General features: G+C 46.9%; 6 protein-coding genes; 4 read left to right on the top strand and 2 right to left on the bottom strand.

The window, feature by feature from the left end:
* The first annotated feature begins 5,450 nt into the window (after window positions 1-5,450).
* Window positions 5,451-7,794, top strand: GSTUM_00011239001 (uncharacterized protein). XM_002841794.2 has 2 exons: window positions 5,451-6,020; window positions 6,088-7,794. The coding sequence occupies exons 1-2, from the start codon at window positions 5,655-5,657 to the stop codon at window positions 7,546-7,548; spliced, it is 1,827 nt and encodes a 608-aa protein (XP_002841840.1). The 5' UTR covers window positions 5,451-5,654; the 3' UTR covers window positions 7,549-7,794.
* A 35,129-nt stretch (window positions 7,795-42,923) lies between these two features.
* On the top strand, window positions 42,924-44,738 carry GSTUM_00011237001 (uncharacterized protein). XM_002841793.2 has 4 exons: window positions 42,924-43,080; window positions 43,144-43,269; window positions 43,319-43,703; window positions 43,756-44,738. The coding sequence occupies exons 3-4, from the start codon at window positions 43,418-43,420 to the stop codon at window positions 44,577-44,579; spliced, it is 1,110 nt and encodes a 369-aa protein (XP_002841839.1). The 5' UTR covers window positions 42,924-43,080; window positions 43,144-43,269; window positions 43,319-43,417; the 3' UTR covers window positions 44,580-44,738.
* Window positions 44,739-45,918: 1,180 nt separating this feature from the next.
* Window positions 45,919-48,251, bottom strand: GSTUM_00011236001 (uncharacterized protein). XM_002841792.2 has 6 exons: window positions 47,956-48,251; window positions 47,678-47,902; window positions 47,434-47,606; window positions 47,235-47,384; window positions 46,536-47,168; window positions 45,919-46,484 (listed from the first exon to the last, which is right to left on the bottom strand). The coding sequence occupies exons 1-6, from the start codon at window positions 48,139-48,141 to the stop codon at window positions 46,145-46,147; spliced, it is 1,707 nt and encodes a 568-aa protein (XP_002841838.1). The 5' UTR covers window positions 48,142-48,251; the 3' UTR covers window positions 45,919-46,144.
* A 337-nt stretch (window positions 48,252-48,588) lies between these two features.
* Window positions 48,589-52,383, bottom strand: GSTUM_00011235001 (uncharacterized protein; the record flags this gene model as incomplete). The annotated part of the gene is made up of 3 exons (XM_002841791.1): window positions 48,589-48,929; window positions 48,986-50,458; window positions 50,514-52,383. 3 exons carry the CDS (start codon window positions 52,381-52,383, stop codon window positions 48,589-48,591), a joined length of 3,684 nt encoding a protein of 1,227 aa, XP_002841837.1.
* A 521-nt stretch (window positions 52,384-52,904) lies between these two features.
* GSTUM_00011234001 (uncharacterized protein) lies at window positions 52,905-56,034 on the top strand. XM_002841790.2 has 7 exons: window positions 52,905-53,418; window positions 53,521-53,633; window positions 53,750-53,890; window positions 53,975-54,258; window positions 54,322-54,550; window positions 54,635-54,977; window positions 55,038-56,034. The coding sequence occupies exons 1-7, from the start codon at window positions 53,211-53,213 to the stop codon at window positions 55,697-55,699; spliced, it is 1,980 nt and encodes a 659-aa protein (XP_002841836.1). The 5' UTR covers window positions 52,905-53,210; the 3' UTR covers window positions 55,700-56,034.
* A 2,235-nt stretch (window positions 56,035-58,269) lies between these two features.
* GSTUM_00011233001 (uncharacterized protein) lies at window positions 58,270-60,139 on the top strand. XM_002841789.2 has 4 exons: window positions 58,270-58,817; window positions 58,878-58,961; window positions 59,038-59,420; window positions 59,477-60,139. The coding sequence occupies exons 1-4, from the start codon at window positions 58,310-58,312 to the stop codon at window positions 59,927-59,929; spliced, it is 1,428 nt and encodes a 475-aa protein (XP_002841835.1). The 5' UTR covers window positions 58,270-58,309; the 3' UTR covers window positions 59,930-60,139.
* Window positions 60,140-70,245: the final 10,106 nt, after the last annotated feature.

Below are 70,245 nucleotides of genomic sequence, written 5' to 3'. Positions count from 1 at the left end.
ACCGTATACGTCGCCGCCATCCGTCTGACCGGATCCTGTTCGCAGGATATATAAGAGGGGACCTTCAGCTAGGTCTGGGAAGTATAACGGAGTGAATCCGTCAACTACCCAGAAAGTTACTAGGCTTCAAGGACGAGATATCTTTGGCATAGGCCGTAAGTAATGGGACATTTTCGCGCAAAGAGATGATGATGAATAGTAAAGGATCTTAATGAAAGACCAATACATTCACATCTACCCTACGATAACCAGAAGAGTCTGGAACTCCTGAAAATACTACCATCGAACCCAATGAAGTTCGAGGAGTGTTACAACTAGGTTCCGGTACATACTGCAACCGAAGGGGTGACTCCCAAACCGGTAACAGTAACCAGAATCCTATTACCCACGGCAACCAAGGGTTACCGACCGAGGGATTATCTACCAATCCTATGGAAAGGCTTCCTGGAGGCAAGTAGGAAGTCCTCCGGAAAAGACCTATCGGTTGGGTATGGAGTTATGAAGAGTTGAAGTTAGATGACCTAGAAAGTCGGTAATAACAACTATCTTCGCAGATGCAACCCACAGACGAAACTGATCATTTCGTCGACAAGGGAGACGATTGGAGCCAACACAGTTCGACTTGAGAATTGGGCCATTTGTCTAAAAAGACTCTCACCATCAGATAATTACTATTGGAAACAGCATGACTTCCAAATAGTCATACTATAATTATCAAAGAGGGTGTGATGATTTTCAGGGTCTCCAGGTGTTCGCACCTTGGAAGAAAACCCGACGTTGCGAGTTATATTGGAAAAAGGTACATGGTTGTATGTTAGTTAGATGTAGTCCGCGAACACTCAGACGCGGAATATAAATATCGAAGTGCCTCCCAAGCTTTAGACATCATCAAGCAACGGAGAAGAGACCTTAACAATATAATATTGTTCTTACGATTTTACTTTACTTTACTTTACTTCGCTCTTAGTAGTCATATACGAAACGAGTGAAGTCTGAGCCTTCCTAGACAATCTCTGTCTATAAAAACGAATCTCGATCGGCCTAGACAACACTGAAATCTATCAGGTTGTCTCCGCCTAACAGGAGAAGAGCATTGTCTGTGATTCAAAGGGTCAAGCCATTCGGAGCAAATAAGTGGGAGCAGGTATCAACTCAGTATAATATGATATCTCAAAGTGAGAAGCATAATGAAAGAGATGCTGACTTCTTGTAAAAAATATTATAAATATAAGATTAGAGAAGGACTTTCAAGGCCACAGGAGACCCTAATTTGAGTTGGAAACTTCATGAGGTTAAACTTATAAGACAGGAAATTGATGGCTTGCTTCAAATGGGTAGTATTGAAGATAATTATGATGATGGTAAGAATGAGGACGATGAGATTGACATACTTAGTATTAGAGAGTCTGATCATGATAATACCAGTATACATAAATATTTAATTTGTATACTAATATATGAGAAAAAAACTAACTGGAAATTAGGAGACAATGATGAGAGTTTGGACAGTAGAGTAGGTAGAGATGAATATTCTCTAGAGATTTAGAGTTAATAGGAAAAATCGGTATATAGTAGGAATAAGGCACCTGAAAGTTTACATTGTCTAATTCAATTTTACAAGTAAGTGAAGCTAAATATTCCCATGAATAGCACCAGGAGGAGAAATAAAAAAGGCCATCAAAGTCTCCACCGTTACCTACAGTAGAGAAAAAGTCTCCAAAAGTCACAATGTCAATTGAACGCAATAATTGCCAGCAACTAACAACCACTTCAAATGCAAACCAGTTGCTTTCCCAAATAATATCTGCAATTGAAAAAGATTCTGAAAAAAGAGAGAGTGATTGCGAAGCTATTCAGGTGGTACAAATAGCATTGGAAAAATGTGAGGAAAGGTATGACAGGTTGGAATCTTAGTATGATCTGTTGAAGGAAAGATGTTACCAATCAGAGGATGAAAACAAGTAGTTGTATGAAGAAATCATGTGGATTCATGGCTAAATCATATATGATGCTTAGTTATTTTCACTTACTTCTACTCTCTACTCACAAGCTCTATATGTAACATACCTCCTCTCAATGCCTAAATATTAAGCTAATTGCAGCTGACCTTATTTCTCTTGTCATGAGCACCCTACTAGAACATGGCTTACTAAGCAAATATCTATACTGGTTAGTCCAGCAAGTGAGCCTTTGCTCCCAAATATTTATATACTCTTCAACCAATACCATGTTTTTCATTTCCTACAACATACTCTGGTGTTGAGCGAAATGTAAATTCTGGGCACTTTCATACTTCTCTTTTTCCAAAGGGTACTGGATTTCTATGGGCTCGAAAGCTTCATTTCGCCTCTCAGTAGAGTCTTTACATAATTCTCTCCAGACGGAATTGGTAATGATAAATAGATCCTTGACTTCCAGGTCACCGATACAGATCGCCCAATAGAACTTGCCTTCTGTGATTCCTAGTATATCGATGTCACACTTGATCTAGTCCTCAAGGGCTTGTGTGATAGAGTTGAGATGTTCTGGGAAGAGTGTGTAGTGAATATGTTCTAGAGTTTTGATAACTGTATTCACGTGTTCTTGCCAGAAGTAATATACTATCAGGAAACAGAAAGTATTGAAGAAAAAGAAAACACATACTTGATATATATAGTGACCACGATGAAGATAGATTACTTTATAGCAGCTCAGGATTGGTATTTGAGCTTGGTGATGTGGTGGTCTACTTGTAATTCGTCAATCATGAATTTTCCAGTTTGATGGAACTTAAGGAAGTCTCAGACCAACTGGTATTTTAGGTAGTCATTGCTCCAACTGCTTCGTAGATTTTAGACTTCATCGGTAGGGTTTTTATAGTGGATATAATTACAACCACTTTCATCTTTCTAATTTAACACTTCTCTGTGACACCCTCCCCATCTACTACCACAATCATTTTATCCAGAATACCCATTCAGAATTATGTTATTTTCCTTGTTTTCTCTCTTCCAAATATTGCAGCTAGTTTTAGAAATAATTCCTAAGGGATAGATTTAATATAACCCCATTGCAACCAGTTGTACCAGAGCAAGCTTTATGGGTATCTAGCATAGCTACCTGTAGGTCCAGTGAGTTAGACAGCAATGTTCTTGTAGCAATGGTATCTGTTATCCCACTATCAATAATTACTACATCAATGAGAGTTGGAAAGGTAAGAGGTTATTGTGTGAATACTGGTAGGTGGCCAGATAACCAGAAATATGATATGAGATTAGAAACTGGCTGTCTGGGGGAGGTTGAAAGTATGTCTGTAAGAGATTCCAGGTAGGAATTGAAGTTTAGTAAGACTAGCTTAGTTAGTGGAGAAATGGTAGAGCTCATTGTATAGTATTATAATGATTTTACAGTTAAGAATGGCTTTGGTGATGGATTGTGTTAGGTTGGGGGAGAAGGAGAGAGGTAGTTCAGCGGGTGACAGTTGCACGATGGTAGGAGAAGTTGAAGTCTGATACTACTGTATGGCCTTTTTGTAATAGGTTAGTTGATTTAAAAGAAGCAATAGAGGAAGTTAGAAGGAGAGAGACTGGCTGGTAGTACTACCACATAAGTTGTCGAAATAGATCTGCCAATTGGATCAGTAGCAAATAGCTTTTAGAAAGTAGTTTCCTATTTCTCTATTGGCAAGTATATATGAGTCATATAGTTTTAGGACTTACCTCTGATAAGAGTTAGTTGTAGTTTCTGCATAGTGCTTAGTGTCAAGAATGTTAAGATATAAATATATAGTAATAACAAATCCAGTCATTTTTCATAATATCAGAAAACAATAATTCTTTAAACGCAGTATATATTCCACTACCCTGCCAGATTTCCTCATAAACTATGTGTATTTGATTTATCCCTTCAATGCATATGTAAATTCTGTAGCTGTGTACATACTTCCAGTAGCCGATAGTGGTATTCTGTATCCTAAGCCAGTATTGGTAACTTTAATATTCCAATAGAGCCTTGTAAGCATCGCATTCCCCACTCTGCTACCTGTCGTACCGAGACCAGTTGCTCATTAAACTTAATAAACTGATAGCAAGAAGCAGTATTACTAGGATAGCTGTTAGAATTCGATTTTAGAGGGGTGATTATTTGACCAACTAGGTCCTTAGAGGTAGGAAAGGTAGTATCTCCAATTACCCAATAACTTTCTGGCACGTGATGTAGTAGCCTAGCAAATAGGTCGGGAGATACTGCTGCATTATGCCAACTACCTGGAGCATTCATAGTAGTATGAATAATTGTACTATCAAGTGCAAATACAAATATATTAGAGGTAAAGTGTGCTAAACACCAGCTATTGTAATAGGCATTTTGCAAGTCATTATTTGCTACAGTTGCAATTAGAAGATGACAGCTATCAATAAAACAAATAACATGTTGTAAGAGAGGATGTCAGTGCTGGATAAGGGAGGAATACTGATCACATTACTGTTTTGTTGGCCAGGTAACTCGTGCCTCATAGAAGGTCCACAATACTGCTTGTAAAATTAATAAAGCCCAATTTCGATACCTTAAACACACTGTAGGAGTTATGCCAAAATCATTTAAAGACTATAATCGACCATTGTTAAGTTAAGGTGATGTAAGATAAGGCCTAAAGTACCAGTGGAAGTCAAGGATCAATGATGCATCCAGGCTTTTGCACTCGACACAACATTATCTTGTAGGATAGGTATAGTATTCCAAGCAGTCTCAAAGCCTGAGTCTAGTAATTGCTGAAAAACAGAAACTCCAATTCCCATTATCCAAATAAATGCACTATTATCCTTTGACACATAGATGTACTCCCATGCAGTTGCTGACCAGGAAAATGGACTGAGGTTACTCCGTGTTAGATAGAAGCGATTTTGTCACTTTTGTCATTGAGCATGGCTTCGATGGATAATAATGAATAGAGGAGAATTCTCTTCTGAAGAAACTGCTTTATCAGGACTGATAGACGGTAGAAAAAAAGTTTGGTTTCTTTCTTCCTATAGTCAACAACTCAGTTATCTATATGCCAAGTTATTTATTTATACCGGAGACTGATATCATTTTCATCAGATTCAGCATAATCTGGAGGATTCCTTATCCAATCACCTCTTCATTTCCAAACTTTTTAAAGTCCTAAATCTGAACCACCCCTCCCCCCCCTAGTTCAGACTTTTGTCAGATTAAGAATCTAAGAAGAGCGTTTTCAGATTTTAGCGCAAAATTTTGACAAGACCCTTTCCAGATTCCTACGGGAAGACCTCCACTGGGCGGTATTACAGATATTTCATACTCGCCACACCTCTCACAAGTGCCTGCCAAAATTATGACATTCCTTGGCGCTCTTGCTTAGTAATAACAAACTGCGATCTACCCAATGATAAGTTACCGGTACCGTGCTGTCTTCAAGTACGGTACCGGTATTCCTCTTCCTCCCACCGGTACTCGTAGTCTATTGGTTTCGCATAAGGTAACCCTCTTACCCCCTCTGTTGCGCCAAGCCCGGCCGAACCTGTGGTATCATACCATCTTCCCTGAGGTAACTTAACCATACCTTTACAACTTCTTTCCTCAACCCACATTCGCCCTTCTACCTTTTCTTCTAAAATAATAATAATTGAAATCGCAAGGGTATTCAGAGGGCCACCAATATGGCTGAATCATCACTTGCTGCTGACCTGCTAGCCGACTTTAACGATGATTCTGACAATGACGAGGATTTGGACTTAGAGAATGCGGATCTAAACGTTCCAGAGACCGGTATTCGTTCCAAATCCCGTGACCTTGGATTGGATGGTGATGAGGAGGATGATGAGGACGAAGAGATGGGGGGAATAGAAGGTGCTGAGGGGAGTGTGGGAAATGGTGCTAGATTACGGAGACGTTCGGAGTCCGAGCTCGCAGATGACGATGATGAAGAGGCGAGGAAGGCAAAAGTAGAAAAGATGCACCTTGGTGGGGTTGATGATGTTCGCAGTGTGGCAGGTTTGATGAAGGTTCTTGAGCCTGTCCTGGAGGTACGCGATCATCCTACTTATTCTCCATGCTCCATTGAGCTACGCGCTGACTCTTAATGGAAATAAGAAAATTCAATACTACAAAAACCTCCCACCGGCCAAGGGACCCCAAGGAAATGTCGAGGATAACCCCGAGTACAAGCTGCTTGTCCAATCTAATGCGCACGCCGTATCCATTGATAATGAGATCATTCTCGTTCACAAATTTATTCGCGACCACTACGCCGTGAGATTTCCTGAACTGGAAAACTTAGTTACCAATCCTTTGGACTATGCTAAGACAGTTTCTATAATCGGTAACGAGTTGGACATCAAAAACCTTGAGGCCCGTAACGGGAATCGGCTACGACAGGTCTTGGATGGGCCGACGTTGATGGTGGTGACAGTTGAAGCTACGACCACCTCCGGTCGCGACTTGACGGAGAAGGAGTTGACGGTCACAGTGAGAGCCTGTGAAATGACACAAGCCCTTGACTCAGCCAAACGAACCATCACGGCTTACGTCGAATCTCGAATGTCCATGTTCGCCCCTAATACCTCTGCTATTGTTGGCTCTCAAACTGCAGCTCAGCTCATCAACTTTGCCGGTGGGCTGCGCGGTCTTGCTGCTACACCAGCTTGCAACATTGCTGCTCTAGGGTCTAGACGCCAGACTCAAACGGGGCTAGCAACAAACATTGGCATTCGACAACAGGGCTATATATTCCACTCACCTATAATTCGGGAAATACCTACGGACCTAAAGGTTCAAGCCATGCGAATAGTATCCGCGAAACTTATCCTCGCGGCTCGAGTTGACTTCTCGCACTCATCTCCTGATGGATCCCAAGGCGAGGACCTCAAAGAACAGGTCTTGGAAAAGCTCGAGAAACTCACTATTCCCCCACCTAACAAAGGACCCAAGGCTCTACCAGCGCCTGACGATAAACCGGCACGTAAGCGTGGAGGTCGTAGGGCACGAAAGGCAAAGGAAGCAACTGCCATGACTGATCTCCGCAAGGCTCAGAATCGTATGGCATTTGGCAAACAAGAGGAAGAGACAGGCTATGGTGTCGGTGATTCCACCAAGGGCCTTGGCATGATTGGCCAGGAACAGAATGGTCGCATTAGGGCTCTGCAGGTCGACCAGCGAACCCGTGCAAAGATGGGCAAATACAACCCTGGATGGGCTGGCGCGGCGCCAGTCGGAGGTACGCAGTCTATACTAGGCACACGATCCAGCAATGGGCCAGGCCTTGCGGCGTTGGGTGGTGGTGGAAGGAGTTCTTTTGGCGCCCCAATGGGCTTGGGAAGTGGTACAGCTAGTAGTCTTGCATTTACCCCTGTGCAGGGCATCGAGTTGATTGATCCCAAAGTCGCTGCTGAGAGAAAACGGAAAGCCGCGGCCGAAGACGACAGGTACTTTGCTGGGGGCACTTTCAGCATGGTGGGTAGTGGCGGGTCGAGCGTCATGCCCCACAAGGAACAGGGAATTGGCAGAGGAAAGAATTCCGGGATGATGCTACCACCACCATTGCCCAAGAAGTGATTCGGTAGAGGATTCGGTGCCAAAAGCATGAGTTTTTGGTTTGTGTCCTCTAGGGAAGTCAGAGGTCTTTGGACGGCGTTCTTGTTGTTTAATGATGGTACCCCTTTTCCCATTGCTTTCCCTTCCTTTTTTTTTTTTTATTTCCTTCCTTTTTTTCCCTTTCTTCTCTGTGCTTGTGACGATTGTATGTTTACACGGCAGTAGTATTTTTAGTTCAGATTAGAGGGGGTTCAATATTTCAATTGCACTTTGAGGGAGGGACCCGAGAGGTAAAATATCATCGCACCCACACCAGCACAGCACCCATACCAGTACCGGTATTATGAACTAAGTTACCGCACAATCATACTCGAGTACACGTAGAGTGCCGTATAGTACCTCACGGTATGGTATAGGTACTTGTACGAGTCCTCTCACCTAAGACTTTTGCCCGTACTTTCGTTCTCGTATTCTAAGCGCGACATCTTCTCGCATATTTACTATGAGGGATTTCAATATGCTCTAGAGCATGATTTGTGACTAAATTTTCTCGCGTGAAGGGCTTACGCGTCCAAAGCTCGATATGAGAATGGTGAAGTTGTCTGTAACTCGCATTATTCTCTCCCCGTTGCCAAGACGGTAGAAGTATTGTTCTAGGATAATTATATTCCTGTGTCGGTATTGGATTAAGCTAAGTTTGCAGTTATCATACTGTAGCTATTTCGGCTGATGAAATTCGAGTTTTCAAGGATTAATAGCCGGTTCCCCTCCTATTTTGCTGTCGCTCATAGTCGGTAAAAGCAAGTGTGACGGAAAAGCAAGTGTGATGTGTCACTTTTTTTTAACAATAGTTGTGAACCACAACTTTAATTAAATGCTACAAAGTTAGCATTTCTAGTAATCAAGTCATTTGATGTACATGAAGAACCAGAATCTGATTCACTGCCAACATCTTGAGAATTATCTTCAGGGTGACTAGCGTCTGTTTCCACTTATTCTTTATATGAATTTCCTATTTCACCACTAAGAGCAAGCAATTGAAAACCAATAGCATTAGATGAACAAACAGATATAAGTTCTTGTAGCAATAGATCTTGTAAGAGATTAGGAGGTAGTTCCAGTAACTCAAGATTCTGAGCACTGGAATTCTTCTCTGGATCAGGAATTGGTATTTGCAGCTCAGTAGGAACAATCCCTCTCTGAGTCAGAATATTCCAAATCTTCTGCTTTCTTTTCCCCTGGGCAGATAGCAACAGGCAGTAGAAGAGTCCTTCCATTAGTATTGATTCTCTCTATAATAGTAAGAGACTAGTGATTTTTTAAGACTAGCAGTATATAGTTCCTTCACTTCTATAAGAATAATTACTATCTTACTGTAACGAGACTCCACAGAGTACTATTATAGTTAGCCAAACCTATGCCCATACCAGTGTCAAGAGACTACCGCAGTAGGAATGGTGGTAGACCAGAGTCTACGGAGCAGAGGTACTGTTGATTAGGTACTGTTGGTTAGGTATCTCAGTTGGACATGCTATATTATACAAAGAAGTACATAAGTACTAGTAAGGAGCAGTAGTTACCGTACTGAGTAGAGTAACTGTCACGAATATGGCTTGGCGAGGAAAAGGCTTTTACGTGATACATGGCTATGAGTCACAGGTATGTTATTGTTTCACACATATGACTCATTCAAGTCATATGATTTGTTATGTGTGGGATTTGTAATGCTTTCGCACATGGCTCAAATATGAGTCATGGGACATATGACTGACGAGTATGCCTTGCAAGTGGGCCTTGTGGGTATGCCTTGTGCATATGATTTATGTTTCGCACATGACCTCATTATGAGGTCATGGGTTTCACACATATGACTTAGTCGAGTCATATGACTTGTTTATTGTATTATAATTGGTTTATGAGTTTTTGCACATGACCTCGCGATGAGGTCATGGGTTTTGAGCATGTGACCACTTTGGTCATATGATTAGTTTGTTATGATTTGGTTTCGCACATGTGACCACTTTGGGTCACATGACTATGGGTGGGAAGAACATTATATAAGGAGGCCGATACGGCCAAGGAAGATAGATTCTTCATACTTTATTCTAAGTACTTTTCCTACTTATTACTTTAATGAATATCAAATACTTTTACGATCTTTATCTTTATTGCAACATTATCGTTACACCAAAGAAAGCTCTTCACAAGGAGGAGTTAGAGAAAGCTTACGATAGGCGTTCCCGATAGAAGACAAAGGTCTTTTACTATTGATAACGTAGGCAGAGGCCTAGTGCTATCGTAAGATTAAGGAAAGAAACAGAAGAAGAGAAGTATCGTTCCCCGTCGCCAAGAACTAATTATCCAAGGTGGGATCATTACAGTAACCCAAGTAGTCAACCTGGGAGCTATTATCACAAACCAGATTGTGACAACGCAGATTAAAGAGATAGAACAAAGATTTTCACATGACTCGTACTTGCGAGTTATAGGAGTTTATTGTTATGCAATGACTCACAGTTGTAAGTCATATAATGTTATGATTTTCATATATGACTCATACTTATGAGTTATGAAGTCTCACGCATATAATGCATTTAGCACACATGATTTGTTATAAGAATTATGATTGATTTAGGGATGTTATGCAGTTGACTCATAATGAGTCAACTAAGAATTTCACATGACTCACAATTATGAGTTATAGGAAATGGTGATGTGAAGATATGAGTCATACAGGGTTAGGGTTGAGTAAGGTGTTTGCATAAATAGCGAGGTCAAGGGACCTCCAGTAACACACGCTCCGTCGCTCCTATTTTCCTTCCACATAGTTTGGCAACACCACGTCAACTATTGTGGGCCCTCCCACTCCCCTCTGCCCCCTCAATGGTTCCTGCCTAGGGGCACGGTTAACTCTACCATCCTCTCCCGCTTTGGCCTTGCTTGTCTCTTGTCTGCTTGATGGGGGAGTTATCTGGGCTCGCCCAGTAGTCCTGTCTTGCTAATAGGGACTCGCTTAGCTTTGGCACGGTCGGCTTCCTCTCTTCGCTTCCGGACAGTACTGGCAGTGGTGGACGTCCTTCTCCCCACTTGCACGATCCCTGTTGGGGAACGCCTCAACTAGTAACTTCGGGGTCTGTCTCGCGGTGAGATTTGACCATACCTTCCTAGTCACTTGGTTCAAGTTTGGTTGCCTTCCTCACCTCGCCCTTCCATCTCCCTGCCGCCGGTGGGATCCCTTCCACTAAGTGACATTATCTCTCGAAGAACAAGGGACTACATGAGAGACGCGGTAATAAGTCGGTTCGGTCTACGGTCGGATTTGCACTGGGGCCTTTGGTCCTCCCTCCACTTTCCACTTTGGTCGCGTCGGCTCGCACCCTACTGCCTTCCCTCCTTGGCTGGTACCCTACTACCTCCTCCCTTTGACTGGCATCCTACTGCTGGGCGGCATCCCCTCTGCCAAACATCCATTCCTTGGGCCTGGCACCATGGCCTCTGTTCTCGATTGGCGGGTCATGGTATTGCACTACTTCTGTGGCTTAGCTAGTTGGGGGCGCTTGGCCTTAGGGCTCGTCGCCGGCCGCCCACTTCAGGGGCAGTTCTTTAAATAACGGCAAATCTGGTGGTACGGTGGGCAGTGGTTGCTTTCTTTTGTGGCCCTATGGGTCTTATAGTTTACGGGATAGAGTTTTTCCTTCTGCTTTCCTGCCTAGCTTGTTTGGTTTCCTTCCTGTTGGCTACGTGTAGTTAGTGGGTAGGGTTTTCTTTTGGGCGAGGAATCTTCTTGGGCTTTTGGTTAGCTTCTAGGCGAGACCCTTTCGCGTTCAAGTCATGAGGCCTGTGGGCTGGGCACCTGAGTTGATCGCCCTTGGAGTGTGTGCGGTTGGGTCCATGCCAGAGGGTCTTGGGGGTACGGGTTTTCTCTTGGTCCGGGGTGGAGGGGTTTTCTTAACGCCATAGCTAGCACTGCATGCGATGTTCTTGTACCTTAAACAAGTAACTAAATGATTATAAAAAAAAAAAGACCTCCAGTAACACATGCTCTGCGCCCTCTTCTTTCCCCCCCCCTACGTTCTACTCCTACTCTCAACACCATCTGCATCTGGTGAACAAACTCCTATCGCTTCACGATCCTCCTAGCCTACGCCTAGGGACTATCTCTCCTTGCTAGGCCATGGACCCCTCCGCCCACTCACGTTCCGGCATGCCTGTGTCTAACCAGGGCGTTGCCTCCCACCCTCCCTCACGACCGTCTTCGGCTGCCCCGATTCTCCCTATTCATGAAAACCTAGCCAGGCTAATCCCCTCTGCGAGAGCCCTGCTAGATTGGCACCCTGAAAGTCTGCCCCCCATCTCCCGTCAGGAGGTGCTAGAACTCTCCACTAGAGAATGCTACCTGCTTCCCCTCGTCTCCTCACTTGTATATGGCATGTCCGCCCTCTCCCGCACAGTTGATCAGCTCAATACAAGAATTCACGACCTCTCATCACAGATTTCGAACACTCTCCCCATCCAGGATGCCCTGGTCAATGCCACCAACATTTTGGCGGGCTCCGTGGCCTCTCTCCAAGCATCCATCAGGGATCTGTCCACTAGGTTGGTGGCAAATCCCGCGCCCCCACTCCAACCACCTGTGTTGGCCCCCACTGCCCTACTCCCTCAACCTTCCTGAAAGGGTAAGGAGCCAGCCACCAACACTGCTGCCCCTACTCTTCCTGAGTTGTTACCTTTGGGCTACCCAGCGTTTTATGACCCGGACCTCCGCAGTTACGACACGGCAATAGGCAAGTACAGGGGCAACCCTGCTGCCTATATGGCCAAATATCCCAGAACATGGAAAGCACAGCAATGGAGGGACGGCAAGTACCCCGACCCGGCTGAATTCCTCTCCTGCATCCCCAACCCAGATGACCCCCTTCCTGGTAAAACCAGAACATCATAGTCTGAGGCCACATCCTCAGGGCCCTCAAGGGCCAGAAAGAAACAAAGTGGCTCCACCCCCTCAGTAGCGCAAGTCGCGAAAACAGTACCCAGGCTGGCTAGTCCTCCCGTGCCTAGGCCACTGCCCGCTGTAGAGAGAAGATATTTTGCCCCTCGGTCTCTTGCTGCTCCCCACACCCTGAGCAGAGAAATAGCGGCTTCCTTCCCTGACACCGCGGCAACGGTTCTTAAAGAGGCCAACTGCCCCCTCCCTAAAGCCTTCACAGTCAAAGTCAATGGTCGTGGAACAGTGACCCTCTTCACCCTTGACCCTCACATGCCGGCCACCTCGTATGCCCCCTACTACGAAGCCCTCTCCTTCCGTCTTAACAAAGCCTACCCTGTGGGTGAAAACCCCTATTTCTGTTTCCGCCCTGCGCCAAACGAGGTGCAGCTTGCGGTGCACTACCTCCCTGTCTCCTTTCTCCCTGACGATCAGGAGTCCCTGTTGATCACCCTAAGGGAAACCATTCTAAATGTCAAAGAAGTAGTGATCCTCTCAGCATGGTTCCTCGTTCAGGATGAGGAGATCCGCCTTTCTAAAGCAAACACCTCATGTCTCGTCATGGTCGCACCCACGGATGTGGACAAGATGGTGGGCTGGACCGTCCTCTACGCTTCCCGTTGCAGGATTGAACGGGACTTCTCCACGAACAAATTCACTCAATGCAAGAACTGCTGGGGGTACGGCCACCAAGCACCTGGATGCAAGATTGACCACCCTGTCTGCCTGATATGCACCCTCAGCCACACGAAAGCGACGCACCACTGCCAAAATCCAACATGCCCCAAAGGTGGCAACCTCAAGCCAGTGGCGTACTGCTGCCCCACCTCCGTTCCTTCCTGTACCAACTACTCCTCCTCCCACCCCGCCTTCAATCAGTCTTGCACTCAACGCCCAAAGCCTCCTCCCCAACCCCCCTCCGAGTCCCCTCCCTCTGGGGAAGAAGAAATGGACACGCAGGACGACAGAGGAGAGGGTCCTTCCTCTAGCCCTCTTTGGCCCCAGGGCCTTGCTCCTTCCGTGGACTTGGGAGATGGTCTCACCACCAGAGCCCCCCCCAGCCTCCCTTTCTCGACCCCCTTCAGAAGACCTGGAAGTGTCTTCCCCGTCCCCAGCACTCCATCGTGCACCCAAGGAACTGACCCCTCCCGTACCCAGGAGGACGTCACTCCCACTCCAGTCTCCAAACCACCAGTAGGTTTGTCCCATTAATGTGCGACGCCCACTCTACTTCCCCTCCTTCCCAGGTTTCTACTACTCCTCCACGGAGCATTAGCTCTTTCTCCCTCGTTCAACACAACTGCATGGGTAGCTGGAATGTGTTTCTTTCTCTCTTTAATGCCTTGGTTGCTTTGCCCTCCTCCCCAGTGCTTGTTGCCCTTCAAGATCCTCCTTTCTTTCACGGAAAGCTACCACAGTTCGCTGGCTTTAAGTCCTTTTCCCCCCCGCTGGCGTTCGGGGAGAAGCCAAAGGTGGCAGTTTTTGCGCTACACTCCTTCCTTGATGTTGTTTCTTTTGTTCCCGTATTTTTTGGCAACACTGCCCTGATGGCAGTGGATGTCTACACCCCGTTCGGTTTGTTTGACACCTCCCACGAGAGGTTTCGCCTAGTCAACCTTTATTCCCTTTGGACGACATCGTCGCTCTACCGTTCTGTTTCCCCAGAGGAAGCTTTCCCTGCTCTCGGCTTTCCCACCCTCATGGTGGGTAACTTCAACATCCACCATCCCCAGTGGGATCCCAACCGTCCCTTAAGGAAAGGGGAAATCTGCACCTCCACTCCCAACGTGGAACTGTCCCAGGAACACTTCTTCTCCCTCCTGAATACGCCCGGAGTGTTTACCCGATTACCGCTGGGCCAAGACCATGCACCCTCTGTGATCGACTTAGCCTTTGCCAACTAACACCTCGCATCCTATGTGGAAACATGGGATGCCTCTCTCCAGTCCACCGGGTCAGATCATGTCCCAATAGCAATAACCTTGAAGTCTCCACTTCTCTCCCCCCCCCAACTTATGCCACACTGGAAAGCTACAGACTGGACCAAGGTTCTGGAGGACCTCGGCTCCCTCACAATTCCGCCACCACCGCCCCTCCCAATGCAGCAAGTACTTAACACATGGCTTGATATCAACCTTGGCAGGATACATCTAATCGTGGCCAAACACACCCCTATGAAAAGACCCTCTACAAGATCAAAACCTTAGTGGTCCGACACCTTGTCTGACTTAAGGAAAGTTCACCATTCTTGTACCTGCGTGGCCCGTATATCCCCATTGAATGACACCCGAGTGTCTGCTCGCTTGGCCAAGAATGCCTATTTCAAGGCTATCAAGAAGGCTAAGAAGGAACACTGGTCACGTTTCCTTGAGAGTGCCACCCCTCAAAATGTGTGGACTGCCAAGCGGTTCACCTTCGGAAAATCTCCGGAGCGCTTCCCGTCCCTCCCACAGGCAACCTCATCCATGGAGCTGAACGAAGCACTGCTCTTCCACTTCTTCCCTCCCAAGCCACCCGCTTTCTGCCCACCTATTCTAAGGGCTTTCAAAGACGCGCCCCCCCTGATGAAGGAAGAAATTGCCGTGGCGCTCTACAAGTTCTCGTCCTCCTCGGCACCTGGTCCCGACCTTTTCCCGTACTCTGTTTGGAAGAAGATTAATATATCCCGTTCCTCTCAGTTGGTTGAGCTTCTCTCTCCACTGGTCTTATTTGGTTTCCACCCGGCGTTACTCAAGATGGCGAATGGCGTGGTCCTAGACAAGCCTGACAAACCCTCCTATGACACACCTGCCTCCTTCTGGATTATCATCCTCCCGGAAACAGTCTCCAAAATCCTGGAAAGGGTAATAGCAAACTGCCTTTCACCTCTGGCTAGATCGCTTGGCCTACTCCACCCCCATCAGTGCGGCTGCCTTACAGGACTCAGCACCTTCGATGCCTGTACGTCTCTGGCACACGAAGTCCAGACACTGCAACGTCCCCAGTTAGTCGTGTCCACCCTGTTCCTTGATATCAAGGAGGGTTTTGATAATATCTCCCCTAATGACCTCTTCCATATACTATGCTCAAAAGGCGTACCACCATACCTATGCTCTTGGGTTAGGTCCTTCTTGACAGACAGGCAATGCCGTCTTGTCTTCCAGGGTTTGCCCAGAATTTTCAAATCAGTTCAGGTGGGCACCCTGCAGGGCTCACCAATCTCTCCTCTCTTATTTATCATCTACGTCTCATCCCTCTACTTTCCGGTACCACGTGGTCTGATCTTGTCATATGTGGACGATTTCGCGGTCACTGTTGCCTCCAACTCCTACAGGAGGAATGTCCAACGCCTCCAGCATCTAGTTAAGATGCTGACTCAAAGGGGCAGGTGGCTTGGGGTCTCCTTCTCTGTACCCAAAACTGAACTCATGTACTGGAGGACGCCTAGACAAAGGGACCTCACGTCCACTCTCCCTATTGTCATCGATGGACTCCATTTTCGCCCCTCTGGGGTGGTCAGATGGCTAGGCCACTGGTTCGTACCGGCCTCTTGCTCTCTCAGGTGGGCTACTAACACTCATTTTTCAAAGCGCCTCGCACTTGCCCAAGGTGCTTTCTCCATGCTTAAAAGGCTCTCGGGTCCTGGTAAGGGACTCGCCCCCTTCCTCTGCCACAGGCTAGCGTCCTCCCTCATCGCGCCCATACTGCTCTTCAGTACGGACCTTTTCTCACCCTCAACAACCATGATCGATCGCCTTTCTGTCTTCTGGAGACAAGTATAAAGGTGGGTTACCAACTCTTTCTCCGCGACCCCCACAGGGATCCTCCCATGCGAATTGGCTCTTCCGCTGGTCCAATGCCTCATCGAATACCGCCAATGCAAGGCGGCGCTGAGGATGGTGTGCCTCCACCCAGAAAGGAACCCAGCTACCCCGCGGCTGCACTCCTCCTTCCCTACGACGTCCTCTTACCGTTCCCCAGAGGACCACCAAGCCTTAATGATAGGGCTTACTCTGGGTTACAGACCTCTGAACTGGAGAACCCCCGAGCCATCCCCTCCCATAAGGAGGCATCTTCCGCTTGATGCAATAGCCCACAGAGTGGTCAAGCTTGTTGGTGGTATTTCTCGCATCCCACCTGCATCGCCTGCCCTCCTTCCTTCACCCTTTCCTCTAGCAGCATCTAACGACCCCCCTCCTTTCTGGCCCTTAAAAGGGGTTGCCGGCAGTTCCTCCTGAATGTCTGGTCCACACAGTACCCACTGCCACTCCGATACGTTTACTCACCCACGCTGTCGCCCCACCCCTTCATGGGGCTGGGAAGGTTCGTGGCGGGCCGAATCCACCAGATGAGGTCAGGAAAGAGCTACCTGGCCGCCCACTGCTCATGGAGAGACCCAGACGCCCCAGATACCTGCCCCTACAGCGAGGAGGAGCCCGAGTCTTTCCACCACGCCATTCTCTGCTGCCCCTCCTGCGCCAGAGCCAGAGACGCCCATCTCCTGGGGGTTGAGTGCCTGAATGAGGGGGAGCCCATCTGGTCTTCTCCGGCACTGCTTCATGGCCTTTCTGCATACATCTCCACCACCTCAACCGGATTCCCCCCGGACATGCCTGCTTTCAGAGATCCCCCCTCTGGGGTCACCCCTGATGGGCGCCCCACTTCCTCACTTAGCTCCTCCTCTTCGGCCTAGGTGCGGAGAAGTTAGCACACTTGTTTGGTTTCCTTGTTTGTAGGATTTCATTTTAAGTTTAGTTTGAGTGTTTCCCTTTATAGTAAGCGATTATGTGTTTTGCGATATAGGTTGTTCACGCTTGTTGGAGGCACTGGTTTGCTTTTTTTTGTTTGTTTGTTTGGGATTAAGGTTTTGTTTACGCCATAGCTAGTGCTGCATGCGAGTTCTTGTACCTAAACAATGAATACATGATTATAAAAAAAATAAAAAAAAAGGACCTCCAGTAACACCCCTCCCGTACCCTGGAGGACGTCACTCCCACCCCAGTCCCCAAACCACCAGCGGGTTCATCCCGTTAATGCGCGACGCCCACTCTACTCCCCCTCCTTCTCTGGTTTCTACTACTCCTCCGTGGAGCATTAGCTCTTTCTCCCATGTTCAACACAACTGCATGGGTAGCTGGAATGTGTTTCTTTCTCTCTTTAATTCTTTAACTGCTTTGTCCTCCCCTCCTGTGATTGTTGCTCTTCAAGACCCCCCCTATTTTCGTGGAAAGCTGCCACAGTTCGCTGGCTTTAAGTCCTTTCCCCCCCCCGATTGTGTTTGGGGAAAAGCTATGGGTGGCAGTTTTTGCGCTACGCTCCTTCCTTAATGTTGTTTTTTTTGTTCCCGTATTTTTCGGCAACCCTGCCCTGATGGCAGTGGATGTCTACACCCAATCTGGTTTGCTTGACTCCTCCCATGTGAGGTTTCGCCTGGTCAACCTTGATTCCCTTTGGACAACATCGTCGCTCTACTGTTCTGTTTCCCCAGAGGAAGCTTTCCCTGTTCTCTACTTCCCCACCCTCGTGGTGGATGACTTCAACATCCACCATCCCCAGTGGGATCCCGACCATCCCTTAAGGAAAAGGGAAATCCGCACCTCCACTCCCTACGCAGAATTGTCCCAGGAACGCTGCTTCTACCTTCTGAATACCCCTGGAGTATTCACCCGATTCTCACTGGGCCAAGACCATGCACCCTCTGTGATCGACTTAGCCTTCGCCAACCAACACCTCGCACCCTATGTGGAAACATGGGATGCCTCCCTCCAGTCCACTGGGTTGGATCACGTCCTAATATCAGTAACCTTGACGTCTCCACTTCTCCCCCCCCTCCAAACTTACACAACACTGGAAAGCTACAGACTGGACCAAGGTCCTGGAGGACCTCGGCTCCCGCACGATTCCGCCACCTCCGCCCCTCCCAACGCAGCAAGCACTTAACACATGGCTTGATATCAACCTTGGCAGGATACGTCTAGTCCTGGCCAGACATACGCCTATGAAAAGACCCTCCACAAGATCGAAACCTTGGTGGTCCGACACTTTGTCTGACTTAAGGAAAGTTCACCACTCTCGTGCCCGTGTGGCCCATAAATCTCCATCAAATGACACCCGAGCATCTGCTCGCTTGGCCAAGAATGCCTATTTCAAGGCTATCAAGAAGGCTAAGAAGGAACACTGGACACGGTTCCTTGAGAGTGCAACCCCCCAAAATGTGTGGATGGCCGAGAGGTTTGCCTTTAGCAGACCCCCAGAACATTTCCCGTCCCTCCCACAGGCAACCTTATCACTGGAGATGAACGAAGCCCTCCTCTCCCATTTCTTCCCTCCAAAGCCCCCTACTTTCTGCCCACCTATCCTAAGGGCATTCAAAGACGCACCCCCCTTGCTGGCAGAAGAAATTGCTGTAGCACTCAGCAAGTCCTCGCCCTCCTCGGCCCCTGGTCCCAACCTCTTCCTGTACTCTATTTGGAAAAAGATTAATATATCCCGTCCCTCTCTGCTGGTTGAGCTCCTCTCTCCACTGGTCTTGTTTGGTTTCCATCTGGTGTCACTCAAAATGGCGAATGGCATGGTCCTAGACAAGCCTGGCAAACCCTCCTATGACACTCCTGCCTTCTTCCGTATAATCGTCCTCCTGGAGACAGTTTCCAAGATCCTGGAAAGGATAATAGCGAATCGCCTCTCACCACTGGCTAGATCTCTTGGCCTGCTCCACCCACATCAATGCGGCTCCCTTCCAGGGCTCAGCTACTTTGACGCCTGTGCAACTCTGGCCCATGAAGTCCAGACACTACAACGCCCCCAGTTGGTGGCGTCTACCTTGTTCCTTGATATTAAGAGGAGCATTGACAATGTCTCCCCTAATGACCTCTTCTATATGCTATGCTCGAAAGGAGTACCACCGTATCTGTGCTCTTGGATTAGGTCCTTCCTAACAGACAGGCAATCCTGTCTCGTCTTCCAGGGTTCGCCCAGAGTTTTCAAATCAGTTCAGGTGGGCACCCCACAGGGCTCACCAATCTCTCCTCTCTTATTTGTCATCTATGTCTTGTCCCTCTACTTTCCAGTACTGCGCGGTCTTATCTTGTCCTATGTGGACGATTTCGTGGTTACTGTTGCCTCCAACTCTTACTGAAGGAATGTCCAACGCCTCCAGCACCTGGTCAAGATGTTGACTCAGAGGGGGAGGAGGCTTGGTGTTTCCTTCTCTGTACCCAAGACTGAACTTATGCACTGGAGGACGCCCAGGCAAAGGGACCTCACATCCACTCTCCCCATCGTCATTGATGGACTCCTTTTCCGCCCCTCTGGAGTGGTCAGGTGGCTCAGCCATTGGTTTGAACCGGCCTCTTGCTCTCTCCGATGGGCTATCAACACCCACATTTCGAAGCGCCTCGCACTTGCACAGGGTGCATTCTCCATGCTCAAGAGGCTATCTGGTCCCGGTAAGGAGCTCGCCCCCTTCCTCTGCCACAGGCTAGCGTCATCCCTCCTTGCACCCATACTCCTCTTTGGTACAGACCTGTTCTCACCCTCATCTACCATGACAGACCGTCTTGCTGTCTTTTGGAGACAGGTCCAGCGATGGGTCACCAACTGTTTCTCCGAGACCCCTACCGGGATCCTCCCATGCGAATCAGCCCTTCCCCCGGTCCAATGCCTCATCGAACACCGCTAACGACTGGCGGCGCTGAGGATGGTATGCCTCCCCCCAGAAAGGAACCCAGCTACCGCATAGCTGTACTCCTCCTTTCCTACGACATCCTCTCACCGCTCCCCAGAGGACCACCGAGCCTTAACGGTAGGGCTTACTCAGCGTTACAGACCTCTGAACTCGAAAACCCCCCAACCATCCCCTCCGGTAAGGAGGCATCTCCCACTTGATGCAATAGCCCACAGAGTGGTCAAACTTGTTGGACATCTCTCCCGAGTCCCACCGGCGTCGCCTGCCCTCCTTCCTTCACCCTTGCCCCCACAGGCACCTGGAGACCCCTCCTTTCCAGCCCTCAAGAGGGGTTGCCAGCAGTTCCTCCTAAATGTCTGGTCCAAACAGTACCCACCACCACCCCGTTACGTTTACTCGCCCACACTGTCGCCCCACCCCTTCATGGGGCTGGGGAAATTGGTGGCAGGGCGCATCCACCAGATGAGGTCAGGAAAAAGCTACCTGGCCGGCCACCGCTCCTGGAGGGACCCAGACGCCCTAAATACCTGCCCCTACTGTGAGGAGGAGCCCGAGTCCTTCCACCGCACCATTTTCAGCTGCCCCTCTCGCGCCAGAGCTAGAAACGCCCACCTCCCGGGGGTTGAGTGCCTGAACGAGGGGGAGCCCATCTGGTCTTCTCTGGCACTGCTTCACGGCCTTTCCGTGTACATCTCCGCTACCTCAACCCGATTCCCCCAGGACATGCCTGCATTCAGAGATCCCCCCACTGGGGCCTGCCCTGTTAGAAGCCCAACTTCCTCACTCAGCTCCTCCTCTTTGGCCTAGGCTGGGGGCGTTGGCACACTTGTTTAGTTTCCTTGTTTGTAGGATTTCGCTTTAGGCTTAGTTTAAATATTTCCCTTTATAGTAAGCTATTATGCGCTTTGCGATATGGGTTGTTCGCGTTTTTTGGAGGCACTGGTTTGGTTTCCTTTGTTTTGTTTGTTCAAGATTAAGGTTTTGTTTATGTCATAGCTAGCACTACATACGAGTTCTTGTACCTAAATAATGAATACATGATTATAAAAAAAAAAAAAAAAAAAAAAAGGAGGACCTCCAGTAACACACTCCATCGCTCCTATCACGCTCTCTTGCTCCTACATGCTCCGTCCCTCCTAACATGCTCCATTGCTCCTATTTTCCTCCCATATAGTTTGGCAACACCACGTCAACTATCCTTGGCCCGCCCCACTCCCCTCTGCCCCCTCGATGGTTCCTGCCTAGGGGCACAGTTAACTCTTCCATCCCCTCCCACTTTGGCCTTGCTTGTCTCTTGTCTGCTTGATGGGGGAGTTATCTGGGCTCGCCCAGTTGTCCTGTCTTGCTAATAGGAGCTCGCTTAGCTTTGGTAAGGTTGGCTTCCTCTCTTCGCTTCCGGAAGGCACTGGCAGTGGTGGACGTCCTTCTCCCCATTTGCACGATCCCTGTTGGGGAATGCCACGGCTAGTAACTTCAGGGTCTGTCTCACGGTGAGATTTAACTATACCCTCCTAGTCGCTCGGTTCTAGTCTGGTTGCCTTTCTCACCTCACCCTTCCACCTTCCTACCGCCGGTGGGATCCCTTCCAGTAAGTGACGCTATCTCCTGGAGAACAAGGGACTACGTGAGAGACGCGGTAATACGGCAGGTTTGGTTTTGGTTGGGTCAGCACTGGGGCATTGGGCCCTTCCTCCCTTTTTTCTCTTTGGTCATGTCGGCTGGTACCCTACTACTGTAGGCTGGTACCCTACTACCTCTCCCTCTTTTACTACTTTGGGCAGCCCCCTCAGCCCTCCCGGACGGATGGCTTGGGGCTCCTGTTCTGCCAATACCTCCTGCTTACAGTGGGCGCTCTTTCCTTTCCGTTACTCCTGTTTGTGACCGTGGACTATACGCCCAAGACATATGTCTATGTCACCTATATGGCGCACCTATTAGTTTTTTCGACTTTATGGGCGAGGCCTGGCTATTGGTTTGTCCCAAGCGGGGGGCACAGGTTGGGTTGGTATCTGGTTGTTGTAGGTGAGGGACTGGCTTTGGTCTTTGGTTTGGGGTTACTCTGGTTTGGGTTTTTCTCTGTTCAGTGAGGGGTGTACTCTCGGGATGGGGGTTTTTCTGGCTTTGAAGGATGGGTTTCTGGGCTTTTTGTCTTTACCGTTTGTAGATAGCCGTGTGGGAGACTTGCAGGGGAGTTTTTTAAACCAAGGACAGGTTGGGTATTGGTGGCTCTAGGCGAGACCCCTCCACGTTCAAGTCGTAGGCTCTTAGAGGCGGGCACCTTGCTGCTGGCGTTTCCCTTTCTGGGGTCACAGTTTTTCTTCTAGCTTCTTGAGAACAAGGCGGGGAGGAGGTGCGGGTCTACATGGCGAAAGCTGATATGACCCCTGGCCTTACTTTCGTTAAAATGGATAAATAAATAAGTTTACAAAAAAAAAAAAAAAAAAAAAAGGACCTCCAGTAAAGCACGCTCTGTCACTCCTATTTTCCTTCTACATAGTCTGACAATACTACGTCAACTATCGTAGGCCCCCTCCACTCCCCTCTGCCCCCTCGATGGTTCCTGCCTAGGAGAACGGTTAACTCTTCCATCCTCTCCTGCCCTCGCCTCATCTGTTTCTTGTCTGCTTAATGGGGGAGTTATCTGGACTCACCCAGTAGTCCCGTCTTGCTAATAGGGGCTCACTTAGTATTGGCACGGTCGGCTTCCTCTCTTCGTTTCTGGATGGCGTTAGTAGTGGTGGATGTCCTTCTCCCTACTTGCACGATCCCTGTTGGGGAACACCTCGGCTAGTATCTTCAGAGTCTGTCTCGCGGTGAGATCTGACGATACCCTCCTAGTTGCTCAGTTCAAGTTACGGTTGCCTTCTTCTCCTCGCCCTTCCGCCTCCCTACCGCCGGTGGGATCCCTTCCATTAAGTGATCCTATCTCTCAGAGAAAAAGAGACTACATGAGAGACGTGGTAATACGGTAATGGTTTGGTTTCAGTTGGGTCAGCAATGGGGCCTTTGGCCCTTCCTCCCTTTTTCTCTTCGGTCATGTCGGCTGGTATCCTACTGTCTCACCCTCTTTTGCTGCCTTGGGCAGACCCCTCGGCCCTCCCGGACGGACGGCTTGGGGCTTTAATTCCGCCAATACCTCCTGCTTACAGCGGGTGCTCATTCCTTCTGGTTTCTCCTACTCACGATTGAAGGGCTATATGCTCAAGACCTACATTTATGCCACCTAAGTAGACGTGCCTATTCGCTATTTTGACTTCCCGAGGCATGGGTAGATCCGAACTGGTCTGTCTGGGAATTTGGTTGTTGTAGATGAGGGATTGGTTTCAGCCATTGGTTTGTGGTTTCTTTGGTTTGGGTTTCCTTCTGTTTGGTGGGGGGTGTGCTGTCGGGATGGGATTTTTCCTTGCTTTGACGAATGGGTTTCTGGGCTTTCTGTCTTTATTGTCTGTAGATGGCCATGCGGGAGACTTGCGGGGGAGTTTTTTAAACCAAGGACAGGTTGGGTGTTGGTGGCTCTAGGTGAGACCCTTCTGCATTCAAGTTGTGGGCTCCTAGGAGCGGGCACCTGGCTGCTGGCGTGTGCCTTTCTGGAGTCACAGTTTTTCTTCTGACTGCTTGAGAACAAGGCGGGATGGAGGTACGGGTCTGCATGGCGCAAGCTAATATGACCTCCAGCCATACTTTCGTTAAAACGGATAAATAAATAAAATGATAAAAAAAAAAAGAAAAAAAAGAAAAAAAAAAAGGACCTCCAGTAAAGACTTCTCATGTAACTACTTAAGTTCTTTCCTGTACTACTAATTGAATCAATACTTTCTACACATTTACGCAATATTATGTGAGAAAGAGGTCTTGCTTACATGATGTAATGCAAGTACAATATTATTCTTGCTATCAGAAGTGATTGTAATAATAGGAACTCTCTGAACTATCGAGGTATTAGGGAAACTGAAGAGGTAAGGTCAGTGCCAGTTGAAGAACTAAGTACAAAAGAGTCAGATTGTTACAGCTATCACAAATCGCTTGACGGCAAGTCCGAGTAGAGTTATCCTACCTTTAGACCAGAGTTACCCTGCTATGGAGCCAAGTTATCCTACCTTGTAAGTAACTTGTTATACAGGTCTTTCGGAAAAGTTACTAGATTGTTTATCACACAAGATTACGTAAGGTATTCGAATTTCAGGTTGTACGAATTACTCCTGCACAACCAGTTGAGCTCTGAACAAGCTCTAACTTGGGTGTGTGGTAGTTAACACCCCTCTCCGGCCCTGTTATAAGTTCCTAGTACCATGGGATACAGCCTGGAGAGTTGCTGTAAGCCTAGTAAAAGTCTACAAGTGGTGATACTCCTGTAATACCGTATATGCTCACACCATCAGTCGGACTAGTGGCTGTCTGCAGGATATATGAGTAGGTAGAGGTGAAACTAGAGAATGGTCTACAGGTGGTTTCGTCCAAAACGGACCAGAACTGAGGGAGTAATACCACTTTGAAGTTAGCTGTAACGATCCCTCTCTGGATAGTTAGTTCTTGGCAACGGGGAACGATACTTCTCTTTCTGTCTTCTTCTTTCTTTGTCTTACGATAGCTCTAGGCCTCTGCCTACATTACCGATAGTGCAGGACCTTTGTCTTCTATCAGGAACGCCTATTGTAACTTTTCTCTAACTCATCTTCGTGAAGGACCTTTCTTGGCGTAACAATAATGGTGCAATAAAGATAAAGATCGTAGAGATGTTTTATATTCATTAAAGTAATAAGTAGGAAAAGTACTTAGAAGTCAATCTAATTTTATTTAAACTCGTACCGCCAACACTGGCATACGACGAGCCCCCGCCAGCACAGGGATACCGCTAACTGGTATACCACTAATCCTAAGCTAACTAGGTCTACAGCCCCGTACCTGCCATCCCCAAGTCATGCCCGCATGAGAACTAATTACAAGACCATCAAACAGCCCAGCGCCCACTCCGGTCCAAGTCCGTAGCCCCTCTGGTATGAATCCAACCAGCACCAAGCGTAGCCGAAGACGAGCAAGAGACCAACCCAACCAGATTCCTCGTCCAATAAAATATAAAAGTACTACCGCCCAGTCTGAACACCGTCCTGCAAAACCTCCACCACAGTAGAAAACCAACAAAATCCCCCAAACAAATATAAACTACAGGCGACACAATAGTAGAGAGGAGGTGACTAACATGTCCACCTCTCACATCGGCATACCCGGCCGTCGACCCTATGAACCGACTTTGCCACGTGCCTCCGAAGAGCGTAATGGTGAGGAGGACCTGTACCCGCTGCCTGTCCCTGAAAAAACAAAATCCAAAAACAAAGGAAATACATAGAGGTGGTGAAAGACCGAAATGGTCAGTGGGGCCTATCTTCCACCCGTAGTACCTTGCCCCCGCCAGCCATGCCCATAGCCAAACCAAAGAAACCAAATAAACCCCACAATACCAGGCATGCAGAACCCAAAGAAGTCCAACCAGGTGGTTGCAACCCACTATCCGCACAGGTAGCCATCAGCCAACCGGTCCATCGGGGAGCCTTACAGTACTCAGCAGCTTCGCCCAACAGCCCAAGCCAGACTGGAAACACTTAATTAGACCTTGCCCAACCTGACGCAGGCCCGGCCGGTGCTCACAGGTGTCTCTCTTCCCTCAATCAGCCCCCTCCAAGCCCCACACACCAGATGCCATGGAGCCCATCCAGCCCCTCCAGCCCCTCAGACAGATCAACCATCCGATAGCCACAGGACAGCGTATACCCAGCCCCACCCGGTAGCCATTAGTCTTGGTCACATGAATAGAGCCCCAACCCTCAACACCATATAGCCGAGGGGGGCCCACCAGCCACAGCCGGGAGCCACAAAGGAGGTGGCACCAACACCCAAAGGCATCAGCACCTGCCACACCATCCAACCCAGCCGAACCGAAGTCCAACTAAGCCGGGAAAGAGTAAGCAGAGCCAGCTGAAGCCAGCCCCACAGGTTCGGCAACAGGCACAGACCGAACGACGGGCAAGAGGCATCCCCAACTGAGGTGACAAGAAGGGGGAGGGCGAACGAACAGAAGCAGACAAACAGAAGGTAGGCCCCACTTGTAATGGGTGAATGTAACGTGTTCGCAGGATGCTAATCACGTTATCGGTAATAGATAAGATAGTTGGCAGATGGCCTGCTCTACCAGAGAGGAGGCGAGAGCTGAGAACTAAAGGAGGCTTCGAGGGTGTACTGAGGAACAAAGAAGTAACCGTTCAACCAAGTATATTGAAATACTGTCTGTCGAAGTCTGCTGTTTCTATCGTAGAAACAGGCGGTCTTTAAATACACAAATCTGTTCATGTCTAGCATGAACGAAACTAATCAAAGGTATCAATTGATACTCTTTGGTAAAACTCCTTAAGTATCAAAGTGATACTTAAAACAAAACATAAAACAAAACCAAGTATCAAACGATACTTAAAACAAACCAAGTATCAAAGCGATACTTAAAATAAAACATAAAACAAAACCAAGTATCAAACGATACTTAAAATAAACCAAGTATCAACGCGATACTTAAAATAAAACATAAAACAAAACCAATAACCGAGTACCCGTACCGGTTACATTCCCCAAAACAAAACAACTGTTTAAAGAAACAAAATCTAATAATCATCAAAAGCGGATTCCGAGAAACTCATGGCTTCAGTTTCTGCAAGAAACTCTTCATCATAAGTATCACACCAGGGACAAGAGGAAATCTTAAGAAAATACTTAGACTCAAAGAAATGTAAATCACAGTAGTCACGAATACCAGATTCGCGTTGTACATCAACCCAAGCGTGATCGCAATCAGGACAGTAATCTATCCAGAGGATTTCGAAGTAGTCTTCAAGTTGGATAACATCGCGGTTCAACAACAGTCCAACAATGTGTTGTCGCAGCCTCACATTAAGCTCCACATAGTTTGACATCGTTATGGTATTTGGGTGGTGATTGGTGACTAGATTAAGTTGTCGAGGGCCTGCTCCATAGCTTGATTCTCCTCATCACTGCTTTCGTATTCCGACTCAAAGTATGGTGCCCAAAATCCATCTCTAGCTTCGAGTTCTGAATGCCATCGCTCAGTTTCTGGCATTGTAGGTATCCAGCACATGGTGATATAATTGATTGTTGGGGGGAGGGATTCATTTGGCATGTTGTTTTTCCACCATTCGTTTACCATATCCATGGTGTGCTCTAGTCCTTCTAGTGGTTCCCAGCTGTTCTCACTCGTCGGATATCCTTTCCATTTGACTAGGAACTGATCACTTCCATGCCAAAGGCGGTGGTCTCAGATTTCTTCAACTTCCTATTCATCTTTCTTCTCAATGATGATAGGTGCGGGTCGAGACTAGGTTCTTCCAGGGAACTTGGAGTCGTCATTTGGGTGGAATCGTTTGACAGCAGAGGCGTGGAATACTGCATTATTGCAATGGTATATGCGTCCATCCATCTGGACAGTGTAGTTCTCTGTATGCTCGTCAAAGGATATGACTTTGAAGTGTCCTCGCCATCAGGGTTGTAGTTTTTTGCTGCATCCAACATTGGTTATGAACATGTTTCCATGAACCATGAGCATATCACCTGGTAGGATAGGGACATGTTTAAGTCGTCGCTTCTGAGCAGTAGTGGTGCTTCGGAATCGGGCAGCTTTAACAGCCTGGAAGGCATCATTCCGAATTGCTTGATGGTGGTTTAGATGATCGTCGGAGGCAGGGACTGAGGAGTTCTTAAATAGTGTTGTAGGTAGGAGGGGGTATTGGCGGCCAAAGACTGCCTTGTATGGTGACATTCCCAGGGTATCTGAAAATCCGGTATTGATATATGCAGCGAGTTCAACAAGGGCTGGTTCCAAGTTGGTTTGCCTTTTATTGATCATGTTCCTGATTCTGGTCTTGACTTCGCGAATCTTTCTTTCTGCTTGGCCATTAGTCTCATGATGTCCAGGGGCAGCCATAATGTGGTTTATTCCGAGGGAGGTCAAGGTTTGCTTCCAGAATTTGGCAGTAAAGCGGGGATCAGCATCACTGACAATAGATAAGGGGTACCCATGGGGGGTAAACAGGTATCGTTGGAGGTTATTCCAGGTGTCTTTGGAGGAATCGGTAACCTTCATTGGTATAAGCCATATGTATCCAGAGAATCGATCCACAGCTACCAAGATGGTATCATATCCTGCCGACTTGTTGAAAGGTCCTGCGAAATCAATGGCGTAGAATTCAAATATTTCACATGGTATTTGGAGAGTCTGTGCTTTCCCTTCAGGTAGTTGTGTTCGCTCCTTATTTGCCAGGCAGAGTTCACATTGTTTGACGTAATCGCGGAAATCCTTGTGCATCTCAGGCCAGTAAACATATTCTGAGGCATATTGAAGGTTGCGGTGCGCACTGTGGTGTCCTTTGTTGTGAATCTCGGAGATGACATATTCTCTAATAGTCATTCCATTGAACATATGGCCTTTTAGGACGTACAGGCAATGTTCACCATAACGGGTGCTGGTATAGACCATTCTATTGGATATGTTGTAGGGGGCGAGGTCTCCATGCCTGGAGCTATCCATGGCTTTGAAGTAAATCGGATTATGGCGATATCCTGCTATCATTTGGCTTCGGAAAGATGAGGTTAATTCTTCTGTGGTTGATCTAACATCTCGTTCATCCTCAATCAGGGATCCTCTTGTTGGTTCGATAGGGGCATCCTCCTCCTCGAAGGTTTCATAGAGTTGTCGGAGATGCTCGGGAATAGTAGGGGGTATGACCGAGACCATGGTTTCATTGTTGTATACTCGTAAGGGTCCACCATACAGTGGTCGTGAATCGATTATTGGAGGAGAGGATGGTGGAGCTGACTGTGGGGGGTGTAAATAGGATATTGCATTCACGTAGGCTGCTGCTTGTTCGAATTCTGCAAGACCTTGGTATCGTGTCGGAACAGGATTAAGGGTATGAGGAGGTTGGGTCGATTCATCTTCATTGATCATCTCTTCTGCTCCTTCTGTGGTATCGAAGCTGGTGTTTTTGGAATCATCAGCAGGCATATAGTAAGGTCGCTGGTATCTGTTGCCGAACTTAATCTCAGTCTGGTGAAAGGGGCAGGTATCGTGATAACAGTGGGACCAGTGGAGTCTGCTTTGTTCAAGCTCATGAGGAGGGGTGCTGCGGAGCGTGCAATTGTCTTTCATGTCTAGCATGAACGAAACTAATCAAAGGTATCAATTGATACTCTTTGGTAAAACTCCTTAAGTATCAAAGCGATACTTAAAACAAAACATAAAACAAAATCAAGTATCAAAGCGATACTTAAAATAAAACATAAAACAAAACCAATAACCCAGTACCTGTACCGGTTACAGTGAAGCTGCCAACTACAGACCACAACCGAACCTCCCAGATGCACAGACAACGCAAGTGTCTATCAGCCAATCATCCCACATCACCCCAGGTAGCAACAATAACCACACCAGGGGGTAAGAGTTGTCAGGGTCAAAGCCATCCCCACAGATGCGAGGAGGAGATGCCTGACTGAATTACCGTAATTGCCGCAAGGACAAAAACTCCAAGGGAATGGCAATAAACAACATCGTAGGATTCCAACCGTAGAAACAAAACTTAACAAAGAGGGGCTGGGCAGGTACTGCCCTGCCATCTGAGGAATGATGCGGCCGGTACGACGAGTTGATACTTGGGAAGGTTATTAGTCTAACCCAAGGGCGATTTGTATCGCGAGAACTAAGGACTTCATTAAAACCCAACAAAAGACATGAGCTGGCCCAAAGAACGACACAGGTGATCCCCCCAAATACAATGTTCAATCCCTCCAATCAAGCGTGAAACCTGAGAGTAGACGATAGACAGGAAGCCATAGACATTTTACAGAAAGGAGCTGGTATGCGACCGTGATGAAGAGCTGGAAGTAAGAGTATCGTGAGAAACCATCAGGCGATGAAACGAGAAACAAACAAGTAGTCCACCACGCAACACCTAACAGACCACAACACCAAAGACCCCAGGAACTACTGAGCGAACTCAGATATCTCCCCCAGAATCTAAGACATCAAGGCCCATCATGATGGCGAAAGAAACGCTCAGGGCGAAGCGACGGCAAGGACGAGGAAAAGTACTTAGAACAAAGCTTGAAGAACCTATCTTCATCAGCCGCCTCGGCCTCCTTATATAGTGTTCTTCCCACTTGTAGTCATGTGACCTAAAGTGGTCACATGTGCAAAACTAAATCATAACAAACTAGTCTTGTGACCAAAGTGATCACATGCTCAAAGCCCATGACCTCATAGTGAGGTCATGTACAAAAACTCATAAACCAATCATAATGCAATAAACAAGTCGTATGACTCGACTGAGTCATATGCGCGAAACCCATGACCTCATAATAAGGTCATGTGCGAACCATAAATCATATGTGCAAGGCTTACCCGTAAGGCACACTCGTAAGGCATACTCGCCAAGCACACATCCCATGACTCATACTTGAACAATGTGCGAAAGCCTTACAAATCCCACACATAACAAATCATATAACCCGAATGAGTTATATGCGCACAACAACATACCTGTGACTCATAACCATGTGTCACATGAAAACCTTTTCCATGCCAAGCCACGTTCATGACATTAGCTCCCCTCCTCCTAAGCCTGAGTCCCATCAGGCGTTTTCTCCCAGTTTCAATAGTTCCCGTCCTGCTGAGCGCATAGTCCTTCTCAGCTTGTGGAACCTTTCGTCTGCTGTTCTCCATCTGACCCTTACTAATTCTAGGGTCAGATTCGCCATCTCGATCGTGTACCACTGATTATCGTTCAGCTGTCTTAGCTCCGCGATTGTTTTGTCGTTTGCCGAAATTATGGCCTCGGCTTGGCCAAGTTGTTCTCAGAGTCCCCGTATCTGCCTGTGTAGGCTCCTGACGTCCGGTTCCGTGTCTGCTGAGGAGTTTGGGGCCCCTCCCTCCCTGGACCACCTCCTCGTGGCCCATGCCTTTCTGGCATCCTCCCCTTCCAACTCTTTCCTGCTTCCGTCCTTGTGCGGGTAGAATCCCGCAAATATTTTTTGTGCCCTGTGCATCCTGCACCCATTTCTGAAGCATTGTTGCCAATGCTTCAGAACGTGGTCCGGGCGTGGGCCACACTTTCAACATTCCCTCAGGAACCATCCCGAGCCTTCTTTGTCGCCAAAGTGTGTTTGGCAACGGTCATAGTAGCACACCATCCATGACATGGCGTTATGCTGTGCTTGTTGTTTCCTCTCCTTAAGTACTTCATCGGTTGGCCCCATGAATGAGTATTCGGGGCTAGTGGGTGTGGTTTGGTGGGAGCTATCGTCCCAGCATTCGTGTTGTTGCAACGGCGTGGGAGACCTTCCCTCCCCTTTTTCTTGGTTGAACGTGATCATCACCTGGGCCGGGCTTGCCTGGGTATCGCTGGTGGAAGGTTGAGATGGCATCTTGTACGTTTTCGAAGTTGTGTACGAAGTACCAAGTTTTATTGTGTTCAGGAGAATATGCTGTCCACTTGGCTCGGTATTGGAGGTGACCGTGGAAGAAACGGGAATCGGCTATTTCGTCGAGCTCATATTCTGGTTCTCCGTCGAGTTCAATCGCAGGAGGAAAAATAAGTGTTTGTGAAGGAAACTTATTGTCATTGTGTAATTCGAGAAGTGAGATGTGGAATGTGTTGTGTATTCGCATTGAGGGGGGAAGGTCGAGTTTATAAGCTCGACTGCCCACTTTTTCCAGTATCTGGAATGGTCCTATTTTCTTGTAGTCCAATTTCTTTGATGGTCACATTGTATGGATATTGCGTGGTATTAGCCATACCATATCTCCTGGTTGTATGTTCGGATCTGGTCTTAGGTGCTTATCGTATTGTTCCTTCTGTCATTGTTGTGCTTGACTCATTTCGTATTGTAATGTTTCGTGTAGTTTCCCCATATCGGTTTTGTCCGGTATCACATAATTAATCGTATGATATGTGGTCTGACTTTCTGGATGTTGTCCGTAATTTGCGAAGAAGGGTGTCGTTCTGATTGTTTCTTGCTTTCCATTGTTGTATGCGAATTCCGCCATAGATAGCAGCTTGTACCAATCATCTTGTTGATAATTGACGTAAGCCCTTAAATATTGTTCAAGTATCGCATTTACCTGTTCCGTTTGTCCATCTGTTTGTGGGTGGAACGCTGTCCTCATTCTGTTTTGTAATCCCATTTCTCCGGTTACTTTCTTCCATTGTCCCGATGTGAATAGTGTTCCTTGATCCGTAATGATATTCTTTAGGAGGCCGTAAAGTCGAAAGACCTCTCTGAAGAATGTTTGTATAAAATCCCTCGTGTTGATATCTTTTCTAACTGGAATGAAATGACTCATTTTGGTCAGACGATCCACCACGACCAGGATGCTATTACAATTTTCCGATGCTGGTAGGTCCGTGATGAAATCCATAGTAATTGTTTCCCATGGTTGTTCGGGAACTTTGTTTGATTTTAGTAATCCATATGGTGCGTGTTTAGCCGTTTTCATCCTTTGGCATATGTCGCAGTTTTTGACATATCGTTTGACATCTTCGCACAGTCCTGGCCAATAGAATGACCTTGTGATGAATTCCGTGGTTTTAGCCGTTCCGCCGTGTCCTGCTATTTGGATATCATGGTGTTGTTATATGATGTCTGTCCTTATCTCCTCTTCTTCTGGGATCCATTGTTTTCCGTCGTACCACATATTTCCGTCCTTCCATTGGCATAAACCCAGAGTAATTCCTTTCATCTTCTTTTTCCCTTCCTCCAAGGCTTCTCTTATTGCCTGAATTGTTCTGTCTTTCTCATTTGCGTTTTCAATTCCTCTTTCCTCCGTTGATGTGAATTGGATAACCTTCATTGCCTCGATGTAGGTTTTGGTAATAGTGTTCATGTTTTTTGTTTGATTCTTTCGTCTTCTTTCGTTTGTGGTTTGTCACTTGCAATCCTTGTGAGAGCATCTGACTTTCCACTCTCTTTGCCTGGTCGGTATTCGATTTTGAAGTTGTATTTGCTGAGGTGTTCCATCCATCTTATCTGGTGGTCGTTCAGTTCTTTCATAGTCATGAACGGGACCAGGTTCTTGTAGTCTGTTAGAACTCAGACTGGATGGTCGTTGTTCAAAACGTATCTCCTCCATTCTTTTAATGCTTGAACTATCGCTAATAGTTCTTTGTTTGCAACATCGTAGTTGCACCCTGCGGGGGTTATTCTCTTGGATCGGTAAGACACTGGCCTCCATTTTCCATCATCGCATTGTTGCGATAGTATGCCCGAGCATACATATTTTGAGGCATCCATTTCGATCATTGTCCTTCAGTTTGGGTTGAAATGAACCAGTATGGGTGCCGATGTTAGATGCGTCCGTATTGCATCATATGCTTTTTGTTCCGTTTCTCCCCATTCTCATTTCTTGTTTTTCTTTGTTAGATTATAGAGTGGTTTTGCAAGCTTGCTAAATCCCTCTATGAACCTTCGATAAAAGTTGCAGAATCCCATAAAGCATTGAATATCTGTCTTGTTGTTTGGTTTGGCCCAATCCCATATGGCTGCTGTTTTGACAGGGTTGACCTTGACCCCACTTCAATTGATGATAAATCCGAGGTATTCTGTTTCTTCCTTATGGAATTCGAATTTTGTTGGTTTAATCTTCATTCCTGATCCTTGTATTGCGGCCATGATATTGCTGAGATCCTTTTGGTGTTGTTGTATATTTTCCGAGTATATGAGTACATCATCCAAGTATACGATACAACATATGTCAAGGTACTTATTAAGTACTTTGTTGATCCATCTCTGGAATGAAGCCAGTGCGTTGGTTAGCCCAAAGGGCATAACCAAGTATTCGAACATTCCGTATCTTGAGGCGAATGTAGTCTTCCATTCGTCTCCTACCTTGATGTGTATATCGTGGTATACATCTTTGATGTCGAGTTTGGGGAAGTATTTTGCTAACCGCAGTCTGTCCAGTACTTCTCCAATCAAGGGTAGTGGATATCGGTCTTTCTTGGTGACCGAATTGAGGGTTCTGTAGTCCACGCAGAGTCTCATTTTTCCATCTTTCTTTTTGACGAATAGTATTGGGGATCCTCCTGACACGAAAGAGTCCCTGATCCGTCCTCACTTTAAGTTTTGCTCGATGTACTTCCTAAGTTCTTCGAGCTCTGCTTCTCCTAGTAGGTATAACTTCTTGTAGGGAATCTCTTTTGTCTTTCCAGTTTTTTCATCTTAGTCTAGCTGAATTTCGTGATCGATTCCTGGTCTTCGAGGTGGTATCTCCGTAGCTTCCTCTTCTTGGAATAGATTCGTGAATTGGTGATATTCTTTTGGAACCAATTCTTTCCATCCCTTTTTGCTTTGGTATTTCTTGTCCTGGATTGCTAGCTCTGTGCTGATGTTGATTTTTGCTAGAACTGCTTTTTCGTCTTCGTATGTCTATTTGAGAATTCCTGTTGTATCTCCTCTTCGATAGTACCGTCCAAAGGCTTGTACTGTGATCTCTTTGATCTCAATTCTTTTTGTTGTGTTGAGCTGGTTTTGGTCCGTACTTCTAAATCCCTTGTTTCCTCTTGTGGTTTCTTCCAGTTGATCTACTTTATGCAGATCCTCTTTGTTGATTTTTTCGATTATCAACTGTGCGATTCGATCGCCTTTCTGGACTTGGTAGTCCTCTTGAGCTAGGTTGGCTAGGACCACTTTGATTTCACCTGTATAGTCGACCTCGATCACCCCTGCCATGGTCATGTGCTGATGTTTGACCGCTAGACCACTGCGGGGTACTATTCGTCCATAGGTGCCTTCTGGAAGTCCCATGGCTATTCCCATTGCTATCATTGCCTGCCCGTTGGCAGGTATCTCAATTTCTTCATTGGCATATAGGTTGTGTCCTGCTGCCCCTTTAGAACTCTTGGTAGGCACTCTTGCCTCTTGGTCCAGCCTTTGTATCCAGACTCTCTTATCTTGCCGCATCTCGGCGAACTTTGAATGCAAAGTTTCTTCTTCCGCTTCTCGTATCGGTGTTGAGTAGACCACAGGCGAACTGTTGAGATATCGTGTCGCACATAGTTCGCTTGTAAAGGTCATCTTATTCTCGTTCCAATCGATCGTCGGATTATGCGTTCGTAACCATGGCATCCCTAGGACTATCTCATGGATTTTTAGATCTGCTACTTGAAAGGTTGCCGTTTCCCTATGGCTGTCAATGTCCATAGGTACAGTCGCCGTATGGGTTATAGGACCCATAGTGCTTGGCTTTCCATCCGCTTGGTAGACTTGTCTCGCTTTCTTCGCTTGTTTGGTGTGGAGGCCATATTTGTCGCATATTTCTTTGTCGATAAAGTCTTCAGTGGCCCCGGAGTCGAGCATTGCATATATTGTTGTTTCTTTGTTTTCTTTGTTGTATATCTTCGTTTTGATCATCACATGATCTCTATCTTCTTCTCCTCTTTGTGTGTGTAGTGCCGTGTAGTAGTTCGCTAACTTGATAGATTTTCTAGGTCCACATCTTGGGTCTCCCAAACCACCGTTTACTGGGGACCCTTGTCATTTTCCGCCAGTGAATCCTCTGCTATGATTTCATGGATGTTCCTCCTTTTTTGATTTTGGAAACAATTATTTCCAGCAGCTCTGTTTCCTTGGTATCCATTATCGGGTCGGCTTCTGCATTTTCATATCCGATGTCCTGCTTTTCCATACCTCAGGCAGAGTTTCCCGTTCATTCTTCTGGCGTATTCTTCCTTAGACAGGTTCAGAGCAGGTCCTGCTCTTGATTTGTCTAACTCCATTGGCTCGCCTGGTGGTAATGCTCGACTTTCTCCCCGAGTTGCTTATGGTTTAAAGGTCCCCTCCATATTCCTTGATGATTGGACCACCCTGTGAGCTATAGTGCTTTCCGAGTTGCTTCGAACCAGGTTTAATTTGCTTTCTTTATCGATTTCCCATCTTGCAAATCATTCAGCTATCATATAGCACAGGTCGGAGATTCCCCATACCTCTCAGAGTCTCTCGCTGCAGTTTCTCAGGAGAATAATGTAGAGAGTAGCATCATCAAACTCGGCCTCGTATTTCAATAGTCAGCATTCATTCCAGTATGCCGAGAATGTTTGTTTTCCTTGTTGGAGTTTTTCTAGCTTTCGTCTTGCTGTTTTTTTGGCGTTGGGATCTCCAAATTGTTCGAAGAGTGTCACCTTGAACTCTTCATATGTGACCCATTCCCTCTACTTTCTTCCATCTTGGAAAGGCATGATCCATTGTTCCGTAAGTCCCCTGAGTAGAGATTTCACGTATGGAATCTTGATCTCGTCATGGTGATCTCCATATCCCTTGACGGGAAAATATCCTTCAAATTGCACTAAGAATATTCATAGCTTGTCTTCAGCTGCTTCGTATATGTCAGGCTCCTTTGCTTTCGGTCTTTAGACATTTCCTTGCCCTGTATTTCATGTGGCTGCGAGAAATGCTTGAAACTGATTTTCAGTCATTCCAAGTATGCTGGTTCCTGGTGCCGGAGCGGCTGGGGCCGGTGGCCCAGGTACTGCAGATTCCGACATTCTCTTGGGTCGTGGAGTTCCTGCAGGAGGGCTATCGACTGGTGATCCTTTCTCTGGGGTTACTGGGCTTGCTGCTCTCTAGGGTTCTGCTGAGACGTGATCTAAGGTGTCGCTGAATCCTCCTAGGTTAAGGTTTTGATCGTTGATGTCGAAATCTCCTTTCCTGTCTGGATTGAAGGATGCCATCTTGTATCATTTGGTGTCGCACTTAGGTAACGCTTTGTAATGTAACGATCCCTCTCTGGATAGTTAGTTCTTGGCGCCAGGGAATGATACTTCTCTTTCTGTCTTCTTCCTTCTTTGTCTTACGATAGCTCAAGGCCTCTCCCTACGTTACCGATAGTACAAGACCATTGTCTTCTATCAGGAACGCCTATTGTAACCTTTCTCTAACTCGTCTTCATGAAGGACTTTTCTTGGCGTAACAATAATGGTGCAATAAAGATAAAGATCGTAGAGATGTTTTATATTCATTAAAGTAATAAGTTGGAAAAGTACTTAGAATTCTATCTAATTTTATTTAAACTCATACCACCAACACTGGCATACAATGAGCCCCCACCGGCACAGGGATACCGCTAACCAGTATACCACTAATCCTAAGCTAACCAAGTCGACGGCCCCGTACCTGCCATCTTCGAGTCATGCCCGCACGAGAACTAATTACAAGACCATCAGACAACCCAGCGCCCTCTCCAGTCCAAGTCCATAGCCCCTGTGGTATGAAGCCAACCAGCACCAAGCGTAGCCGAAGCTGAGCAAGAGACTGACCCAACCAGATTCCTTGTCCAACAAATACAAAATCACTACCACCCAGTCTGAACACCGTCCCGCAAAACATCTTCAACAGTAGAAAACCAACAAAACACACACAAACTAATACTACAGGCGACACAATGGCAGAGAGGAGGTGACCAACATGTCCACCTCTCGCATCCGCATGCCCGGCCGTAGACCCTAAGAACACACTTTGCCAAGTGCCTCCAAAGAGCGTAATGGTGAGGAGGACCTGTACCTGCTCCCTGTCCCCCAAAATAAACATATAAACAAAAGAAAAACATAGAGGCGGTGACAGACCTAAAATAGCCAGTGGGGCCTATCTCCCACCCATGGTGCCTTGCCCCTATCAGCCATGCCCATTGCTAAACCAAAGAAACCAAACAAATCCCACAAAGCCCAGCACACAAGACCCAAACAAGTCCAACCAAGTGGTCACAATCCACTATCCACACAGGTGGCCATCAACCATCCGGGACATCGAGGAGCTTTGCAGTACTCAGCAGCTTCGCCCAACAGCCCCATCAGGCGAGAAACACTTAATTAGACATCGCCCAACCTGATGCATACCCGACCGGTGCTCGCATGTGCCTCTCCCCCCCCAATCAGCCCCCCCCAAGCCCCACACACCGGCGCTACAGAGACCATCCAGCCCCCTCAGCCCCTCAGACAGATCAACCATCCGACAGCCACAGGACAGCTATAGCTAACCCCATCAGGCAGCCACTGATCTTGGCCATGCCAACAGAGCCACAACCCTTGACTCCATATAGCCGAGGGGAGCCCACCAGCCAAAGCCAGGAGCCACAAAGGAGACAGCACCAATACCTGAAGGCACCAGCACCAGCCACAGCATCCAGCCCAGCCGAATCGAAGTTCAACCGAGCCGGGAAAAAGGTAAGCAGGGCCAGCCAAAGCCAGCCCCACAGGTCCAGCAATAGGCACAGACCGAACAATGGGCAAGAGGCATCCCCAACCGACGCGATAAGAAGGGGGAGGGTGAGTGAACAGAAGCAGACAAACAGAGGGTAGGCCCCACTTGCAATGGGTGAAGCTGCTAACCACAGACCATAACCGAACCACCTAAACACACAGACAACGCGAGTACCTGGCAGCCAATCATCCCACACTACCCCAGGCAGCAACAATAACCACACCAGGAGGTAAAGGTTTTTAGGGTTAAAGCCATCCCCACGAATGCGAGGAGGAGATGCCTGACTGAATCACCGTGCCGCAAGGACAAAAACTCTAAGGGAACGGCTATAAACAACATCGTAGGATTCCGACCGTAGAAATGAAAAAGTAACGAAGAGGGGCTGGGCGGGTAGCGCCCCGCTACCTGAGGAATGATGCGGCCGGTACGACGAGTTGATACTTGGGAAGGTCATCAGTCTAGCCCAAGGGCGTTTTGTATCGCAAGAACTAAGGGCTCCTTTAAAACCCAACAAAAGACATGAGCTGGCCCAAAGAATGACACGGGTGATCCCCCTAAGCACAATGTTTAATCCCCCCAATCGAACGCGCAACCTGCGAGTAGACGATAGACAGGAACCCGTAGACATTTTACCAAAAGGGGCTCGTAAGCGACCATGATGAAGTGCTCGAAGTGCTAGTATCATGAGATAACCAACCCAACGAAACGAGACACAAGCAAGTTATCCGCCACGCAACACCTAACAGACCACAACACCAAAGACCCCAGGAACTACTGAGCGAACTCAGATATCTCCTCCAGAATCCAAGGCATCAAGGCCCATCATGATGGCGAAAGAAACACTCGGAGCGAAGCGACGGCAAGGACGAGGAAAAGTACTTGGAAGTCAATCTAATTTTATTTAAACTCGTACCGCCAACACTGGCATATGACGAGCCCCCGCCGGCACAGGGATACCGCTAACCGGTATACCAATAATCCTAGGCTAACTAAGTCTATGGTCCCGCACCTGCCATCCCCGAGTCATGCCCACACGGAAACTAATTACAAGACCATCAAACAACCCAGCGCCCTCCCCGGTCCGAGTCCGTAGCCCCTCTGGTATGAAGCCAACCAGCACCAAGCGTAGCCGAAGCCGAGCAAGAGACCAATCCAACCAGGTTCCTCGTCCAACAAAATCAAAACTATTACCACTCGGTCTAAATACCGTCCCGCAACACCTCCACCACAGTAGAAAACCAACAACAAACCAAACCAAATATAAACTACAGGAGACACAATGGCAGAGAGGAGGTGACCAGCATGTCCACCTCTCGCATCCGCATGCCAGGCCGTCGACCCTATAAACCCACTTTGCCAAGTGCCTCCGAGGAGCGTAATGGTGAGGAGGACCTGTACCCGCTGCCTGTTCCCCAACATAAAACACATGAACAAAAGAAATACATAGAGGTGGTGACAGACCGAAATAGTCAGTGGGGCCTATCTCCCACCCGTGGTGCGTTGCCCCTGCCAGCCATGCCCATTGCCAAACCAAAGAAACCAAACAAACTTCCACAACACCCAGCACGCAGAACCCAAACAAGTCCAACCAGGTGGTCGCAATCCACTATCCGCACAGGTGGCCATCAGTCCGGCGGTCCGCCGGGGAGCTTTACAGCACTCAGCAGCTTCGCCCAGCAGCCCAAACCGGTCCGGAAACACTTAATTAGACATCGCCCAACCTGACGCATGTCCGACCGGTGCTCGCAGGTGCCTCTCCCCCCCCAATCAGCCCCCCCCAAGCCCCACACACCAGACGCCACAGAGCCCATCCAGCCCCCCCAGCCCCTCAGACAGAAGAACTATCCGATGGCCACAGGACAGCTTATACCCAGCCCCGCCAGGCAGCCATTGATCTTGGCCACACAAACAGAGCCCCAACCTTCAGCTCCATATAGCCGAGGGGGGCCCACCAGCCACAGCCGGGAGCCACAAAGGAGGCAGCACCAACACCTGAAGGCACAGGCACCAGCCACACCATCTAACCCAGCCGAACCGAAATCCAGCCGAGTCGGAAAGAGTAAGCAGAGCCAGCCAAAGCCAGCCCCACAGGTCCGGCAATAGGTACGGACTGAACAACGGGCAAGAGGCATCCCCAACTGACGCGACAAGATGGGAAAGGGCGAATGAACAGAAGCAGACAAACGGAAGGTAGGCCCCACTTGCAATGGGTGAAGCCGCCAACCACAGACCACAACTGAACCACCCAGACGCACAGACAACGCGAGTGCCCGGCAGCCAATCGTCCCACACCACCCCAGGCAGCAAATAAAAACCACTCCAGGGGGTAAGGTTTTTCAGGGTCAAAGCCATCCCCACCGTAGCTAGGAGGTGACACCTGACTGAACCACTGTATATGCCGCAAGGACAAAACTTCCAAGGGAACAGTGATAAACAACATCGTAGGATTCCGACCGTAGAAACATAAAGTAACGAGGCAGGGAGGGGCCGGTGAGGCCCCCTCCCTTGAGGAAATGATGCGGCCGGTACGACGAGTTGATACTTGGGAAGGTCATCAGTCTAGCCCAAGGGCGTTTTGTATCGCGAGAACTAAGGGCTCCTTTAAAACCCAACAAAAGACATGAGCTGGCCCAAAGAATGACACGGGTGATCCCCCTAAGCACAATGTTTAATCCCCCCAATCGAACGCGCAACCTGCGAGTAGACGATAGACAGGAACCCGTAGACATTTTACCAAAAGGGGCTCGTAAGCGACCATGATGAAGTGCTCGCAGTGCTAGTATCGTGAGATAACCAACCCAACGAAACGAGACACAAACAAGTTATCCGCCACGTAACACCTAACAGACCACAACACCAAAGACCCCAGGAACTACTGAGCGAACTCAGATATCTCCTCCAGAATCCAAGACATCAAGGCCCATCATGATGGCGAAAGAAACGCTCGGGGCGAAGCGACGGCAAGGACGAGGAAAAGTACTTGGAACAAAGCGTGAAGAACCTATCTTCCTCAGCCGCCTCGGCCTCCTTATATAGTGTTCTTCCCACTCCTAGTCATGTGACCTAAAGTGGTCACATGTGCAAAACCAAATCATAACAAACTAGTCATGTGACCAAAGTGATCACATGCTCAAAACCCATGACCTCATAGCGAGGTCATGTACAAAAACTCATAAACCAATCATAACGCAATAAACAAGTCATATGACTCGACCGAGTCATATGCGCAAAACCCATGACCTCATAATGAGGTCATGTGCGAAACATAAATCATATGCGCAAGGCTTACCCGCAAGGCACACTTGCAAGGCATACTCGTCAAGCACACGTCCCATGACTCATACTTGAGCCATGTGCGAAAGCATCACAAATCCCACACATAACAAATCATATAACCCCAATAAGTTATATGCGCACAACAACATACCTGTGACTCATAACCATGTGTCACGTGAAAACCTTTTCCATGCTAAGCCACATTCGTGACATTAGCCGTAGTATGTGAAGTTACTGGAAGTCTCTAGGTGAGGTAATAGAAGTCCATTACCCCGAAAGTGGAAGAGTATTAGAGAATCATTAAGGACTCTGAAATGCTAGTCTGAGGTTACGATGACCTACTTCTAGGAGAGTTGACTGTGTGTGGCACCTATTGGGAGTCAATCTCTAAAGGAGTAGTCTAGTTTGCTACAGAGGATCTTTAGTCTGACCTGTGGAGGTTGGCTAGACAGCCTAAAGGAGTTCAGTGTTCACCAACGCAGAGTAGTGATGGGGAGTAACTGGCAGTATATGGAATCTACTTAAGTATATGTGAGTTCTCCTCTACTCTGGCAATCAACCACCTCTCAAGATCAGGACTTAATTGAGTAAAGCTGTGGCTTAACAATATTAAGTTTTACCGTTTTGTTTCTTCAAACTCTACCGTTGAGACTTTGAAATTTATTATAATTGTTCGTATTTGCAGGAGAATTCATCTTGGTGCGGTTGCAACCTCGGGATCCATCTTCCCAGAGGGTGCTCCTGTTACACTTGCATGTAGGATAGCCAATTCTGACTCCACGCTCATCCATATTGTAGATGTATTTGGCACCTTTGATGTCATATTCAGATAGTGTGTTCTTATACTCTACAAAGAATGCCTTCAAATCTTGACTGAAGTAGCGAGAGGAATAAGTACATATTGTTCCCCTTCAGTGTTTGATTGTATTTATTTCTGTAGGAGGTTGGTTTTTGCGAGTGAAAAAAAAAAAAAAAAAACGGCGCGTCACACTTGCTTTTCCGTCACACTTGCTTTTACCGACTATGAGCGACAGCGAAATAGGTGGGGAACCGGCTATTAGATGACTCAGCATCATAGCAACCATTCACAATCCTGGAATGCCCCCAAGGCGGGGTTGGCCTGCCTAGTCGCGAATTTGGCAGTCTCAGGCACCCCAAATCCAAGGAGCGAGAGTATCACGGTGTCTCCTTGCAAACACCGACAACCCTTCCCCCTCTGATCACTTGTATCAGTTCCACCGCGCCATTTCTATATATCATATAAAGCCATCTATACCGCCCCTATAACCCTCTGTCTTCACAGTGTTCTATTCCAGATAACTTACTGGTATGATACCCCGTTCCACCAATACCATGCCCATGAGTTACGGCCAGTCTTAGAATGAAATAGCACCGATCCAACATGACCTCAGACCCCATATCTTCTCAAAAAGCAACAAACTCTAGCCTTACCGCTTTCACGCTCACCAATATCTTTTTACCAGCAGTGGCTGTGTACTTCAGCTATCCCTATATGGTATTAAGGATTCTTCCCATTTGTCTCATGACTAACGAACCCAACGTAGACTTCTATCCTGCGATCCATCGTTGCCGGTCCCCGTCTCCGACATGGGGAAGCTGGCCTAGACCTCTGCTATGTTAGCACATCGCCCACAATAATTGCTATGTCTGTGCCAGCCGCAGAGTTCCCTAAAAAGGCATATCGGAACCCCCTCGATCAAGTCGTCAAGTTCTTGGACAGCAAACACGGTCAAGGCTGGCGGATCTGGGAGTTCAGAGCCGAGGGAACGGGTTATAAAGATGAGGATGTATTCGGAAGGATTTTTCATGCCCCGTTTCCGGATCATCACCCGCCCCCGTTTGCTCTTGTGCCCGCTGTTTTGGCGAGTATGAGGAATCATTTGAAGGGAGAAGGGAGGGAGAATGCTGTTGCCGTTATTCATTGCAAAGGTTTGCGCCCCGTTTGTCTACAATGAAGGGCACAAAACTGACGGGTGGATAGCCGGCAAGGGTCGTAGCGGTACCATGTCATGTGCCTATCTTATCGGGGAAGAAGGTTGGTCCGCGGATGACGCTCTGAAACATTACACAACAGTGCGAATGCGTCCTGGCTTCGGTGAGGGCGTGAGTATCCCGTCACAACGACGCTGGACACGTTACATAGAACGTTGGGCACGGGAGTTGAACAAACAATACCTAGAACGGACGATTCGGATAGAAGAAGTGCACATACACGGTCTCCGTGAAGGCGTGCGCGTAGCTATCCAAGGCTTTGTGGATGAGGGCAAGGAAATCAAAACCTACCACACATTCACACGGGGGGAACAAATCACACTGGACTCCAACGAGACCAGCTCTTCCAGAAACGCGATACTCAAACCGAAGCACCCGGTGATCTTGCCGGCGAACGATATCAACATCGACTTCGAAAAGAGGAACATCGCAGCCTATGGTTGGAGCATGGTCACCAGCATCGCCCACGTATGGTTCAACGCATACTTTGAAGGCGGTGAGGACAGCGGGCTGTTCGAGATCGAGTGGGAAGCTATGGATGGGATAAAAGGGACTTTGAGAAAAGGAATGCGTGCGTTCGATAGATTAAAGGTGGTCTGGTCTGTCGACAGAAGCACGGAACACATCGTTCGGGAGCCATCGGAAGGGGAACCAATCCCGCAGCCAAGAAGAGCCGAGACTAAGCTGCTGCACGAAAGGAATCTAGGGTTAAAAAGGAAGGATGATACCGCTTCGCCAGCCTCTGGTAGCAGTGGTGGTAGTGGGGTTAGTCTAGTCAATAGCACAGAGCTGCTTAAAGCCAAAGACTCCTAAGAGAACCACGTAAAGTTGGCTACCCCCACCCGAGAGCGAGGAGGAACGGTCAAAAAGAGGGAGCATAGAATTGGCTCGTCGGAAGGGAAGAAGAGGAGCTATGGCAAGGAGTGTGACCAATAAGCTAGCCATGTATAATATTAACATTAATAGCCTCCATTAGTCTCTACATGCTCCAATCTATCTCGACTAGAGCATCAAGCTTCGCTTCTCTACCCATGTGTTCATGGACTTTATCGCAAAACATCACTCGGACAACTTGATTCTTCACCAACATTCTTTCAAGGACCAACACATAAAACACCACTATCATGAACAATCCATTTCAACTTCCATACCCATCCACCCCCTACCCAAATATAAAGACTCCCTACAAAACCACCGCACCCAGCTAACCTAAACCCCCAAACCATACCATACCATACAAATAGCCCACACAGTAACTAAACACAACACCGAGGAGCCATACAAGCAGAAACCGGGTAAAAAAAAAAAATGCTCCGAAAACTCCTCCACATACTCTCAACCCCCACCAAGCTCCTCTTCATACTCCAAATCTCCCTATCAACCGCTACAATCCCGCTAACCTTACTGCCCCCTCCCCTGCAGAAAAAGCCCCTCCTAATAGTGTGCGCGAGCTCGCTAGGTGTGCAGGTGCTCTTTATATGCTGGTTGCTGGGCGATTTGTATCGTGGGCCGCGGGGGTTGAGGCGGCGGTGGTATTACCTGCCGAGGGGCGGTGGGGCTGAGGGTGAGGGTAGGAGGAGTCGGAGTCGGAGTAGGGGTAGGAATAGGACGGGTAGGACGGGGGGGAGGGCGAGGAGGGAGGATTTGCATCCACCCATACAGGCGCCGCCACCACCGGTGTATGAGGAGGGGGGGTTTTGGAGTGGGGGGGTGGTGGTGGCAGAGCCGGCGGAGGTTGTTGGGGACCGGGAGAGGGAGGGGGTGTCGGTGGGTGTGCGCATTGGAGGGAGCGCCGGTGGCGGCGGTGGGGAACAGGCTAGGGAGGAGGGGGGAGGAGATTTGTCTGTTGGAAGGGTTCGGAGGGTGCTTTGAAGTATCAAGCTATGATATCTTCGTTCTGTTATCATACCAAATTTTTTGTTTTTCTTCCCCGGGGTGCTTCTAGACTGAGTGAGTTAACTTGTACTATGGTAATCCATGTGCTTTAAACATCGCGGAACCTAGTTATGATACGTACTAGACTTCAGTTTTTTTCGCACGGCAGTTACGATGCGGTGTGTTAGCTTCGAGGATTCCGTGCGGGTCTCGGAAATAGTCTACACAATTAACTTGTTGTTTGTGCAGCGGGATAAGTTGCTGAACGAAAGGCGAGTGATGCCCATGAACGAGTCATGGGAGGTTCCTTTTTGATTCAACCTCAATACGGTAACCCAGATAGGGCCAGCTAAAAAAGCCACTACCCACCTCACTTTCATTCCACCAAGTTACAGTAATAACCCACATATATTCCGCCCGCGTTCCATCAATGCAGAAAGGCTTTTGAAGACTAAACGAAAGCTCGGACTGATAAAAGGAAAGAAACAGCCGCCCCAAAGCGATTATATAAAAGATCCGGCGCCCCCTGCTGCGCCCTTTCTCAGGCAGTAAATTATCACATCTCCCTCCCTCCGAGAGTCGTCATGGGCATGGCTATTAAAGAATCGTTTACACTCCTCATACTCTGTATCTGGTCCTAGATAGCTCTTGATAATATCTTCTAGGGCCCCGAAGAAAACCAACCGGTCTGGCCACTGATGGGTCTTTTCTTCTAACATGCGCTTCATTGGATTCCTGCCCGTTGAGGGGGGAGTTGGGAACTTGGTTTCTAAGAACTCTGTAGGTGAGGCGTAGAAGCGATCCGCCTCATCGAGATAGGCTAACCTTTCCTCTGATGACAAGCTGTTTCAAGGTTAGCGGTTAATTCAAGCAAACAGATAAAAGAGCATATACCCTATTGGCGGCTCACATTCAAGCGCCCACATCTCGCCATCACCCATTACTGAGCTTCTCCACCCTGTAGAATGGCAAGGCATCAAAAAACCCACACTGTTCCATTTCTCTGGGTTATCAGCGTTGCCAGTTTTTCTCAACCATTCCACAACGTCAACAACACCGCGCTGGTGCACTTGAGTTGAATACCACGCAACAGGTATATTCAACACTATCATACCTATCAGAACCCACTTCTTTGTAGAGGTCCGCCAACTAAGATTTTCGAATTTGGCAGCAGAAAGTACGTGCAAAATCGGAAGCAGCGGATAGATGAAGCGGAACTCCTTGTGGGAGATCAGTGAATACACAGAAGTTACCAAAACAGTGGTGGAAGCTAGTTGAAATCCGGCCGCCGTTCCATGCTCCATTAGGGAGCGACTGAGGAATGAGTAAAGAGCGTACATAGTAACTGGTAGGAATGAAGTTAAAAGCAGTGGCAGCCCTTGGGACAAGTAATAGTGCCACGGGTTGCTCCCATAAAATACCGATAGGCTTTGAACTAGATTAAACTCAAGAAACTTCATTGGCGGGAAGGTCCAAACACCATAATACTGGTGGTCGGCAACGGCATTTAATACCAGTGCCGTAAATCTAGGCACTTGTTAGAGCCAACTGCTGTCAAGCCTTCTAACGGCGGGCTAATTCGGGGCAACTCACCCTACTGTTACAACTTCGGTGACAATACGCACTCTATCTCGAGAACTGCTATGGTAGATCAGGAACAATCCCAAACTCGACCAGATTAGGACATTGGTTGGCCGGAGGATGCATGCAAATGCTGCAAACAATAGCGAAAGTTGAAGTTCCCTACAGATTATCAGCTGCAAATTTGGGCCGGCTCTTATGCAATGCTTACTTTCGGTCAATTTGCCCCTCGACAACAACACTCTTTGCACCCCGTTCCTTTGTAATGAGCTGGGGCCAGGGCCAGTAGTACAGCGCAGTAGTAGTCATGCTCGTCTCAAGACTGTTCGAGAACGTCCTGGTGGAGCAAAAGAAATGGAACGCACTGCCAACACTGAACCATAACTAAATTCCTACCCCCAGCTTACATAAGCTTCTCCATTTCTAAAATGCCGGATAGGGTATAATATACGCACACTGGTCCATCCAGCAGCGCCCCCGAATAGCTTCCCGGCAAGCTTCGCAGTAAAGTAATCGCCCAGGGCAGCAAAAACCGCTTGAAGGACTTTGGGTGCAACGGCTAGAACTTCGGCTTTGGTTGAGGTTTGCAATCCAATGAGATTACTAATAAAGTTGACGGACTTGTAGATCGCGGCGAAGAGTGCTGGGTGAGCGATTGACCTCAATTGGTTCTTCCATTCCTAATTCACTTGTTAGAGCTTTCTCCCCGGGGGCAGAAGGGGATACTCTATACCCAAGTAAGCCAACCCTCGCCGAATACCATTTTCCATGCTGGCTCCAGTGACTGGAAGAATTCATCTGGCTGGAAGAAGGTCCGAATAGTAAGTGCGTTCAGGAGTCGAAACGAGAGAATGGAAAAGAAGATTAAGGAGGTAGATGAAAAGCGTAAGACCCTGGGATCTGGGCTTTTGGGAGACATGGTGCAGCAGGAGAGGTGTTGTATGTCCTTTTTGTCCAGAGCATAGGATGAAGTGGAATAAAGGGGAGGAAAGAGATGGCAGACCAGTTGCCGATCATCCACGATAAATTTGCCGGTACCGGCATTGCTGCTCGATCGAGAACTGGCGACTACAGTAGAGCGGAACCGGGGAGCCTCAACGCTTGGCGAGAATCCCTGCTGCGGGAACATCCTCGATATCATACCGTATCATACCGAGAAATTCCCTAAAAAAATATTCTACGAGTATTCGTAGTTGGAAGGCTAAGGCGTAGATATCATAGCGCAAGGTGCCACCCCTGTCACCAAAAATCCAGGGCCAAATATGATGAAGCGTCGACAAAGTAGACTCTACACAAAATGAATTATAAACTTAGTTTTTTGGCCTCTATCATACAACCTTCACCTTGAGAATCCTACACCCATTGGCTAAAATCCCCTCTTCCTCATTGCTGGCGTGCTCGGCCGTTTAACAACCCCAGTCTGTGTACCCATTCTCTTTTGCGTCATGGTAGTCATTGGCCTCTTGACTGATGCCGCGGCACGGGCATTTGCTGCGTCCTCCTCTGCTCTTGCCTTATCTTCTGCCATCTTCGCCTCAATCTCCATTCTTTTATTAATCTCGTTTTCCGTTGTTCGCCTCTCCCGAGCAGAATAGCCCTTCTCCTTGACACTGTAAAAAACACCGCCAAGCTCTGCAAGCCAGTGCGGATCCACCGCAGTCACGGTCGACATGTACTCCTTACTCGTAAGGATGAGCTCGTGGTAAACTACAGGACATCAGCCGTTACATTTATTTCAAAGCTGGTGGACTTCGGTTACTCACCAACATAATCGGGCAGATAGCCCAGTCCATATAGACTGCTTGTCGGGTGCAACTGCACAGTGACGCTGGTTCTCAGATTCGTATATTCTCCAATGCCCTTAACCTTAGCTGCTTGATGGTAATATCCGGAGCAAATGCACTTCCTGATAATATCCCAATCAGTCCCGCAACTCTTCAACTCCATCTTTTGAAACTTCATGATGTCCATTAATTGGTTTCGGATTTCTTTTGCCCTTCTTAGCGCTTTTGGCTGCAAGAAATGCTGAATACACCATCGATCAGAATACCCGTTTGACTTCCATTGAGTGTATACGTGCAATAGCGTCAAATGGTCGGACTCTGCAACAAAGAACTTTTCCCTCGCTTGGTCGGACTCCTCTTGCCGCTCCTTCGGGCGGTAGAACACGCTTGGCACAGAGAGCATGGAGACAATAGTCAACATTTCCTCGCCGCAGTTGTACTCTCCAGACATAATGATAAGCTTTGATAACGAAGGGTCCATTGGAAAGCTCGCCATCGTCTTTCCAAGAAAGGTAAGTTCACCAACATTATTCAAGGCCCCTAAAGCCCAAAGGTCGAACAAGCTCGTTGTCATTGTATCCTGGGGTGGGGGATCCATAAAATCGAACTCCAGCAAGTCCTTGACTCCCAAGCTCTTCAACATAAGGACTGTGTTGCTGAGGTTTGTGCGTTGTATTTCAGGAATCGTTTGCAGGTACATCTCGTTTCGGAAGGCCTGTTCGGTATACAATCGATAAGCCTTTCCCGGTCCAGTACGGCCAGCTCTCCCGGATCGCTGCGAAGCATTGGCTTGAGATATCGGAGTAATCTGTAATGCATCCATACCCATCCGTGGATTATATACCTTTAGCTTGGAGTATCCGGCATCAACAACGTACATAATGCCCTCAACCGTCAAGCTGGTCTCGGCGATATTGGTGGCTACGATTACTTTTCTCGCTCCGCCCTCTCCCCGCTCGAATATTTTGGCTTGTAGATCAGCCGGCATCTGTGAATAAATAGGAAGAATATTCAATTTTGGAGGGTTATTCAGCTGTTTGAGTCGCTCAGCAATTACTTCGCAAGTAATCTCGATATCCTCCTGCCCAGTCATAAACACAAGGATATCGCCCACTCCTTGACCAATATGAATTTGCAACACCTGTTTGACAGCGGCGTCGACATAATCTTCGCAAGGGGACTTTGACCAAAGCACATCCACGGGAAATGTGCGCCCGGGGATGATATACTCTGGTGCGCCGCCATAAAACCGAGAGAACCGCTCAGCGTTCATGGTGGCAGAGGTAACAATCAGTTTCAAATCCCTACGACGCGCAAGTATTTTCTTAATCAACCCCATGAGCACATCGGTATTTAGTGCACGCTCGTGTGCTTCGTCCATGATGATGCATGAATACTTGTCTAGATTTGGGTCAACTAAGCTCTCACGGAGGAGGACACCATCCGTCATATCTATAATCTCCACGTAAGCAGACTGACAATATCAGGATACAGTTGCTAAACTTACACTTGATAACTGTTTCATCGCTAGTACAGTCTTCAAAACGAATAGCATATCCAACTAAGCCGCCCAATCTCACCTCCATCTCCTCACTCACACGTTTTGCTACACTCATCGCCGCCACTCTTCGAGGTTGCGTGCATCCGATCATCCCAATCTTTCCGTATCCGTCCTCATATAGGAATTGAGTCAATTGAGTTGTCTTTCCCGAGCCAGTCTCTCCGACTACAACCACTACCTGGTTATCCCGGATAACTCGCAAGACATCCTCCCGAACAGCAAAGGCAGGCAAAAACTCCCTCTGCTCTCTCAAAGTCCTGCTCTTTGTAAACTCGCTATTCCCTTCACCCGGCCTTTGCTTGTTCATGTGCTCAGCAAACTTCGATCCGCTGGTTTCCTCCTTCCCACCACCACCAGTGGGCGCCGCACTGTCCCCATCATCATCCTCCTTTATCCCTAGCACGTTCCCTAGTGCCGTGCCAGCAATATTCGTAGCCTCTTGTGCCTGTTTTTCCCTTTCCCTTCGTTGCCTCCTTTCCTTGACCAGCAAACTCCCCTTCTTGCTGAATATAGCCATATCACTCTGGGGGTCTCTAATTGCAGGCACAGGATCAAGTTGCTTTGTGAATACCCTTCGCCCATCCAAGAAGGGTGGCCTTAAATCATGGACGAGTAGATGAACTCGAACTTCCTCATCGTCGTCAAGGTCATCGTCATTATAATCGGCTCTCTGGGCGACTCCAGATGTGAGCATTCGATTGGTCTCCCATGCATCAACATCCTTCATCTTCTGTTGCGCCCGGGCAGACATGCGCTTCCCCTGCTTTTTCTCAAGAAGGGCCTGCTCACGCTGCTGATCTGCCCAGGAATTATCGGCCGATCCAAACGGATTGTGATATTCATCTCCAAAAGCATGCCCCAGTTCGTCAGACGCATACCAATCTCGGTCGAGAGCTGAGTCGTCTTCCTCATTTATCTCCGGTACATCCTCAGGGTCGCGGTCAAAAGTACTGGGCATGCGAGGAGTGGCGTTTCCAAACCTCGATGAGCGTGATGTTGAAGGGCGGGCGTTCGCATATCGCTCCGTGTACCGTACATCCACATTCCGTAAAGGCGTCGGGTCTTGTCTGCGGAGATTCTGAGGTGTATACCTAGAGTTGTCACGGCGATCTCTCAAATCTTTCGGATAGTAATCTCGCGAATATCCCCTCCTATCACCGCCCCTGTCGTCTCTCCCACCCTCACCACCACGCCTTGCACGATGGGCGTTTAGTCTTTCCCGAGCTTCTTGCGAAAGACCTGGGCCATGAGACGGCGTCTCTACCCGCCGTTCTCGGATATGTCGTCCTCCAATCGGTATAGCGGGTTTCTTGAACTCAATCTTCTCATCACCATTCTTCTCTTTTGGATCGCCTTCGGGTTCTCCATCTGCGGCTAAATCCAGCTTGATTCTCTTCGCAAGCCTATCCAATCCCAATCGAGATTCCTTCTTCCCACCCTCTTCTCCATTGCCTCCACCCCTATCCCCCTTCCGTGCAAGTAGCAAACCTCCCGGCAAATTGCTACCTGTGTCCGTAGCTCTTTCTGGTGCACCGAAGGTTGAAGATTCGCTAAGGCCGGATTTTCCGTGAACTTGATCATACCTATCCCTTATTCTGACCTCTTCGAATATTTCAGTCAAGAAATCGTCAGGATAGCGACCGAGCCCCTTACAAGCCAAAATAAAAGTTTTAGGACCAGGTTGATCGCGAGCTATCTTAACAATGTTCCGCGCAAGGTAGTCATTAACGGTTTGAGAGTTTTGCTGACGAGAGATCTGAATGGCAACATGGTGAGAGTATTTGTCGTTTAGACCTGGGGGAATATCCTCGGCCATGACGGGAGTTGTACGGTAATGACCGAAGCTCCTTCTCGCGAAAGTTTGACGCCTTTCTCGACCTGTCCTCTCCTGGGGGGGTGTACCTGGATCGGGTGCAAAATGGGGTATGGATACCGTAGAACTCTCTCTGAGTGGCGTATGACAAGATGATTGTAAAAGGGTACCGGTATCGTATCATAGAAATTACGGGTATGGGTAGCTCACAAGGCAAGGCATCAGGCCCCCGAACAAAAGTTCTGTCAGGGGTTCAGACAGAGCCTCCAAGCCACAGAACCAGTCTACGGTACTCGAGTACTCGTACCGGTATCATACCGGTAATTATGATATGATATATGATACCTCCAGACCTAGTTTGAGAATCTGATTAGATCATTATGATCACCGGAAATTCGATCAAGGATTAGCTCCAAATCAGGCATTAGCTACCAGCCGACGTCGGCAAGTCAAAATCCCTGAAATGCCTTCGGCAACGGAAGCAAAGCCAAAGATTGGTTGTCCTTAGACTCCTTGGACTACCACTGGTCCAAGTGTTTGGTCTTCGCTGTTCCTTCACCAGAGCCTTCCCCCCTCCCCCAATACATACTTCTGTCTCATTCCCCCCGCTCCAACAGCTCCAACAATCCCTTTCTCTCTCCATTTCCCTTTCCCCCCTACCCCTCCTCCCTTCTCTCATTTAAACCCTTTCCATCACTTAAACCTCTCCACTCGCTTTTCAGTATCGCTGTGTCCCTGTCACTCGCTGGAACCAGCTTCCTCTTTCCTTCCTAATATTGCTAGCTTCACATTTTTCTGAAAACCCCAACCAAATTATCCCGTCATTCGCCATGTCGGTAACAAACTATCCGTTCCGTGATATCAGCATCATAGCATCTGCTTCCCATTACACATTTCGCTCTCCATCTTCCCCAAATGCACCAGCCCTTGTTGTCGCCAGGCCTTCGGGTGCTATGCAAATGACCCACTCCCCGAATACCATGGGTGGGAAGAGGGTCACTATTGCTGGAATCCTGGGAATTGTCCATTTGCGCCTTGGTAGGATATTCCTCACTAGTTTCCCTTTGTAGATGGGGTTTCATTTTCACAATATTCTGTGGTTGAGTTGAGCTCATTCATTAAATTTTGGTGCGCTGTCAGACAAATACATCGTTATCATTACCAAAGCTGCTCAGGTGGGGCGTATACGTGGCCAGGCCATCTACAAAATCGAGTCAACCGAGTTCCTGCCATTGCAGGAGAGAGTTTTACACGTATGTCCTCCACATACCCTTTACTAATAACCCCCCAACTCTTAGGCCCATCATACCGGTATCATAGCAAACTTGTTAGGCCTTTTGCACTGACAAACCTGACAACCCTGCTTTAGGACCCCGATGAGGATACTTATCTCGAGTTGCTCACAGCCCATCTTCGGTCCGGTCCGATGTACTTTTCCTACTCCTTCGACTTGACCAATAGCTTTCAGCGACAGTCGAGCGCAGATCCCTCACTTCCACTTTGGCAAAGGGTATGTCCCCGCAGATGTTCCACAATTGATCCGTGCTCCCCGTGCATATATCCATGACATTTTGAGCTGACAGGTAATTTTTAGGCCGACGATCGGTTCTTCTGGAACAGGCACCTGCAAACTGATCTTATCGGTTTGCATAACTCTCACCAGGCTGTAGATCCTTACATTCTTCCCGTCTTCTTCGGATACCTTAATATCACAACTACAACCATCAAGTCCACACCCCTGACGTTTGCTCTTATCACAAGAAAGTCTCGCCATAGGGCAGGGACTCGGTACTTTACTCGTGGGATAGATGAATCGGGCAACGTAGCAAATTTCAACGAAACAGAGCAGATTATCGTCATCGGTGACTCCGCTGGTGGGTTGGCTGGCTACGATTCAAGCTCCATCTCCTCTGGAAGTAAGGAACAGGTGCAGGTTTTCAGTTATGTTCAAACACGAGGCAGCGTCCCGGTATACTGGTCAGAAGTTATCAATCTTCGCCCAATTCCGGAGTTAAAAGTGAGGTCTGTTGACCTAGCGTTGATCGCCGCAAAAAAGCACTTCGATGAGCAGATCAAATTGTATGGTGATAATTATCTGATCAATCTTGTCAACCAGTCCGGAAGGGAGGAAGAGGTAAAGACGGCGTACGAAAATGCCGTCAAGGAGCTAGTATCCTCGCCCATAGAGTCAAAGGAGGGCTCTGAACAAACAACAGAGCGGTTTCACACCATCGAATCTACGAGAGCGAATAAGTTGATGGATCGTTTACACTATATCTACTTTGACTTTCATCACGAATGCCGAGGGATGAAATGGGACAGGGCTCAGGCACTTTTGGATAACCTGGGAGACGGATTGTACGACCAAGGCTATTACCACTCAGTTGAGGGAAACGCAACAACTTCGAACTCTATAATAAAGAAGCACCAAAGTAGCGTTATGCGGACAAATTGCATGGATTGTCTCGATAGGACCAACGTGGTCCAAAGCATGCTTGCGAGGTGGACGCTCAATAGCCAGCTAATGGATATTGGCATTCTGGATAAGGGAGAGAACACGGCCGATTTCGAGAATTTCGAGGCAATGTTTAGGAACGGTAAGCACAGCCAACCATTTCACCCCAACTAATGACGAGAAGCAAACTAACATCCTTCAGCATGGGCGGACAACGCCGATGTAGTAAGCCGTGCTTATTCAGGCACCGGAGCTCTCAAAACCGACTTTACCCGAACGGGAAATCGCACCAAGGCTGGAGCCCTTGCCGATGGCATGAATTCTGTCACCCGATACATCCGCAACAACTTTGCAGATGGCCCTCGACAAGATGCCTACGACCTCTTCCTTGGCAACTACACGCCTTCGACTTCCCTGTCGTCTCTCCTCTTTGTTGACCGTCGCCCGATCATAATACAAAGTGTGCCATATATTCTTATGGGAGCACTCTTCCTTGACTTTGCCGCGCTATTCTTTCCCGACCTCAATGCTTCCCCTAGCCCAGATCCTGCAGCTTCTGGAGGTGGAAATGCGGATATCACTGGCAGGTCCGGCACTCGTTTCAGCACTAAACTTTTTGTACTCTTTTGGGCCGGAATTGCTATTCTAGCCGCACAATTCATGTTGAAATATGCTTTACTATATGTTAACTGGCCTAAGCTTTCGCCTCCAGGATTTGCCATCGAGGGCTACAGCGATGCGTTAAATAGGGCGAAGAAGGATCCCTTGATTGGTAAATGGGTTGGCAAACAAAGTGGGCATGAGAGAGGCGCAAGTAGCATTAGGCTCGTACACTTGGAGGAGGGGAAAAAGAGGATTGAATAGAGTCATTGGCACGTTGTCAAGTATGAGTATACCCAGGGATATTGGCCAAATGTTTTCTTTTTTTTTCCTCCCCCCCCTCTTTCCCTTTATCCTTCCATATTCTTCTCTTTCCCTTTCTCATACTCTATTTCAAGGCTGGATGTTAGTGCTATCTTGTGCCCGAAAGTTCACGCGGTGGACTGCGAGGATTTTGAAACTTCAACAATGTTTCCTTTGTTCGATGGTTCTGGAAGCCTTTCCTTTTGTGGGCGTGATGGGCTAGGAATAAAGCGTGTTTCCTGAGACTGAATTGCATGTGCAAGGTTATATTTCACAGCATCCTACAGTTAATCATGAGTCCGAAGCCTCCAGGGGCCTATCATTGCGAGTGATATAATATGATGGCAACGTAGAGATGAAATAAATACGTGCGATGCACTAGCCTACGGTGCCGTAGTTGCTAGTGAGGGACTTTGTAAGGGCCTTATGTCACGATTTTGGCATCATAATAGTAATGTAATTACCTCATATCATAATCCACACCGCATTATATCAGTAATAGAGTAATTGTGGTCATGGGGTAACCTAGCGAAACACACTATGATGGCCGCCTGCCTTCAGAACCTCCGTGCTCACTATGCTTTCCACTGGCAATCGAAAGTTAGAATGGGGTTTCAAATAATAGGGCTATCAGATTCATACGCGCTATCCTACTAATTCTCCAGTGGCTTCCATCAGCTACGGATAATCCCATCCCCTGAACAATCAACCCAGCAAATATGGCTCAGCGGCTTGATCCAGACTGCCTGGTCTCAATGATAAACATTACTCTCAACCCTGGGCGTGACCATTCTTTCACCATACCACCCTTCATCCATGACATCAGGAATAATATGATAATAATCGTATCAACGGATTCCGCAATCCTTACGGGGGATTCACACCCCCTCCTCCCCCCCATCCTGGATACCGTCACTCTATCTGCGAGAGCTTCACTCGATTCTCTCTGGCAACCTAACTCTAGGCTGGGGCAATTTGCAAGCTCTATCTTGAGATTATGAAAAGCAACGGACTCGGTCCAGGCATCCAAGCCCCGTAACCACAGATACAGCCAAAGCTCTCGAATTACAGCTATTTGGTGAGATATACAAGTTCAATTCCAGAAATACATGGAGAGAGTGGAAATATAGTGAGAGAGGCCGTTCCATTTCACAAAAGAGGCGTGTATGTGCCAAGGAGGTGTCCTTTCAAGAGTCATTAGGGGAACCTACGTTTATAGCATTGGATGATGTATAGTGCGAAGAGCTTACTCGTAAAAGGTGTATCATACCTGAGGGGTGCATTTTTGTAATGCCTGTTTTTGGTTAGGTTAAAGGGTCATTAATATCAAAAAATATATTCGAAGATTACATGTTCAATTTGTATCCACATATAGTCTTTTTTTAATAGAGTTTTCTGTCAATTTACATTTACTACACTTACATCTAATATCATAATTCAGATTTATGGTGAAAGTTCTATAAAAAACATTGCCAGTAACTGTTAGGAGAATTGAACCACTACTATTCAAAAAACGATTGACATTTCTAACCCCCTAACCTAATCAAAAACAGGCATTACAAAAATGCACCCCTCAGGCACACCTTTTAAGCGCCTCGCACCATACTCCAACCGCGCCGCAACTGTTCGAGAGAGAAGTCGCTTTACGGTGACGACCGGGAGGTTACGCGTTTGCAGAGCATGGAGGCCGATGCCCAGGTACGCCATGCACTCCCGAGCGGCGATGGATCAGGCTATGAGGATTTGGTCCAAAGAATCCAAGGTTGGCATCACGCTTCTCCTGGCCGGCATGAGATATTATCCTAGAGTCATCCCTATTGGCAAACTCGAGTCGGCGACGGACCCTTTACACTCCGTTGTGTGCTGGAGAAGGTTATATAAGCTTCTCTCAACACTTCAGAACCCTAATCTAGTTTTCTCATGCCCACACTCCAACCACCGTTGCAGCCCCCGAATAAACCTGCCCTGTCTGCTCACCAGAGCCTGTCTCCGAATAAAAATCCGCAATGGAGCCCCCCTGTGCTAGCGCAATGGCCGGTGGTGGGGCCGAGATAGCAGAGGGTATAGAGCCATCAGTATACAGTTCTGCCTAAAAGATTTCAATAGAAATCAAACACAGTCTTTCTATAGCCCGGACCACTCTCAGAGGGTCACCCCTCCTTCCCTTTGATTGGCTGCAACGTCCCAATCTAAGCAACCCGGCAGAGCCGACGCTGGCTACCGAACGGCCCTCTAGATTTCTATCAGAGCTCAACTTTGTATCATATAATATATACTGCCTCCTGTTTCCACTGTACTTACGATTCTGCACGAACTGGAGCCCATTGTCTTCCTACTCTATCCGTTTCACCTTCCCCATGTACTGTGCTGGTATCGTACAATACAAGCAACAACCCCTTAGGTCCTGTTTCGAGTGATAGTCGGTGATGTCCTAAAATAGCCTAGCTCGGTTACACACAGTGGTCATAGCTTCGCTTTTCGAAAACAAACCAAGACCCTTCTGTAAACACCCATCACACAATCATCCACCACCGCCAAAACACCGCCCCCTGGGCCCCAACCCTCACTTCAATGCTTTACTCTACAAAACGCAAGCTCCACAACTTAATAAACGGCCCACCGGCCCCATCAACAAGCATATCGGCGCCCAACACACCAGCAAAGCAATCCACAGACCTCCCCACCACCACTACTGCCGCCCTCGATGACAGCGATGTCGCCCTCATTGGACCAACAGCAGATGACGCAGCGAAGAAACGCCGCTTGGGCGGTCTGGGGAACCGCTCAAGACCGAGCGTCCGCGCGGTCTCGCCAACGGGATCGATCCGCTCCACTGTTTCTACAACTTCCTCTCAGCAGATGCCGACTTACTCGCCGTGGGACCGGAATGCATTCTTGGAGAGGTTGAGGACATATAGGTTTGTGGATAAGTGGAGTGCTAAACCGGCAGATGTTAATGAGGTTGAGTGGGCGAGAAGAGGATGGAGCTGTGTTGACAAGAATAGGGTCCGGTGTGGGGTCTGTAAGAGGGAGGTGGTTGTCAAGGTTGAGTTGGATGAGGAGCAGGATTCTGATATTAGTGAGTTTTGTTTAACAATACCAAGCGTTGCAACGGAGAGGGGGACTAACTGGGGTGTAGCTAGAGCGGTGGTGGAAAAGTACAAGGAGATGATTGTCGCGGAGCATGAGGGACAGTGTCTTTGGAAGAAGCGTGGCTGTGATGGTAGGTCGTTCCTTCTCGTTTCATTCCTTTCATTCCAACATTTCCTGGGAACGGAAATTGACGTGGGCAACTCTAGATACTATCTACCGTCTCCAACTCGCAAACCCTTCCATCTCCCGCCCTTCGTTCATATCTCGTTACTCTTCTCTCCTGCGTATCCGTCCGGAAATCCCCCCGTCACTCAGCTACCCGACTGCCGACCTTCCAGAGCACATCTTAGAAGCCATTCATAAGAACACGCTCTCAGTAGAAGAGCAGCACTCTGGAGCCCTTACCCTTGCGCTATTTGGCTGGCAGAACGAAGACCCCGGAATCCCTAGCCTCGTTACGTGTTCAGCTTGCTTTAGGCGATTAGGCTTATGGCTATTTAGGAAGAAGGCCGTTTCCATCTTCGACTCAGTCGATGAAGAGGAGGAGGCGAGTGTTTGCAGATTGGATGTTATTGGGGAGCACCGTGATGTACTTTGCCCCCATCATCTTTATTTATTTATAGTGCATGTGCTAACAATCTCTAGTACTGCCCCTGGATAAACGCCACAAACCAAGGTACAGAACCCGGCTGGCAAATCACGCTCCGCATCCTCCAACAGCCAAACAAGGGCCCGGCACTCGGCTCCTACGGCACGCAATTCTCACCACCCCGGGACCTAGAGCGCCCCGTAACCCCAGCAGAAAGAGACGCGGAAGATGAATCGAAGCTGAAGAGACTGAGAAAGCTCGGCGCAATGTACCTCGGCACCACCAAGAAGACCAAGGGCAAAGGCAAAGAAAGCAAGGAACGCCCAAAGACGCCAAAAACCCCGAAGACCCCGACTAAGGAGGCGCCGCCAACGAAAACTCCCAAGACTCCCAAGACCCCCTGCAGAGATGCGCCCAAGACGCCGAAAACTCCGAGTAGGGACCCGCCAAAGACTCCGAAGACGCCGAGCCGGGAGGCGCAAAAGGCGCCGGGGAGGAGTGAGGAGTAATGAGTAGATTCGAGTCGGCATGGGAGGGAAGGGGTTGTCATTAATTGGCGTTGTGTGGCTACTGTAGCAAGGGTTTTTGATACCTTACTTCATTATTTTCTTCTTTCTTTTCCTCTCTCTTACTCCTCTTTCCCTTTCCCTGCATAACCCTTTTGATGGCAGACAGTGTAATTTTTAAACTATATACATAAACAAAAACTTGTGATCATGAGGTTTAGTTTTCTTTTCTATTGGTGAGTCAGGTTTTGTCACGATCCCATGACCTGTAATATAAATCTTTTACCACTGTAACTTAACTCACAAATTAGTCCCTTTTGCCAAATATTTATCTCTATCATGAGCATATCGCAATGTGAATCCCTTTATATCGACTAGGTATTCTCTGTTTGGTAGGTATCATGCGGCACGGCACAGGAATATCACCTGCCGGTAACTTAACATATTTCTTTTTATCGGGTCCCAAGTACCACCTTTTTTTTTTTTTTTTTTTTTTTGTTAAATCCACGGTTTGTTTGTAGCTAACTACAGGAAAATCCATGGCATGCACCCTACGGTATGGTCTAAAAACCCAACAAGCAAAGAAACTTCTCATCCCCTCAATAACAATATATGGAGTAGGCAATCCCTAGTTCTCAAGTTAAGGAAACTCATACATAAACCATAACCAAAATTATGAAAATCAAGTATCAAGTTGTTATGTGAAGACAACCTGTATAGACTCAGAGTTGTCTAAGCCAACCAAGATTCGTTTCTGTAGACAGAGATTGTCTAGGAAGGCTCGAAATATACTTGTTTCATTTATGACCAGTAAGAGTAAGGTGAAGTAGGTAAAGTAGAATAGAATCGTAAGAACAATATTATATTGCTAAGGTCTCTTCTCTGTTGCTTGATGATGTCTAAAAGCTAGGACAACACTTTGATATTTATATTCCGTGTTTGAGTGTTTGTGGACTACCTCTATTTGTTATACAAACTATGTACCTCTCTGGTTATAACTCACAATATCGGGTATTCTTCACTGGTGCAAACACCTGGAGACCCTGAAAACCACCATACTCTCTTCAGTAATTACTATTTTACTAATTAGGAACTATACTGTTCCCAATAGTAATTATCCTATCTTTAGAGTTATTTGACTTATGGCCTTAGATCTCAAGTGAACTGAGTTGACTCCAATTGTCTTCCTTATTGATACAATGATCAGTTTTGTCTGTGAGTTGTATGTGCAGAGGTAGTCGTATTTTCAACCTTCCTAGGTTGCCAAACTTTAAACCTCCATAACTCAGGGTCCAACCAACTGATATCTTACAAATGACTTTCTATTAATCTGTAGGTAGCCATTATACCAGACTGGCAGATAATCCCATGACCAACAACTCTGCAAAGTTGTGTATGCAACTTTCTTAAGTTGCCAACTTTGAAGCTCAATATCTCCTGATTCAACTTACAGATTTCTATCCAGTAACCTTCTTTGTATAGAGGAGAAGCACTTCTATAGGATAGAATCTTAATCCTAGGGTCGCAAGTCCTTGGTTGTTGTACAGAGAGCCTTGTAGTTACAAGTAGTATTAGTAGAAAATTGTTCAATACCAGAAATAACTTTGATGACAACAGGAGTTGAACACATGACCTCTAGAGAGGAATTACGTGATACTGTAATTGAGCTAGATTGAGATATATATGTATGATGACATGTGGGCCCCATTGTAAGAGGGCAGGAGGGGGGTGTAACCGTGTAGGAGACCAGAGATTCTGATTCGGAGTGGAGTTACCCTACTTAGGACAGTTTCTAGGTAATGGATCCTAGTACTCTTAATACAAGTAAGGATTATGTCTTCCTCATCATCTACATCTTATCTAATAGGGACCTCCTTGTAGCAGGTGGAACAGAGTTGTGAGTGGGCATTAAGGGAGTCACCACAGTTCACATAGCTTAAACCAGTATAGTTGTAGGGACTGCCTCACATATATAGGTAGGAGTAGTGTAACCGGTACGGGTACTCGGTTATTGGTTTTATTTTACGTTTTGTTTTAAGTATCGCTTTGATACTTGGTTTGTTTTAAGTATTGCTTGATACTTGGTTTTGTTTTATGTGTTGTTTTAAGTATCGCTTTGATACTTAATTGGCTTTACCAAAGTGTATCGATTGATACCTTTGATTAAGTTTTGTTTATGCTAGACAAGAACAGATTTGTGTATTTAAAGACTGCCTGATTCCATGATGGAAAAGGCAGACTTTGACAGATAGTATTTCAATATACTTGGTTGAATGGTTTCTTCTTTGTTCCTCAGTACACCCTCGAAGCCTCCTTTAGTTCTCAGCTCTCACCTCCTCTCTGAAAGAGCAGGCTACCTGTCAACTATCGTATCTATTACCGATAGCGTGATTAGCACCTTGCGAACACGTTACATTTTTTTAACCTCAGCAAGTGGTTAAGAGCCTGTCCTCAGATTTAGGCCTAATCAACCTATCGATATCTACCTCAGAACGCTAGCGGAGAGAAGCAGCAGAATCACAGCACATTCGGCTTCATCTCAATATCAACATAGAGTCATTGATGACCAGGAGTGGGAAGCAAATCCCATGGCAGGACCTTACAAGAAAGAAACATCCCAGACGCTCTGCTAAGGAGCCAGAAGAACCTGCAAACATGGAAGACACACAACACCTAGGAGAATTCCCTTCTACTCCAGCAAAGAAACCCTCCTTTGAACCTCCAGTCGATCCCGAATTTAGTAGCGAATGAGATATGGCTAGTATAGGAGGAGGACTGTTAGGAGGAGGAATGTCTCAGGCTAGGCCTCAAGAAGAGGAAGTACCTGCAGTATTTGAACCCCCTAAGTTCAAACTCCACCTTCCAGCGAAGTTTACAGGAGAAGGAAAAGACCCCAAACCTGAAGCTTTTGATCGAGGGGTGACTGAACTCACACACCACCTTTTCCTACAAGGGAAAGATGTAGAAGACTCTACAACTGGACTATTCATTGGATCATTCTGCGAAGGAAATACAACTGATGTATACCACCAATGCTATAAGGAATACAGTGGAAATGAAGGACTAAGAGGATTCACTGTTCTCAATTATCTGAAAGGCTGATTCCAATCCTCTATCATCAATGACCTCCTATACAACAAATTCAACCAGCTCCACCAAGTTAATGGAATGTATGTCAAGAGAATCACAGATGTAGCTACGGATCTGATGATGTATAAAGACCGAATGAAGAAAGGAAGTATCTCCAGCTACATCCTTAAGTGACGATTCTATGATTCCATGCACTCTACTCTCCAAACAAGAGGTAGAACCGCTTGAGGAAGTTGACGATAGTATGGCAGAAATAGTCGCGAGAGCAGAAAGAAAGGATGCCATCCTCCATGAAACCAAGGCATACAAAATACAGACATCCTCTAGCAGCAACAGGCAACAATGATATAAGCCCTCTAGCAATTCTGAAGAAGATACCCTACGGGTTTTCAAGAAGAAAACGAAATCCTCCAAAGAATCGAGATGAGAGAAAGGAGAATGCTTTGAATGCGGAAAAACAGGACACATAGCAAAGAACTGTCCCATAAAGAAAAGAAAAGGAAAGGCAATAAAGTAAGAGGCATCAGCCAACAATATTGTGAGCGATAGTGATGAAGCCCAACCCAGGGAATATGAGGAGATCCATATCGGATATATCAATGTGGAATGCAACAGTGTCTGACCTCCGACTACATTTAAGACACATATTGGCTTAGAAGATACTATTCTGATCAATGGCAAGAAGGATTGCGTTCTATTCGACACTGGTGCAATTGGAAGAGACATGATCAGCAATGCTTTTGTCTCTGTCCATGGACTCCCAACTCGAGACCTTAACCATCTCATACTAGTCAATATGGTAGTAAAAGGATCACGATCCACTAGCCATAAAACTTGTAGAGCAACTATCTAACTTGGTTCCACTGTCTTACCCCCCCAAGAGATGCTAGTTGGGAACCTAGCCAAATATGATGCCTTAATTGGAATGCCATTCCTGAACTGCTACAAAGCAATAATCAGATGCGGGGAATCAACCATCGATTTTCCAGATCAGAAGGTCCGAGTCTCATGCAAGCCAATAAGTGGAAAGTACCGAGCCGCAGTCTGTGAAGCAACTACCCAATACCTATTAGATGAGTACTCTGATGTTTTTCCTGATCAGATTCCCAAAGAACTACCGCCTATGAGGGAAGTGAACCACCACATCCATCTTCGAGACCTTTCTAATCTTAAGAACCAACCTACTTACTCCATCCCTGATGCATACAAAAACCCACTATGTGACTGGATAAACCAACAACAAAAAAGAGGAGTCATCTACCGAGCAGAAGCACCAGGTGCCGCACCTATGTTTGTTCAACCCAAAGCAGATGGCAAAAGAATCCGCCCCTTGGTTGAGCTCAAACTATGAAATGAGAACACGGTTATGGTCAGCTCCGCTATTACAAACCACACTCAAATCCTGAATGCAGTTGGATAGGCTAGATTCTGAAGGAAGATTGACTTAAGCGATGTCTACTTCTAGACAAAGTTGGATCCAGACAGCGAACGCTACAACAGTTTCAAAACACCTGTCGGAAGTTTCATTAGCTGAGTTATGTTACAAGATGATATGAATATACCTGCTATCTTTATGCAAATTATAGAAAACCTCCTAAGCGAATAGTTCTACCATTTTATATGGGTTTACATCAATGATATTCTCATTTTCTCAATCTTCAAAACAGAACATGCCTACCATATAGGTTTGGTTTGTACCAGACTAAGGGAAGCTAAGTTCTATGCTAGCAGGAACAAATCAATTCTGTTTGCCGATAAGCTCGATATCCTAGGACATGTAATAGATAATGAAGGAATACATACAGCCCCTGGAAAAATATCCTGCCTAACAGAAAGGACAACACCCCAAAATCAAAAGAAACTAATGCGATTCTTAGGACTAGTCAACTATATCTTTCAGTTCCTACCACACCACGCCACTGTGATAGTGCCACTCACAAACCTTACCAGCAATGCGGAATTTGTCTGGACCCATGCTCAAGACCAAGCCTTTATTAACATCAAGGAATTGATAAAAAATGCCAATGTTATACGGCCTATCGACTACAGTAAATCAGACCTGATATAGCTGATTACTGATGTATTAGATGTTGGGGTTGGAGTATGGGTTGGACAAGGAGCCTCTCATGAAATGGCAAGATGTTAGGAATACCAAAACCCGATACCTAGGAACCACTCTAAGTAGGGTAACCTGGCTCGGAATCGAAATCTCTAGTCTCCAACACCCCCCTCCGGCTCCCTTACGGGGCCCGCACGTCATCATATATATCAATCTCAGTTGCGTCCTGTGACTATATTACCACAGAATTGAAGGTGTTAGAATAACACAATATACATCGTCACCGTCCATCCGACCAGATCCCGTTCGCAGGATATATGAGAGGGGACCTTCGGCCAGGTCTGAGAAGTAGAACGGAGTGATTCTGTCAACTACTTAGAGAGTTACTAGGCTTCAAGGACATGACACCTTTGGTATGGGCTATAAGTAACAGGACAATTTCGCACAAAGAGATGGTATCAAATGGTAAAGGATCTCTACTAGAGACCAATACATTTACATCCACTAGAAGAGTCTAGAACTCCAAAAGAGACTACCAAAGAAGCCAACGAACTTCACGGAGTGTTGCAACTGGGTTTCAGAATACGTCGTAGTCAAGGGGTGATTCTCAATACTACAATGGCTACTGAAACCTACTACCCGGAGAGCAACCAAGGGTTGCTGACCGAGGGATTAATTATCAATCTGATGGAATAGCTTCCTGCGAGTTAATAGGAAGTTATCCAAAGAAAATCTATCGGTTGGGTATGGAGTTACAAAGGATCGGAGTCAGATGACCAATAATGGTTGTAATGATAACCACCTTTGCAGATATAGCCGCGGATAAAACTGATCATTTTATCAATGGCGAAGACAATTGGAGCCAACTCAGTTCGACTTAAGAACTAGCCCATAAGTCTGAAGACTCTGCTAATCGGGATATTACAATTGGGGACAGCACGCTTTCTAAGAAGAAATATCGTAATTACCGAAGAGGGTGTGATGGTTTTCAGGGTCCACAGGTGTTCGCACCTTGGAAGAAAACTCGACGTTGTGAATTACGATTGAAAAAGTACATAGTTGTATGATAAATAAATGTAGTCCGCGAACACTCAGAGGTGGAATATAAATATCGAAGTGCCTCCCAAAGCTTTAGACATCATCAAGCAACGGAGAAGAGACCTTAACAATATAATCTTGTTTTTATGATTCTACCCTACTTTACCTACTTTACTTTGCTCCTAGTAGTCATAAATGAAACGAGCCCAGTCTGAGCCTTCCTAGACAATCTCCGCCTACAAAAACGAATCTCGATTGGCCTAGACAATCTTGAAGTCTATCAAGTTGTCTCCACCTAACACAAGATCGATAGCATTACACAGCAGAAAGTTTACTAATTGACAGATGAATTATGGAACCACAGACAAAGAAGCCCTTGCAGTGATCGATGCTCTTGCCACTTTCAACCACATCCAGATGGGCAATATCTTTACCATTGTTACCGACCACGAACCTCTCACTAATCTTAAAACGGAGAAAGTTCCTGGAAGGAGAAGAACACGATGGATATGAGAAATCAGCAAATACGATGCAAAAATCATCTATACTCCTGGAAGAACGAACTATTTAGCTGATGCCCTCTTCCGCCTCTATGAGAACCAAGAACTCACAGACTCTCCTCTTGTTCATTACCATACAAGACAAAGCGAAGATAGCCCTGATAACATTTCCTATGAACAAGAACCATCAATGGCTACCGCCAGTACTGCCTCTTCTTCCAATACTTTCTCTTACACTATGTACAAAGCTGTTGGAACAGAATGAAGAAAAGACATGGATGATGAATGGAAAGATGATTGCACCTTTCGCAGCACACCTCCTCACGAGCTTGAACAAAGCAGACTCCACTGGTCCCACTGTTACCTCGATACGTGCCCCTTTTACCAGACTGAAATTAAATTCGGCAACAGATACTAGCGACCATACTATATGTCTGCTGATGACTCCAAAAACACCAGCTTCGACACATCAGAAGGAGCAGGAGAAGTGATGGATGAAACTAATGATGGACCAACCCAAACTCCCCTTACCCTTAATCCTGCCCCAAGACGACACCAAGGTCTTGAAGAACTCGAACAAGCTGCAGCCTATGTAGATGCAATATCTTACCTACACCCCCTACAGTCAGCACTGCCATCCTCTTCCCCTATAATTGATTCATGACCACTATACGGTGGACCCCTTCGAGTATACAACAATGGAACCATAGTTTCTGTTATACCTCCCACGATTCCTGAGCATCGCCAACAGTTCTATGAAACCATTGAGGAGGAAGAAAACCCTATCAAACCAAGAAGAGGATCCCTCATTGAAGACGAACGAGATGTTAGATCAACTACAGAAGAACTGACCTCCTCTTTCCAAAGCCAGATGATAGTAGGATACCGCCATGACCCCATCTATTTTAAAGCTATGGATAGTTCTAGACCTGGAGATCTCGCCCCCTATAACATATCTAATGGAATGGTCTATACTAGTACCCAGTATGGTGAACATTGCCTATACATTCCAAAAGGCCATATGTTTAATGGAATGACTATTAGGGAATATGTCATTACTGAAATCCCCAATAAAGGACACTATAGTGTGGACCGCAACCTCCAATATGCCTCAGAATATGTTTACTGACCTGAAATGTGAAAGGACTTCTGTGATTTCGTCAAACAATGTGAACTCTGCCAGGCGAACAAGGAACGAACACAACTCCCTGAAGGGAAAGTACAGACCCTTCAGTTACCTTGCGAAATATTCGAATCCTATGCCATCGATTTCACAGGACCATTTAACAAGTCCACCGGATATGATACTATCTTGGTAGCTGTGGATTTGTTTTCTGGATACACATGGTTGATACCAATGAAGGTTACTGATTCATCCAAAGATACCTGGAATAACCTCCAGCGACACCTATTCACCCTCCATGGATACCCATTATCTATTGTCAGTGATGCTGATCCCCGTTTCACCACCAGATTCTAGAAGCAAACCTTAACCTCTCTTGGAATTAACCATATTATGGCTGCTCATGGACATCATGAGACTAATGGCCAAGCACAATGAAAGATCTGTGAAGTCAAGACTGGAATTAGGAACTTGATCAATGAACGACAAACCAACTGGGAACCAGCCCTCATTGAGCTCGCCACATATATCAATGCCAGATATTCAGACACCTTGGGAATGTCTCCATACAAGGCAATCTTCGGCCGCCAATACCCTCTCCTACCTACAACTCTATTCAAGAACTCCTCAGTCCCTACCTCCGATGATCACCTAAACCGCTATCACGCAATTCAGAATGATGCCTTCTAAGCTGTTAAAGCTGTTGGATTCTAGAGCACCACTACTGCTCAGAGGTGACGACGCAAGCATGTTCCTATTTCACCAGTAGCCAGACTCATGGTACATGGAAACATGTTTATTACCAATGTTGGACGAAGCAAGAAGCTACAACCTCGATGGCGAGTACCTTTCAAGGTCTTATCCTTTGACGATCATACAGAAAACTACACAGTCCAGATAGATGGACGCATGTACCACCATAATACTGCAGTCTTCCATGCCTCTGCTGTCAAGCAATTCCACCCAAATGATGACTCCAAGTTCCCTGGAAGAATCCACCCTCGACCTGCACCTATCATCATGGATAAAAAAAGGATGAATAGGAAGTTGAGGAAATCTGAGACCACCGCCTTTGGCATGGAAATGATTAGTTCCTAGTCAAATGGAAAGGATACCCAACGAGCGAAAATAGCTGGGAACCACTAGAAAGACTAGAGCACGCCATGGATATGGTGAATGAATGGGGGAAAGACAACATGCCAAACGAATCTCTCCCTCTAACGATCAGTTACATCACAATGTGCTGGACACCAATGATGCCTGAGACTGAGAGATGGCAGATAAAACTCGAAGATAGGGATGGGTTTTGGGCACCATATTTTGAGTTGTAATTCAAAAGCAGCGATATGGAAAATCAAGCTATGGAACAGGCTCTTGACAACATCATCTGATCACCATCCACCATCCGAATACCATAAAGATGTCAAATTATGTGGAACTCAATGTGAGGTTGCGATAACAGATTATTAGACTGTTGTTGAACCGTGATGTTATCCAACTTGAAGACTACTTTGCTATCCTCTGGATACATTACTGTCCTGATTGTGACAATGCTTGAGCTTAGGTTGATGTACAGCTTGAATCTGGTATTCGTGACTACTGTGATTTGTAATTCTTTGAGTCCCGATGTTTTCTTAGGATTTCCTCTTGTCCCTGGTTTGATACTTATAATGAAGAACGGATAGCAGAAACTGAAGCCTTTAGTTTCTCAGACTCTGCTTTTGATGATTATTAGGTTTTGTTTGTTTAAACAGTTGATTTGTTTTGGGGAATGTAACCGGTATGGGTACTCGGTTATTGGTTTTGTTTTATGTTTTATTTTAAGTATCGCTTTGATACTTAGTTTGTTTTAAGTATCGCTTGATAATTGGTTTTGTTTTATGTTTTATTTTAAGTATCGCTTTGATACTTAATTGGTTTTACCAAAGTATATTGATTGATACCTTTGATTAAGTTTCGTTTATGCTAGACATGAACAGATTTGTGTATTTAAAGACTGCCTGATTCCACGATAGAAAAGGCAGACTTTGATAGATAGTATTTCAATATACTTGGTTGAATGGTTACTTCTTTGTTCCTCAGTACACCTTCGAAGCCTCCTTTAGTTCTCAGCTCTTGCCTCCTCTCTGGAACAGTAGGCCACCTGCCAACTATCGTATCTATTACTGATAACATGATTAGCACCTTGCACACATATTACAAGTAGGACAAGTGTATGCCTATTAGGTATATAGGAGAGCACTGACCTTCAGTAGAGTAATTACGTACAGACACTCAATTTACAGAAGCCAATAGTCCCCTCCAGCCTTCTTATAGGACTTACACATGCTTAGAGAGGGTTTGAAAAGTTGTATCCCATGACTATAATATTATATCAATAAAGCCAACTTTATAACACTATATACATTAGTGCTGTCTGCCTGATCAGAAGCAGTTTATATGATATATAAGAAAAGACATCTGACTACCTGTAGGAGGTGGAACAGAAGAAATTTATTAGAGGTACATT

Source organism: Tuber melanosporum (assembly GCF_000151645.1).
Source record: "Tuber melanosporum whole genome shotgun sequence assembly, scaffold_80, strain Mel28".
Taxonomy (NCBI): Eukaryota; Fungi; Ascomycota; class Pezizomycetes; order Pezizales; family Tuberaceae; genus Tuber; species Tuber melanosporum.
The sequence above is the reverse complement of the archived record's forward strand: the minus strand, read 5'-3'. Positions and strand labels throughout refer to the sequence as shown.

What these genes read in the sequence shown, in the direction of transcription:
- GSTUM_00011233001 (XM_002841789.2), top strand. Translation starts at nt 58,310, where the DNA reads ATGCTTTACTCTACAAAACGCAAGCTCCACAACTTAATAAACGGCCCA. An exon ending in GAAGAAGCGTGGCTGTGATG is followed by an intron (nt 58,962 to 59,037) that starts GTAGGTCGTTCC and finishes GGGCAACTCTAG; the next exon opens with ATACTATCTACCGTCTCCAA. An exon ending in TTATTGGGGAGCACCGTGAT is followed by an intron (nt 59,421 to 59,476) that starts GTACTTTGCCCC and finishes AACAATCTCTAG; the next exon opens with TACTGCCCCTGGATAAACGC.
- GSTUM_00011236001 (XM_002841792.2), bottom strand. Translation starts at nt 48,141, where the DNA reads ATGTCTCCCAAAAGCCCAGATCCCAGGGTCTTACGCTTTTCATCTACC. An exon ending in GCGCTGCTGGATGGACCAGT is followed by an intron (nt 47,607 to 47,677) that starts GTGCGTATATTA and finishes GTAGGAATTTAG; the next exon opens with TTATGGTTCAGTGTTGGCAG. An exon ending in GAGGGGCAAATTGACCGAAA is followed by an intron (nt 47,385 to 47,433) that starts GTAAGCATTGCA and finishes GATAATCTGTAG; the next exon opens with GGAACTTCAACTTTCGCTAT.
- GSTUM_00011237001 (XM_002841793.2), top strand. Translation starts at nt 43,418, where the DNA reads ATGTCTGTGCCAGCCGCAGAGTTCCCTAAAAAGGCATATCGGAACCCC. An exon ending in TGCCGTTATTCATTGCAAAG is followed by an intron (nt 43,704 to 43,755) that starts GTTTGCGCCCCG and finishes ACGGGTGGATAG; the next exon opens with CCGGCAAGGGTCGTAGCGGT.
- GSTUM_00011234001 (XM_002841790.2), top strand. Translation starts at nt 53,211, where the DNA reads ATGTCGGTAACAAACTATCCGTTCCGTGATATCAGCATCATAGCATCT. An exon ending in ATCGGTGACTCCGCTGGTGG is followed by an intron (nt 54,259 to 54,321) that starts GTTGGCTGGCTA and finishes GCAGGTTTTCAG; the next exon opens with TTATGTTCAAACACGAGGCA. An exon ending in AAAATGCCGTCAAGGAGCTA is followed by an intron (nt 54,551 to 54,634) that starts GTATCCTCGCCC and finishes AGAGCGAATAAG; the next exon opens with TTGATGGATCGTTTACACTA.
- GSTUM_00011239001 (XM_002841794.2), top strand. Translation starts at nt 5,655, where the DNA reads ATGGCTGAATCATCACTTGCTGCTGACCTGCTAGCCGACTTTAACGAT. An exon ending in TTCTTGAGCCTGTCCTGGAG is followed by an intron (nt 6,021 to 6,087) that starts GTACGCGATCAT and finishes AATGGAAATAAG; the next exon opens with AAAATTCAATACTACAAAAA.